General features: G+C 43.9%; 7 protein-coding genes across 11 annotated transcripts; 4 read left to right on the forward strand and 3 right to left on the reverse strand.

The window, feature by feature from the left end:
* Positions 1 to 1824: 1824 nt before the first annotated feature.
* Positions 1825 to 5308, reverse strand: gstz1 (glutathione S-transferase zeta 1). Of its 5 annotated transcripts, XM_083633716.1 has the most exons (10): positions 5182 to 5308; positions 4788 to 4839; positions 4639 to 4706; positions 4447 to 4545; positions 4222 to 4347; positions 3920 to 3995; positions 3763 to 3815; positions 3615 to 3664; positions 3366 to 3441; positions 1825 to 1892 (listed from the first exon to the last, which is right to left on the reverse strand). In XM_083633716.1, the coding sequence occupies exons 1-10, from the start codon at positions 5209 to 5211 to the stop codon at positions 1884 to 1886; spliced, it is 639 nt and encodes a 212-aa protein (XP_083489842.1). In that variant the 5' UTR covers positions 5212 to 5308; the 3' UTR covers positions 1825 to 1883. The 5 variants fall into 5 exon arrangements, with proteins under 5 accessions (XP_083489842.1, XP_083489840.1, XP_083489838.1 ...); XM_083633714.1 differs by lacking the exon at positions 1825 to 1892 and having other exon boundaries at positions 3294 to 3441; positions 4447 to 4527; XM_083633712.1 differs by lacking the exon at positions 1825 to 1892 and having other exon boundaries at positions 3294 to 3441.
* A 379-nt stretch (positions 5309 to 5687) lies between these two features.
* On the forward strand, positions 5688 to 15751 carry aldh6a1 (aldehyde dehydrogenase 6 family, member A1). The gene is made up of 12 exons (XM_083633261.1): positions 5688 to 5814; positions 6339 to 6380; positions 6497 to 6571; positions 7372 to 7533; positions 7851 to 7929; positions 8612 to 8914; positions 12205 to 12326; positions 12765 to 12954; positions 13514 to 13695; positions 13835 to 14014; positions 14970 to 15068; positions 15173 to 15751. Exons 1-12 carry the CDS (start codon positions 5776 to 5778, stop codon positions 15275 to 15277), a joined length of 1578 nt encoding a protein of 525 aa, XP_083489387.1. The 5' UTR covers positions 5688 to 5775; the 3' UTR covers positions 15278 to 15751.
* Positions 15752 to 15949: 198 nt separating this feature from the next.
* LOC310773047 (basal body-orientation factor 1-like) lies at positions 15950 to 25276 on the reverse strand (the record flags this gene model as incomplete). Its single annotated transcript, XM_083632969.1, has 11 exons — positions 15950 to 16189; positions 16365 to 16436; positions 17202 to 17306; positions 17514 to 18007; positions 19199 to 19343; positions 21213 to 21283; positions 21958 to 22038; positions 22128 to 22271; positions 24305 to 24370; positions 24473 to 24725; positions 25233 to 25276. The coding sequence occupies 11 exons, from the start codon at positions 25274 to 25276 to the stop codon at positions 16075 to 16077; spliced, it is 1590 nt and encodes a 529-aa protein (XP_083489095.1). The 3' UTR covers positions 15950 to 16074.
* A 4113-nt stretch (positions 25277 to 29389) lies between these two features.
* entpd5a (ectonucleoside triphosphate diphosphohydrolase 5a) lies at positions 29390 to 36667 on the forward strand (the record flags this gene model as incomplete). Its single annotated transcript, XM_083632797.1, has 13 exons — positions 29390 to 29837; positions 30222 to 30301; positions 30676 to 30819; positions 31220 to 31295; positions 31891 to 31926; positions 32390 to 32478; positions 32578 to 32657; positions 32817 to 32878; positions 32967 to 33068; positions 33753 to 33896; positions 34000 to 34056; positions 34942 to 35057; positions 35291 to 36667. The coding sequence occupies 13 exons, from the start codon at positions 29390 to 29392 to the stop codon at positions 35372 to 35374; spliced, it is 1518 nt and encodes a 505-aa protein (XP_083488923.1). The 3' UTR covers positions 35375 to 36667.
* A 1894-nt stretch (positions 36668 to 38561) lies between these two features.
* coq6 (coenzyme Q6 monooxygenase) lies at positions 38562 to 55520 on the reverse strand. Its single transcript, XM_083633551.1, has 12 exons — positions 55175 to 55520; positions 54613 to 54747; positions 49969 to 50027; positions 46007 to 46133; positions 44373 to 44503; positions 44155 to 44262; positions 43179 to 43241; positions 42933 to 43040; positions 40487 to 40689; positions 40115 to 40230; positions 39243 to 39409; positions 38562 to 38681 (listed from the first exon to the last, which is right to left on the reverse strand). The coding sequence occupies exons 1-12, from the start codon at positions 55374 to 55376 to the stop codon at positions 38652 to 38654; spliced, it is 1449 nt and encodes a 482-aa protein (XP_083489677.1). The 5' UTR covers positions 55377 to 55520; the 3' UTR covers positions 38562 to 38651.
* Positions 55521 to 56365: 845 nt separating this feature from the next.
* fam161b (FAM161 centrosomal protein B) lies at positions 56366 to 62226 on the forward strand (the record flags this gene model as incomplete). Its single annotated transcript, XM_083632971.1, has 8 exons — positions 56366 to 56589; positions 56682 to 57199; positions 57345 to 57679; positions 58974 to 59095; positions 59175 to 59342; positions 60720 to 60819; positions 61717 to 61886; positions 62145 to 62226. The coding sequence occupies 8 exons, from the start codon at positions 56366 to 56368 to the stop codon at positions 62224 to 62226; spliced, it is 1719 nt and encodes a 572-aa protein (XP_083489097.1).
* Positions 62227 to 65098: 2872 nt separating this feature from the next.
* ngb (neuroglobin) lies at positions 65099 to 66663 on the forward strand (the record flags this gene model as incomplete). The annotated part of the gene is made up of 4 exons (XM_083632972.1): positions 65099 to 65196; positions 65690 to 65798; positions 65937 to 66056; positions 66532 to 66663. 4 exons carry the CDS (start codon positions 65099 to 65101, stop codon positions 66661 to 66663), a joined length of 459 nt encoding a protein of 152 aa, XP_083489098.1.
* Between the last annotated feature and the right edge of the window lie 3726 nt (positions 66664 to 70389).

A 70389-nucleotide genomic window follows, 5' to 3' on the forward strand; every position in this document is an offset into this window, starting at 1 on the left:
GCGTTGGACTAAAAATTTAATTTTCCTTTATTGAGCAAAGGATTCATGGAGTATGCAGCTGTGAAAAGTGAGAACATGTCGCCGTTGCCTCGGGGGTGAGTGCATGACTGTTCAGCCTCGAGAAATGTCATGGCTGTGGCCATCTGTTTTTAGTATTTTATGCATCTTTCTTTGACATGCAAATGATCAGTGTAGTTCCAAAATGATGCTGTCTTTCTGCATTGCTTGTTGGTTTTATTTTACTAGCCGAATACCCGTGCAGTTTAACGAGCTGCACAGCCATTGTTGGCTCACTTACTCACTCACTCACTGAGAGACACACTCTATCTCTCTCTCACACACACACACACACACACACACACACACACACGCGCTCACTCTCTCTCTCTCTCTCTCTCTCTCTCTCTCTCTCTCTCTCTCTCTCTCTCTCACTCACACACACCCACACACACACAGAATTTGCATTCTTATTATAGAGTACCGCAGGAACGAGTCCAGAAGTAGCACTTCCGGTTCGTTAGGTGACATGGGATTTTAGTACGGGGATTTGGGTTAAATGCATGAAATAAGGTCTGTGATTAACAAAAGTTGATCAAACAGTGAACTTGTGTTCAGCAAGATAATCTTCACAAACGAGGACCACTTTTATGACTTTTGAAATGTAAATGTGTTTTTTAAACGCGATTTTCAGAAAAAAGCTTCAAATACACAATTTGCTCACTCGCAGACACTTCACATTTTTATTATAGAATACCCGTCCGTGTGACTGGCCATTCATTCGCTCACCTGTGTGCTGCTCCACTCTGCAGCTCTCCAGGGTGCTGAAGCTGTGTTGAGGCATTTTGGCCACCAATTTTTGCCCATTTAGTCGGCCCTAATTTAAACATCCGGCTCAGTTAGGTCACCTTCAGGGGTGCTCTTTACACTTCCTGAAAGATTCAGCCCAACATGGCACGTAAAATGGCATAGCTGTGGGCCTGTGGCCAAACACAATTCTGCTCACTCACTCACAGACACTTTGCATTCTTATATTATAGGATTGCTCAACACTGGGGAAAAGGAGTGAGTGGTTGCATTCAGATTTAATTCCTTTTGAGAACAATGATTTGACAGTTGCCTGTGTCCGGACAGGTTCCACGCAGCGCTCCCAGTTTCAGCTAACAGGATGTTGATCAGTGGAGGCTGCAGTGCAATTGGAGCCCTGCAGGATGTACACATCTTCAATGTTGGTGAGTACTGTAGCTTTTCTCCTCTCATTTGTGCTACTTGCATGCGTGTACTGAGTGAATAAGAATTCATTATTCAAATGACTCATTTGTCAGTGCAGTCCAGTTTTGACCTTAAAACCCCTAAAGTCATGTTTTAAGATGTACATAAAATACTCTACTTTGACTAATAATTTGTGTCTGATATGGATTTTCCACAACAAAAAAATATTTTACTTTAACTGCTGAATACTGGACAGGGATTTGCTCCAAGTATTTGCGATGTCACAAATCATGCTTGTAGGAAATCGCCTTTTCAACGAGCAGAGCCAATTTCCACTTTCAGTAGACCTTCTAGCCACTAGTGTCAAATTCTGCACAGACATCACTCTGCACAGTGAACCTCAAACATTCAACTGAAGGAGCAAGAAGAAAAACATATTTTTTTTATTTTTTTATTGTTATTGTTTAATGTGTTTGGTACTCTCACAAAGACATGGAATTGGATTTATCTTCTGAGTCATCCTGTCTGTTGTGTCCTAAGTAATGTTTTGTACAGTGAAGGCTCCTGCCTCGGTTTCTCCCCAGACACCAGTATGTGGAGTTCAGTGGTATCTCCTCTGCTTTGCTCCAAGCCCCGTGCCGGACACAGCATCATACATCTGGGCTGTTCCATGCTTACGGACACTGAGAAGCAAAAGCGGGGTGAACGTGTCAGCACCCAGTGCACACTGCTGGTGTTTGGTGGATCAGACTGCTCTGGCAGCTTCTACAATGACATGTTCAAGTGCAAAGTGGAAATCCCGGGTGATAAGTGACAGACGACACCCAAAGGAGAATCTCTGATGGACTTTTCCTGCTGTGTACTGACCTGATGATGTCACAGACAAATGCTGACATCTCTTTCTTTGTAATTGTGGTTCTTCTGCTTGAGTTATCCTTCATTATATTTGTTTTTTTGTCACTGCCGAATTCTGCACACTAACCTGTATTGGCTCCAAAGGGCCCCAAGAAGACTGTCGTCTAGGCTTCAGCTAATCAGATCCGTGTAAGAAGAGTCGCGACATCTCCATTCACTCCAATGGACCAGTTTTTTACTCGAGTTCCAGGAAGTAAGGTCCTGGATTAAGCAGCACTGTCGAGTTGCAGCAAAATGGACGGTTTGTGTTGTCCTTTGAAAGTTTTTTTTTTCTTGAATAAAATTGTACATTATCAGCTTTATTTTAGCATGCAAAAGTAGCACGAGACCCCTTACTGGCTGTTCATTGGCTAATGAGTCTCCCATTTTGGTCCTCCACTGATACCACTCTCTCTCTAGAGGACACTACAGCTAATGATCCTTTTTAATAAACAAATAATAAACAAAGAGATTTTAACTCAACAATATACAGTATGTGTGGGGTTTATATATTCCTTAGCAAAGAAGGGCCAATTGAACTTGATCTTATTATAGTTGCTTTTTTTTCCCTTTATAATTTCTGATAACCATGCCTACTTCCTCCACAATGTTGCAAACTGTGGTTTGAGGGGTTTTGCACAGTGAAGGTCCTTACACACCGGGAGCGTTTTTCCCCCCGTGCGATTAATTCGCACGTCAATATTTTTCAGTCAATGCAACCGTGCATAACGGTGAAGTTTCGCTGAGTGTTATTGCTGTGTTTATTTTTTCGGACCAAGGTTGATTTTTCAGAAATTCGCTTCCGACGTGTACACATCTGTTGCTGTGATTGACAGGTGGGTCAAAATTCGCATTGCAATTCCGTGCTGTATATTTACATCGCTCTTGGTGTGCAACAGCCTTAGGTTCAGAAAATATTGACGTGCGAAATAATCGCACGAAGAAGAAAAAAACGCTCCCGGTGTGTAAGGAGCTTTATGTCTCTGATCGGTGTGCTTCATCCACTGTTTCTATCCTTAATTTTCTCCTCACAGATCATTGTATGAAAAGACATTAAGCTGTTTTGACATGTATGTGAAGGAAGTCCTGGATTGGGTAATTGGGTTTTAACCCAATTATTTAAAGTAAGGATATTTAAACAGGATTACTAACAAACCACTTTATTGAGGAATGTACAAAGTGACTGTCTCTAATGCTGAATGACCATCATCCTACGGCTGAATATCAGCAGGTGTGTCTGGTTGGCAAGACGGATGGCTCACTTTGAACGCCTCAATCTCCAGTAACGTTTCATTCAGCCTTTTGATGGTTGGGTATTGCCCGACATCCACTTTGAACCTGTTGGGGATTTGAAATTCATAGTCAGACTTTTTTCATAGGACTTTTTCCATAAGATCCATTAAAACAATTATTGTACTGTCCTTCACTGTGTTTATTAGCAAAAATAAGAACTCATATTAACCTATTTGGGCATTTGTGTTGGAGATGTTATTAAATTACTGATCACATACCTCTCTGCATTGTAGACTTGAGGGATCAGACAGATGTCAGCCATAGATATCTAGGAGGTAAACACTTGGTTATTAGGTATGAAGTCTTGATGATCCTCTATACATCACAGTGTCACCATGCCCGTAATGGGACATCCTCTTACTGTACCTCGTCGCCTATGCAGTATTTCCCCGCGGTTTCCTTCAGGATGGGTTCTAGAGCTGGCACAGGACAAAAGGTTAAAGTGATTAAAGTTGCAAATGATGTCTGAGGAACCTTTAGAATAATTCTGGATGTAAAGTTGTTGAGTCCGGTCTCCACAAACCTTGAAAGCCACGTTGAATGAAATGCTGCGCCCACTGCACCTTTTCTGCTCCTATCTTCTGGATCACATACAAATTCTGAAATGATAAAGGAACGAGAAGAATGCATTGACAGGAATAGCAGTGTTTCTTTTTAGGTGATTGTATCATTTTGACCATGTACTGTAATGTCTGAGCTCACCTTTTGGAAATAAACTATGTTAGTCTGGATTTAGTGAACCAAAGTGGAACTAAATTATATGGGTGAACTGCCTGCTTCAGTTTGACAGTTTGAATCATTTTGGATGTGCTTTGCTGTGCTCACCTGTAGAGGCTGTATCCCAGAGGCGATGAGGTCACATATCATCCGAACCTGGGCTCGTTTCTTTGGGTCTGCAGGAAGAAGCCGAGGTCCTGGCCTGGTCTCCTCGATGTACTGGATCACTGCCAGCTGTGTGAGCAAATAGCACGTTTTCACTTCACTTTTCCACACAACTACACACTTGGATGCTTTTGTTGAATGAAACAGGTGAGGCGTTTGGTAACTCACTGACTGAGACAGGGTGATGCCATCAATTTGGACTGCAGGCACTTGTTGCATTGGGTTTAATGCCTTGTACTGGTCTGTAAGCTTGAGTACACAGAGAAACTTCACAAGACTCTTCCTGTTATTAATTTCTTTGTCTTTTTTTTTATTATATCTGCATCTAGCCATTATTCATCTACTACAGTTGCTACTAACCTGCTGACCTCCATCTTTGATCAGATGGACTGGAACCTGGTCATATTCAATACCTTTAAGAGCAAAAGCTGGTGCACAAGATGACAATTATTATGTTGTCAAAAACAAAGTATCAAACAGATAAGCAGACAAGTCATGGCATGACTTACCAATGCGAACCCTCCAGGAGCAGGAGCTTCTGAAGTATCCGTGAAGAACAGGCTAAATACAAAACAAAACAAAAGAAAATGAGTGCACTTGAAAATCACATTGTTCTCTTAAATCTAGCTATGGTTTTTACTGGTTCACCTTGTTTGTGGCTGCCATAGTTGGACAATCATGCGTTCAGCTACAGCGAGTAAACTATTGCAAGTTTTCTAGAGAGCTGCCAAGTCTCATCATCCAGCGGCCAATAGGACGAGTTCCTAAAAATCCCTCCTACCTACTCTTTGGTCCATGACTCAGCACCCTCAGCACCACCAGGCCAGGGCTTCATATGGTTCACATTAGCGGGCTAGAGAGGCGAGAGCACATAAAAAAGTAAAAGTGATATAGTAACGTTACCTTGGCGATGCAAGCGAAGGACAAGTGCATTGTAGCGGTTGCGACAATGTATCACTTTAGTGGTTGCCACAACGTATCACTTTTATTTTGACTTTGAGGATACGCTTTAGATTGTTATTGTTGCAACATGTCGATCATATCCTGCACGTTTCACAGCAATGGCCCATTTTCTTTCCTTATTCCTGTTTTCTACGACGGGTGAATGATTATGCAGCCTACAACAAACGTAACGTTGGATCACACTTCAGATCGACTAGACTAGAGGTTGCATAACGCCCAGCCAGTTAATGCTGCAGGAATGGCTAACTGCTTTTATCCAATGGTTAGTCGGTTTTCATAACTAAGGCGGGATCCCCTGAAATCTCAACTAGCGAATGGACAGTGCACACCCACACCTATCCAATCAGACTGCAGCATTTATGGGAGTGCTCACATGGAGCGAATAGCAAGCCACCGTTTCCCTTTGGTCCCGCCCCCACCTATATGTCTCCTGCTGAAGGGGGATATTGGAGCTATCTGCTGGCAGCAGTCCTACCTGTGGGCTTGGGGTGTACAACATCGACAACATCAAGTACATACAATCACCTTTCCATCATGGCGACGACAGCAATGAGATCACTGTTGAAGACAAGGGTAAGAGTGATAAGCAATTAGCCTACAACTCGCCTCAGTTGCAGAGGAAGCTATGGTCGCAGCTTTTGACAGTTCACAATGTTTACAAACTGCCAGGCGTCATGTGCAGCAAGATGGGTGTCTGGACTGTGATACAGACTCACTCGCAGATGGGATTAACTCCCATTTGTTTCTTGTGGTTAGATTCATTTCTGTGCATGTTGTATCAGCAAACTGTAGGCTTCTAAATACTTTACCTTGTATAGTATTATATGAAACAAATAGCCTGTCACCTGTTATCTGTCCCTGTGTGCACCTACCAGCTGAACTAATTACATTCAGACTCCAAGCCTGCATGCTTGACTTTGTCCCCTTTCATCTGCTCTATCCGCTCCATAGTTGCACATTAATCTTTATCTTGTGCAATCTGGCTGAAACTGGAAACAGTTGGTTGCTGGCCAGGAGACCTACCATTAAGGTCGGCATTTTATGATTGTCAATTATTATTTGATGCATTCAAAGCACCTGCTGGACTTCCTTCACAGGTCCCACTCCAGGTTGGCCGCATGTGCTACTCCTCCTCAGTGGTGAGTGGGCGAAGGTTTCCTATATTGGCCTGCTATTACACCTGGCATCACGTGTTATAGATGGATAATTCACATGATGAAAAGACTAAGATGTGATGTAACATCTCTCCTCACAGCCCACCACCAAGCTGTTCATTGATGGGAAGTTTGTGGAATCCAAGACTTCAGAATGGCTGGATATTCACAATCCTGTAAGTATCTGACCTGGCCTAGGCTGCTGTACAGAGCACTTACTTTGTGAATATCTGTGTCGTTACACAGTTATAACGGAGAACTTTACTTTGGGGATATGTTTTAGTTACACAGTTATAACAGATAACTTGCTTTGGGAATATCTGTGTGTAGTTATTATAACAGCAATTACTTTGGGAATATCTGTGTGTAGTTATACAGTTATACAGAGCAGTTATTTTGGAAATATCTGTGTGTAGTTAAACAGTTATATGGCTCAGAGCAGCAGAGTAATTTATGTTTTTACTTTGGGAATATCTGTGTGTAGTTACAGTTATATTACTTTGGGAATATATGTGTGTAGTTACACAGTTATATTACTTTGGGAATATCTGAGTGTAGTTACACAGTTATATGGCTCAGAGCAGCAGAGTCATTTATGTTTTGCGTGAACTCAATGTAATGAGCTTATTAGTGCAAACTGGTTTCTCCACAGCAGCATAACTACATCTGGAAATACTGGTTTTGTTGTTTGAGCAGGTTCACACAACCCTCTGCTATGTAAAGTTATATGTTCCCCAAATAAAAAGCATTATTTAAAGTGCTAATGTCATGTAACCGTATAGATCAGAGGGCATCTGTGTCCTTCGAAAAACTGTCAGTTGAGGAAAAGTCTGTTTCCCCCCACCTCGCACCTCACAATCTAAACTGAACATCTGTGAGGGTTTACGTGTTACCTTATTTTTACTGAACGTAAAAAAAAATCTGTCTTTACGTTGTAAACATTCTCCTTATGATGTCATCTTTTCCTCCGCTGTAGGCAACCAACGAGGTGATTTCCCGCGTCCCCAAGGCCACCCAGGAGGAGATGCTCTCTGCTGTGGACTCCTGCTCCCGGGCCTTCAAGTCCTGGTCTGACACCTCCATCTTGACCCGCCAGCAGATCTTTCTGCGCTATCAGCAGCTTATCAAGGACAACATTGTACGTCAAGAGCAAGTGTGAAAGGTGGAAGGTGTAGTCCAGTGTATTAGTACTAATATAACTGTATGCAGTCACTTCATCATACCTTTTCTGTTGCTGCACATCATAAATTATTTGACACTTTTCTAGCATTACTTTGTCTTTCAAAAACTCAACTGTATACTTTAACTTTGTTTTCACTCTGTTTTCACTTACTGTTCATAGACTGACTGACCACATTGGTTCATAGTGTTGTTTTCTTTTGGTGTTGACTCTCCAGTTGAAAGTTGAAAATAGAGGACTGATATGAGGATTGCCTTGGCTTTTTTCCCCTCCAGAAAGAACTGGCCAAGTCGATCACCTTGGAACAGGGCAAGACCCTTGCAGATGCAGAGGGGGATGTTTTCAGAGGATTGCGTAAGTTTTGCACGTGAAGGCACACACACACACACACACACACACACACACACACACACACACCTTTTCAAAGGGCAACATGTAGTTAAACTTTTGACTGTTACCCTATATCTGCTTTTACTTTGTGGCCGCTGGAATAGTTAATCAGTACACTGCAACTAACTAAATACAGAAACCTGAAAAAAGGACAATTTACTCCATGAACCTTTAAATGAATGACACTAACTTCCCCCATTGGTCTGTTTAGTTTTGCAGAATTGATGTACATGGTATAATACATGTAACTGTTAGCAGTCTACACCCACTCCTTTCTTAAACACATGATCTGGGATTGTTTTGCACTTCGAAACATATCCTTAATGATTATTTAGATTTGTGTTAGTGTTGCAATGCTTCAGTATTTTTCTTGAAATGAGATTATATCTTAATGTAGGTGGATTAATTTATTAGTGTCAACATGAAAATAATGCCACTTAATGCAAGATATTTAATGAAAAAAGTTGTGTGCATTGGAGAAAGTGAAAGTATCTCACCCTATGGATGATTTGTTTTGTTCATGTTTTAATTTAAACAAAAATAAGACTGGACGTTTGCCTTGGATAATGTATTTACTTTCTGTGGTGTGGCTGCCCTTTATGTTTTCATTTGTTTTTTTGAATGGTGCTTCTCTTCCTCCCTCTAGAGGTGGTGGAGCACACCTGCAGCATCACCTCTCTGATGCTCGGTGAGACCCTGCCCTCCATCACCAAAGACATGGACACCTACACCTACCGCCTGCCCATTGGGGTCTGCGCCGGGATCGCCCCTTTCAACTTCCCCGCCATGATCCCTCTGTGGATGTTCCCCATGGGCCTGGTGTGCGGCAACACCTACCTCCTGAAGCCCTCGGAGCGAGTGCCGGGCTGCACCATGCTGCTGGCCAAGATGCTGCAGGACGCCGGCGCTCCAGACGGAACGCTCAACATCATCCACGGACAACATGACGGTAATAAGCTCAGGCATTACCGGGTCATGTTGTGAGCTAGGTGTAAGCATAAGTGTTGATAGAGGACACAGGTGGCTAGACTTCTGTTTAGTGGAGGGGGGTGTTGCTGGGGCGCTAACACTTAGTGCTCTTGAGGTGTCGTGGGCCAAATTCAATGAAATATTTATGATTGGAGGTGTCCACTTGATAAACCTTGTGACATTCTGCCTTGGTCCGGAATTAAAACATAATGAAAAAAAATCAATAGGGACAATAACCTTTGAACGTCTTAGTCTTATACAGTCTCTAGTCTTGGTTTTTGCTTGTTGTTGAACTTTGTCCCAGCTGATCACCCGTACTCACTCTCTCTCTCAGGCCGTGAGCCAATCGGAGCAAAGCAAAACAATGGCTTAGTATCAAACAGGCTCTTGATTGGCTGCCTGTTACTACACAAAGCAGTAGTGTCTAAAACCTTGTGCAGACCCGACATATTTCTGTGAAAAAAATGTGTATTAATTATTTTGCCTAGTACAAATTATTATTCCCCCCCCCCCCCCCCCATATTTTATTTTCAATTTTTGTCAGAACAAACGAACAGGCTCAGACATAGGAAAAGAAAAGAAAAAGCATGCATACATCATTGACATTCAATATTATAACATGGTGCTACCGGCTGCATAAGGTGCTAATATGTGCTTGTAAGAGATGTTGTGCATGGGATCCCACGTAAGGGATCCATGAGAAACCAGCTAGGCGAGTCATCCGTTGCCCCTAACCTCATCGAGTTACGCGAGAAACGGGTCCCAGATGTTGTTGTTTTTTTTAAGTGAGTTGGTCCTCAGGAACCTGAGTCCATCCGTATCACAGAGATCAGGTCCGTCAACCACAATTGAAAGGAAGGTGAAGAGGGGGACTTCCATTACATCAGAATTAGTTTTTTGGCAACAGTTGTCCGGTGTCAGAGACTGTTGCACAGCTGTAGGGAAGTTCAGAGAGGACTCTGACCATCCGAAGATGGCGAGTTCTGCCTCCGGCTGAAGCGTTATTTTGTAGGCCAGTTCAAATTATTATTGGTAGGTAGTTTAGTAATAAAAAAAAAAAAGTTTTGACACTGAATACCCACCTTACTCTAACATCCAAGCTTGGAGTCTACATGTTCTCCCACAATGGCACACAGGATAATGACATCATATTCTGTGTAATGCAGTATCCAACAGCGTGATATCACTGATTATTAAATGGGCAAAACAACTTCATTTATTGAGGTGGATGGGGAGTTTATTACAAAGCCAGTTGAAGTTGCAAATTACTTTAACAATTTTTTTATTGATAAAGTAAATAAAATCAGAGGTCAGATGAATCCGGTGAATGGAAAACTTTCAGAATCAATTATAAAGAACAAAATTATGAAGGACAAGGTTTGTAGTTTTGAGTTCAAAATGGTGTGTGTAAAGGAGGTGGAAAGATTATTATGCAAAATAAAATGTGATAAGCCATGTGGTTTTGATAATCTAGATGGAAGATTGCTACAGATGGTGGCAGAGTTTGTAGCAGTACCTATCTGTCACATTTTTAATTTGTGTTTTAAGAACAGTGTTTACCCAAACTTATGGAAGATAGCAAAGATCACTCCACTGCCAAAAAACACTAGGGAGTCCTTTGCTGGACCGAACAGCAGACCTGTAAGTATATTGCCTGTTGTAAGCAAACTTTTCGAGAAAATTATGTATGACCAGATTCAAAGATATTTCAGAGAAAACAGCATTGACTCAGAACACCAGCATGCATACAAGGTTGGCTATTCCACAAGTACAGCACTCACAGCACTTACAGATGAATGGCTGAAACAAGTAGATAGAAAGTCAATCGTGGGTGCTGTGCTTCTGGATTTTAGCGCGGCATTTGACATAATTGATCATGAGCTACTCCTCAGGAAGCTATCAGCTTACAACTTCACTGAGTTTTCGAGTAAGTTAATGAATAGTTATTTGGATAATAGAAAACAATGTGTATTGTTCAATGGAACACTTTCGGAAATGAAGACCCTCCAATGTGGTGTACCACAAGGGAGTTGCTTGGGGCCTTTACTCTATTCTATTTTTGTTAATGATCTACCTTATGTATTAAACAAGGCAAGCATGGAAATTTATGCTGACGACACGACAATGTATGTATCTTCGGAGAGTGTGGAGTCGGTTAGTAGATCTTTGCAGGATGAGTTAATGCTGGTTTCCAAATGGGTTGGTGAAAACAAATTGAAGTTAAATGTTTCAAAAACAAAGAGTATCACGCTAGCCTCTAGGAATAACTTGAGAAATGAAAATAAATTATGTCTTGTGTTGAATGGAGATGCTATTGAGCAAGTCAGAGAGGCCAAATTGTTGGGTGTAGTAATTGATGAGCGGTTGAGTTGGTCAACTCATATTAATAATGTTGTGTCTAAAATGAGTAGTGGTATCTCAATGATTAGAAGGAGTGCACAACTGTTGAATAACAAAACGGTTAAAATAGTATTACAATCTTTAGTCCTATCACGCCTCGACTATTGCCCAACAGTTTGGTCAAGTGCATCAAAACAAGATCTGATGAAACTTCAGTACACCCAGAACAGGGCGGCGCGCCTTGCTCTCCGCTGCTCTGTTAGGAGCAGCGTGGAGTGGATGCATGCTGCACTGTCCTGGTTGAGAGTAGAACAGAGGCTGACATGCAGTATTGTAATTTTTTTATTCAACATTGTTAAAACTGGTAAACCACATTGTATAAGGAAAGAGCTAAAAACCATAGACACCAGACACAACTACTCAACCAGACACGCCTCAAGCACTAAATTCATTTTACCTCTACCTAGAACCAATGCACTAAAAAGAACTGTGATGTATAGGGCTGTTAAATATTGGAATTGTTTGCCTGGCAATATTACTATGATTAGTAACAAATATAATTTCAAGAAGAAGTTAAAAAAAGCAACTTTGAATAAGGACATTAATTTCAGTGTTTTCGTTAATTAGTTAGTTATTTTTGTTTGTGTTGTATTTTGTAGTTGGAGCATATTTTTGTTGTAAACTGAAGTTGTTTATCCAAGCTGTTGTTTGATAGATCAATTGTAACTGTTCCAATGTCTTTATGTTGTCTTTTTATATTATGTGTTGGACCCCAGGAAGAGTAGTCCTACACCTTGGTGTGGACTAATGGGGATCCTTAATAAACAATAAACAATAAACAATAAACAATAAACAATAAACAATTAGGAATTTGATGATTAAAGGAAATTGATATTAATGTGATTTTTGTGAATGGCTTTCTTTCCGCAGCTGTAAATTTCATCTGTGATCATCCAGCCATCAAGGCAATCAGCTTTGTGGGCTCAAATCAAGCCGGAGAGTATATTTATGAGAGGGGCTCCAAAAACGGCAAAAGGGTCCAGTCTAACATGGTGAGTGCGTCAAAATGCCCAGGCAAGGGAATGCATGTACAGGACTGGTGTCTGAGATAGTTTCCATAAATGACCAGAAGGTGGCAGCATTGGCCAACAATTTCCAGTTGGATTTCTCGCTCCTCCTCACTGCCAACTGTACAGATGAGATGAGCTGCAGAACAGAGATTGTAATTGGGCATCACTGCTGATTGTCTGACTGGTAATTATCAATGGTCCATCTTTTTAATTTGACTTGTCCCCATCAATTCCCTCCATCAAACTGTTAGAATGGAATGAATTGCAGCAGAAGTAGAGTATTTAAACTGAGCCGGAGGACATTCATCTAAATGCAATATGCAGTGACATTCCATGATATTATGTGCACTCATTTGTCACTGACCAATAGTAATCTAGAGATCAAACAGTAGGAGGCTAACCGCTTCTCATGTACTGCAGGGAGCCAAGAACCATGGTGTGGTGATGCCCGATGCCAACAAGGAGAACACTCTGAATCAGCTGGTGGGTGCGGCGTTCGGGGCTGCGGGGCAGCGCTGCATGGCTCTCTCCACAGCCATCCTGGTGGGCGAGGCGCGCGGCTGGCTGCCGGAGTTGGTGCAGCGTGCCAAGGCCCTGCGCGTGAACGCAGGTACCCCGCCCTCTCGCCCCGCCCGAGGCCCCCCTCACCCCTTCCTGAGCCCCCATTCACCCCAGAGGGCCTTTTTGGTTTTCGGCATCTCGGGGCCACCCAGGCCGCCCTAACCGCGCCTCTCGCCTTTTGCCCTGCTGTAACTTCACATGGGACTCAGCTGGGAGAGAGGGCTTGTTGAGTCAGCCATGCTGCAAATTTGTGGCCAGATCTGCGGCCCCAAGCTAAATAGTGGCTCGGAGCATCGAATCCTTTGAGAAAGGAAGTTGATGTGGAGTCCAAGAAAGAATGATTCTCCCCATTTGCAGTGATATGGACTCTAATTTGTGCAGCTACACAGGAAACCTCTAAGCATCCATTTCTGAGGGAGTGGCTCTGGGTGCCCCTCGCCTGGCTTTTGTGTGTTTGTGGCTGAAGGAGTATTTGAATGTCGGTACCTTTTCTTGTGTGTACATATGTCATGCGAGTGGAATTGTATGTAACTGTATAGCTGGTTGTTTGTCATGCGAGTGCAATTGTATGTAACCCTATAGCTGGTTGTTTTGGGGGGCCCTGCTAGGGGACCAGCCCGGTGCAGATGTGGGCCCTCTGATCTCTCCCCAGGCAAAAGAGAGAGTCAACAGCCTGATCCAGAGCGGAGTGGACGAGGGAGCTACGCTGCTGCTGGACGGCAGAACCGTTAAGGTCAAGGGTTATGAGAACGGCAACTTTGTTGGACCCACCATCATCGGCAATGTCACAGTATGTGGTTTTACTTCATTATGTGGACATGCAGTCAGATGTTAAACTGACCATGAAGCACCATGAAGAAGTCCTGAAAAACACAATTGCTGGTTAAAGTCTGACCTAAAGTGTCATCATCTCCTGTGCTTTCTCTCAGCCCCAGATGAAGTGCTACACTGAGGAGATCTTCGGGCCTGTGTTGGTTGTTCTCGAGGCAGACTCTCTGGATGATGCCATCAGCTTGGTCAACAGGAACCCCTATGGCAACGGCACAGCTATCTTCACCACAAATGGCGCCACCGCACGCAAATACACTCACGAGGTGGACGTGGGCCAGGTGAGTGGCTGTAACCTCCAAATGTGCTGTTCTTCTGTTTTGGGAGAAAGGAGACATTCACAACCCTCTGTCATGTCTATACAGCATCTCTCAACAAGGAGCGCATTACTTTTCTGTTTCAAAACGCACACACACATAAAATAACAATCATTTTCCATGGCAAGTATAGCCTTGTTTGCCCCTGACCTAAAATATACATGTTAGCAACCCCTTCTCTCCACTTCCCCACCCCATCAAGACTGCAAATAGACACAGCAAATATATGCCTTTTAAATCAAAACAGGGGGGACATAGAGAAATTTTTCCTGGTCGTATTAGAAGAGGGTGAATCTTAAATTAAGCTCAAAAGGGATTCCTATCCTTTTCAACGTGTTCAACGCCTTTACCCTGTTTGTTTGCTTGTGGAGCCTAGTTATGCCCTGTGTTTGCTGTTCACATGTCGGGGAATGCTGTGCAGGCCATGTGCTGTACTCCTCTCCAAACCTCCATGCAACAAACATCTCCCTTTCTTTCTTTTTTTCTACCCTGCACCTTCGCCAAAAGGCCTGACTTCAGTGTGTCCAAACTTATTCCCGCAGTTTCAAACATTCTAAATCATAGTGAGCATCCAAAACTGCAGATATACAGTTTGGGGATTGATTTATTGGTGTGTTGTATTGTTTAGTTTTTGAAAAGCTTTGGGTGAACCACATCTCTCATCAACCACATCTTCAACCACATCTTCCTCATCCACTGAGCTGGATCCAGGGGATTACAAAGCTTACACTTAATGGTTGGGAAAATGCTTGTGTTCAGAGTAGAGGTTTCTGGCACAACGTCACCTACTTCCAAGGTGCATCATGGAGAAAGGAAAGGTCTCAAGAGGTCAGAAACTCCAGCAACACTAAAGTTGTTGTTCTTTTGACTACAAGTGTTGCTGGAGTTTCTGACCTCTTAAAAACCTTGTGTTCTGCAGGTCGGAGTCAATGTTCCCATCCCTGTCCCGCTGCCTATGTTCTCCTTCACTGGATCAAGAGGATCCTTCAGAGGCGACACCAACTTCTATGGAAAACAAGTAAGTATCGATAAACAACTAGATATATCTCAGTCTCGTAAATTCAAGGAAATCACAAAAGTAGCAGGCAAAGTATAATTTGTGTTGTCTTTATTTCCCTCTAGGGAATCCAGTTTTACACACAGATCAAAACGATAACTTCACAATGGAAAGCTGAAGATGCCACCTTGAAAAGTCCTGCAGTTACCATGCCCACCATGGGACGCTAACTGGCTAGTATGAAGCCCACTCTCTACCCATCATGCATTGTGAATTGAAATGTGAACACTACTGCTCAGTGCGATAACCCAAAAGGCCTAGACAGCCCTCTTCCACACTCAAAACAGGCCTTATTGCTTAGAAATGAACAGTGTTTTTATTTCCAGTGGTAGATTTGAAGTCAGCCATCATCACAGACCTGTAGATTTGATACCTATCTATGCATATTTGATACTAGTTATGTATATAGTGTAAAGCTATCCCTGCTCTAATGTAAAGCCACCATGGCCATGTATGAAGATGTAACAATGCAAAGGACCTGGAGGACAGCAATGCAATGTGCTAACAAGGCTTGAAGCGCCTCATTTTCCAATACAGCAGCAGTATTGAAAGCTCACGTACGTAGTGTTTCTAATCCACAACATTTGATGAATGTATGTTGCCATGGACACATTGCATTCTGCTCAGTAAAGGTAGCATTTGAATAAAGACCTATTTGTTAAAACCAAACCTTTTAAATGGGGAGTGAGAGTGAGAGAATTCGTATGAGCCTTATGAGAGAGAGAAGATTAATGTGACCCCTTATACAGTATATGAGAGGGAGAATTCACATGATCCTGAAAGAACATTCATATGAGCCTTGTATATGCAATTTAGGTTTTTATAATGAGCACAAACAAACATCCTGCACTCTAATAGAGACATAATTGACATTTCTGTGGGAAGGTTGCATATGCAGCAGCAGACAGCCCAGGGTGTGTGTGTGATAGTGCAATGTGCAATGTAAGCATCCCAGGCCAGACAGAGGTCATGTGGTGTGTATATCTGGCAGTCTGTTTGGGTTGGAGGGCAGGTCGAACACAGGCGCCTGGGTAAGGAAGGTCACCAGGGACAACTCCTCTGTAATTCTGGAAGACAGTCGTCATTATGCAATGCTAGAATGCAACTGTCTGATAAATCACATGCACGCATCATGGTCTCGCAGCCAAATGAGTTTTCGGATAAACATGCAATGTGGGACCAATAAATCTGTGCACGCTTTGTAATTACAAGGAGACGATGTAGCTTGTATTCTCACGCATTCTTTTGGTGCCTTACCCAGCAGCATCACTGTCCGTATCCTTCTTCTTCTCAGAGGATGCAGACAAAGCCAAAGGGTGGCTGGCGTTCCTATCAGGGAAATAAAGTACATCATTTTGAAAGGCCGTGTTTTACAAAGTGGCGTGTGTATTCGGTGGGGCCTGTAGCCTGCCTTGGAAAGGGGTTACTTTGGGTCAGTGCAATGCACATGGGCCGAGATGCGGTAAATTGACCCTCTGGAGTCGCCAAATGCTGCATGTTATTCTGCTGGACTAGGTGCCAGACCACTGTGAACATGAATATACTGTACGTCTACTCTGCCCAGCCATCCCCCCATACATCCAGAACCCCTGCACACTCCGTTCTGAAAATCAAGTTTCCAGCTGCTCCCTGACCACAAGCGTTTCAAAGGACAAAATGAACTTTTAGTCCACGTGAAGTGGGTCCAATAGGCTGAAGGCAAATGGACGTGACCAGATGTTTGTTTCCAAGCACACGACTCTGCGGCCGGGCCTATTTTTACTATTGTGCCCAGACTCTTTCTTCATTCTTTTTAAGCTGTTGGACGGAAAAGAAAATTGGTTGAGCCTAACTGATGTTTTATGGTATCCTCTTCTGCTGAGAAAATGGCTGTTTAAAACATTAAGAGGGAGGAGTCACAAGAAGTTCAGCTTGAACTACTGCTTGGTGTCACTACAGTTCTTAATTGTGCCAGAAGTTTCAATTGATTTTCAAAGATTCCAAGTGGATGGTGTTATCTACTGAAGCCATTAGGCAACGAAGAAGACAAAACAAAACAAAGAGGAAGCAACATAAGCAACCAGCATGATCCAGATGTTTGAGGTTTCACAGTACCTTGCCTTCTGTCCATTCATCTTTGCAAAGAGAAGCCTAAGCACTTTCTCCTTCTGCTCCCAGGTGAGATCGGAGATGTCCACCTTGTCGCCCTGGACATGAGGCCTAAAAAACACAAAGGTAGAGGAAAGCAGAATGAATGTGAACCACAACCATGACACATATTCATTTACAAAGCATAGGCTGTGTCAAGATGTAAACTGTGTAGTAGGGGTCTGAATGAACACAATGAGTTGCAGGTGACTTGGTGCAATTAAAAAATATAAAAGACGCAGACTGCCGTAAATAGCAAGTGATGGGAATAGAACCTACCACCTCTCAGCCTCCTCCATGTCTGAATAGACACAGTTGGTGCTGTGGGGGCTTTTGTGGAAGGTGCGGATGAGGGGGAACTTGAGCTTTCCCGCCCTGGCCTCACTCATCCTCCTGCGGTACGCCTGGAGCGCCTCCTCCCTGTACTGCAGCCGGCTGGCCTGGATCTCCTGCTTCACCTGAAACAGCGCCTCATGGAAGAATCGCTCCAGCTCTGTGCGCTGCTCTACAATGCTGCCCGCCAGACGCTTGATGCGACCCATCTCCTTCTCCCGCATCCCCAGCACCTTCTGCAGCTTCTCCAACTCCACCTGGCTGGCCTGGGTTCTGACCACAGCACGCTGGTGTGTGTCTTTATTTTCCTGCTCCAATTCCCCAACCATCAGCTCCAGGGCTCGCTCCAGGGTGGCCACCTTGGCTTTCAGTTCAGATATCTCCTGCCTTTGGGTCTTCATCTGAGTGGCATTCTGCCTCGTCATCTCCTCCCTGGTCCCCTGGGAGAGGAAGAGGAAGAGTAAAGGGCCAGTCTTAACATGGATGGTAACAGGCTTACTTTGGCGAGCTCTTTCATTTCCACGTGCCACAGCTCTGCGCAGACTTGCCAAATAAATGGTCATAAGCAGTGTAAATTTGGGAAATTGAAAAATCAGCTTTGTTAGTCCCTGCATATGCCAATGCTTAATGCCCATGTGAAGTTTCAGGATTGATTGGCTAACCCGTTGAGATGAATGGATGCAGACAGACATTGCTCCACTCCCTCTGCCGTTCTCGGGAGGGTGTAGACTAGCACATGCTTCCTCCGATACATGTGCAGTCACCAGCTGCTTCTTTTCACCTGATAGCAAGGAGTTTCACCGGCAGGACGTAGAGCATGTGAGGATCACGCTATTCCCCCCAGAACAGGCACCCCGACCGACCAGCTAGTGCAGCGGCTAGGACACACCCTTAATCCGGCTTCCCACCCGCAGACACGGCCAATTGTTCCTGTATGGATGCCCGAACAAGCCAGAGGTAACACGGGTGCTCGAACCTACGACCCTCGTGTTGGTAGGCAGGGAATCTACCGCTGCACTACCTGGATGCCCGAGTTTTCCTCATTTTATAGTAGGAGGATGCCAATAGAGCAAATCGGATGGATAAGGATTTGTGATACATCAGCAACTGCATGTTTCATTTTATCCGATCACATCACAGTGATCGGATAAAATGACACTACTTCTTAGAAAGTAGTTCTTAGAAAGTAGAAGTAGTATGTTGCTGAATAGCCACTTTCTACTTTCCAGTAGGTGGATTTACTCCTTTGCCTTGATTTATTGTCATTATTAGGGGCAGGATTAAGGAACCCAATATGTGTTTGTCTTGATGAATCAGTGCCGGAAAAGTGTCGGGGGGTGAAGCCACTGAACCACTGGAAACTCACCACAACCACCAACTACTGAGAGGCTGGCCAGTAGTCAGGAGGTGAGGGGAAAGTAGGACCACAAGCAAAATACACAGGGTCAGCACAAGTAAACAACACGAGGGAAAAACCACCTGAAATACATTCTCCACAGATCTGACAGGTGTTTCATGACTGAAATGATTGAAAGTGGCTTTTTGGAGATGAATGGACCCTGTCCAAGGACTGTCAGTACCTACTGCCTAGTAGTAACATTCCTATTTGCTGTCCCCTGGTTCAAACATACCTTGTTCTGTACCAGGGAGGCATTTTCTTCAGCCAATGATGTCGTCAGTTTCTGCAGATCCCCAGCCTCCTTTATGTGATAATGCAGCGCTTGGTTGAGTCGTACGTTGTCCTTGAACACAGAGCGTGAGGCATCGTCCAGCTGCCTGAGAGTTTTTCATACAAACAGATGAACCACGGAGGAAGTGAGACATTCATGTCATGGTTCAAGTTCTCTCTAATTATTAACTGGGATTTCCACCACCACTATGAATCTTGACTCCAGGCCACACCTGTCAGACAATATTTTTGTTTTAACCAGCATGGTGTACCAGATGTGTGGGGTTTGCCAAGTAGGACAATACATGTCACTGATGTCAGCACCAGTGGCTCCTGCATTACATTATTACTGGCTTTCCTGTGGAAGCTAAGCAGGTCTGGCCTAGGATATATATCCCTTCCATGGGAGACTGGTGTTGGAGGACCAGTAGGAGTGCTCCAGCTGAAGCTTGCTCTGCTGCCCTTGTCTCTGTCATCATGGGATTGGCTGTTTGGAGTGTAGCTCCTGTTCATCCCAGGCCCTCAGTCAAAAGGCCTCAGGTTTGTCTGGGTTTACCATGACTGTTGAGCTGAACAAAGCAGAGAGACCTGCCCCCCAAAATCAGACATGCGAAACTCGGCAGCGAACTTGCTTGAGTGCATCACTGATGACATCACAATTCCTTGAGTGACATCACTGATGACATCATCACTGATGACATCACAATTGCTCAAGTGATATGGGAAGTAGGGGAGGGATGCTGATGATGTCACAATAGGTTGAGTTGATGTCTCGCCGTAGACGCTGGGGTAGCAGGCTGGGGACATGATCAGGGTGGGGTAAATCCTCCCGTTCTCCCCATTCAGCATAGTTAGCATTTAGCTGCTAGCCCAGCCCAGGCAGACAGCACCCACTCGCGTGCCAGCCATAGTAGTCGGTAGTAGTCTGTCTGTGTGGGCATTCCCACACAGACCGACTGTATCTATGGCTCTGTGAGTGTGAAGGCCTAAAAAAGTATCGCTGTAGTGGCCCCTGTGGGCAGATTTCTTTCTTTTCTTTTTTTTGCACCACATTCATTCCAGACCCCTGAAAAGTGTTTTGGCCATTGTTGGAGGCGATCGGAGCAACGGCTGGGGAGATCAATGTGCTCAGATGGATGGACAGACAGACAGACATTTTGTGATTATATAGTAAAGAAGATAATAAGTATGGGGGACTTTATAGATTGTGGCTTGCTTTCAGCAAGCACAATAATAATAATACAATGAGTATCATGATTGTACTACTGTAAGTACAGTATTTGGATGTCAATTTAACATACTTTTATGGCATTGACAACTTGCCTTACACTTTTTGAACTGACTAATACAGTTAACCCCACCATCTGGTATTCTAAGTAGAATAGGCTCAATCCAAATGCCAAGAATTATTTAATACACTTTATTGGTATTTTCAACTGCTTTTTGAGAGACAGGTGGTAAATTGGCTCTGGAGGTGAATGGATTTGGGATCTGCGCATGTAGAGCATAACCCACATACTTGGTTTTCCTGGTTCTTATAGTCATCAAAATGAATGAAACTGGCTCAAAGCAAGTTGAGTATGTTCAAACTTAAATCAATTACTGGCACTGAAGGCTAAAAGCAGCAGGGCCACACCAGTATCAACATAGATGTTTTACAGGCTGTAAAAAAAATAACTAAACATGGCGGAGGTAAAATATACTTCTTATGGTTTCAAAACTAATAAACAGAGGTGTTCCACACATGCTACCCTCCTCCCTGAAAGGCATTCTGAGACAGGCGAGGATGTGAGCGTTGGCTTAGGTGATGTACATATCTTGAATATGACAAACCAGTGTGGTCAAGATAATAACCTTAGTTAGTTTATATATATATACATGTACGTATATACATTTTCCCTTTTCTTTCCCATTCCCTGAAGGTACAGTTTGAAGGATAAAATTAGATTGTGACAGGACAGCAGAGACACACTCACACAATGGCTTCATTATGGGCCCTCTCAGCCAGTAAGGCTATCCTCTGCTCCGCTTCCTTCTCCAGGCGAACCTGCAAGGTAATGCACACAACTCACTGCTCCATCTGGGCCTCTCAGCTTGGCCAGGCTAAATACACAAATGTCACTTAAGATTCTGATAATATCAGCATTTCCCCCCACAAACGTCTTCCCTCATCTAGCCGTCAATAGGAACCACATTATAAATTAACTACCACAGATGCGGGTTTTAGTACTTTGCCAGGTGTTATAGGTCTGTCTGTCTGTCCACGATAGCGCGTCACACAACCGTGCAGGATGCAGTCCCGAAACTTTACAGGTGTGTAGTTCAGATCAAAATGAGTTTGAAAATGCATGGGGACCGGAAGTAGGGCCCCCCCATTCTACACCCCTGGCCCCCATTTGTTTTAAGTCACGGGCATCGCGGCTGGTGTGATCCGATCGCAAGATGGTGACATTTGACCAAAGTTTTCACTTCATCACTAGAGACCATCTTACGATGGGCTCACACCAGCCGTGACGCCTGCGACTTAAAATGAATGTGGGCCAGGGGCATAAAGTGGGGACCAATGGGGGAAGGGGGGCTAATTCCGGTCCCCTTGCTGGGACCATACCAGACAAAACCCTGGCAAAGTAGCCTGCTCAAACCACTTGTGTGGTAGTTCCCACTACAATAGGGGTTTCTAGGACCAAATTGAACAGGAAAATTGTGTGATTTGGATGATACCTTTTCAGTGAAGAATTTGCGCTCCATTCTATTCAGGTTTTCCCTGTGCTCCTTGTCAGCATTGTACATGCTTTCTTTAATCTACAAAACACATCATGGTAATGGTTAGTGGTAACATTCTGTGATAAAGCCTGACCACTCTGTAAAGAGGGTTTTCTCTTTTTCCTCACACTGCTGAGCTCCTGCTCCATCTGGGCTTTCTTCTTATGAAACTCCTTGATTGCCTTCATTTCTCCCTGGATCATATTGAAATCACTGGATCTCTTTTTGAACAGTTCCTCCAACGCATTGATTTGAAGAGTGTAATCTTCAACCTGTTACAACCAATCACATGATTAGATACTGCACAGGCAATAATCAACTTTTTTTTTAAATCATTGGCAAACACATTATCTGTATGCCTAAACTGTAAAAATGCATCAACTTGTCTATGTGAAAGAGCAGTTCCAAACAGTTTCCAGGAAGAGAGCACAGCTCATAACAGCTGGGAAGAGAATCTTGTCTCAAGGTTCACATGGGCCATGGTCTGTGCAGTCCAACCCAACTTACGCACAGATCCCTCAGGCTGAATACCTCAAGTCAGAGCCAACTGCTACTGTGGACACGCCATACAGAGCAAAAATGTTACAAAGTGACCAAAGTCATGAGAGACTAGCAAAACATGCACCCACAACCATGTACATGATGACTAAATGAGAGGTTATCTAGCATCTGATTACAACTTTAGGCCTAATTGTTATTCTTCAGATAACGCTGCTCGACAACACAAACATACCAATCTGCAGTATGTAATGTATGGAAGTGGGTTTGCAGTATGTACAATTTCCAGGACTGCAATCTATCAAACGGTCATCGTCTTTCCAAAGATTATCCACCAAAGTGCCAATGTGCTTTGTCACATTTAATGATCTTTTTCCTAATGAGGTTAACTGCCGTTGGAAAACTCTTTATGATATTATTTGGCTGAATGATTTTCTCAACACTAAAATGTTTAATCATGTCTAACTCCTTAGACAAAAGCCAGTGCATTCATGTTCTCTGAGTGGCCTTGATGAAGTAGTTTCCATTAGCTAAGTCCATTTTCAAGATGAACCATTTTATCACCTCACAATGAGAAAAGGCCATTGAGGAGAATGTCTTGAAGTCACATCTTTAGTCGACCACAACAATATTTCCTTTCCAACACTGACATATGTGACAGTTCCATGCATGTCTAAAATAGGGATGTTTCAAGTTGGTCCAGACCAAGCCTCTTTTTTGTTCCTCAGAAGCTTATTGGATCTGATTTTACCAGCATGAAGTAAGAGTTGGAAGATGGAAAACAGCTGTTAGCAAAAGCTTTTTTTTTTCTTTGCACATTAGCCTTGCAAAGTTCCTTGGATATTGGAATGGCAGCTTGATAGTTTGATCACAACTAATAATGGCCAGTAAAGATCCAAAATGAGCTCCTATGTCTAATGTGTTGCATAACTTGACTGATGTTTTAAAGCAGGGTCTCAACTGGTGGGTCGGCACCCAAATGTGGGTCGCGGGGCCGTTTTGAGAGGCTTGCGGATGCCCATTGGGAAAAAAATCCAAATATTCCCAAATGCTGTTGTCTCGACTTGTTTTAGTGAAATAATTCCGATTCTTGAAACTTGATGCGCATCACCACTTTAACTTTAAAAAACATATCGGTCTGGAATTCAAGATAAGTCTGCTTTTTTATTTCATTGGGTTTTTAGCCCTAGTTGCAATTTTGTTGCACTTTTTTTGTCATGTTTTTTAACAGTGCATGAAGGCATTGTGTATTACTATACTATTTTTAGTGAAATAAATTTGAGTGGTATAAAAAAAATCTGAAATTTGGGTCACGACCATGTCACGACTTAATGACTAAGGAAAAATGTGGGTAGACCAGTTGAGAACCACTGTTTTGGAGCAAAGATCTGTGACATGGACTGAATAACACATCAAGACCAGCAGTGTGACTGTCTTTTCCAGACCAAGCGCATTTAAATTATCTTTGCTTTTGTTTTTTCTGTGGCCACTGACAAGGATTCAAATATTTTTGGACCATAGTGTAACTCGAAATGTAAGGGTTTGTTTCTCTGTTTTATGACTGCTTTGTTTGGTTGCTTTTTTTCTTGCATAATAAATGGCAGCATAATTACATAGAAGACAACTGTTTAGACACAGCACAGCACAGCACATTTTTCAGATACTAAAGTTTTAATACACACTTTTGACACTTGAAGCAAGCAACGCGTTTAAAATGCTATCCTTGTGCATTTTACATGTTTTGTTTCAATGGTTTGTCTCTGCTGATTGTAACTTTATAGGCTATGGTATATATGTCTCAACTTACCAGCTTGTCCTGCTCTTCACGTGCAAGTGCTTTTTGACATTTGAGTTCATCCTCCAGCCTCATTATCTGTCAAATGGATCACACGATATGCGTTATGACTGTGTAGGTATACTCCATGTTCATCTACATTGTAATATGTTTGTTATCATGGCCACATCTCATCCCAACCTTCTCCTCTTTCTCAACATCCTTTCTCTTCAACAGACCAATTATATCAATGGTGTCCTTTTCGGTGTGATACTGCTGGTTGGTGAGTTCTTCATTGGCTCGTGCGAGTGTGCGGCCAGCTTCACGGTACTGCACGCGTGACTGCTCAGTGACCTCTAACCTTGCCTCCCAGAGAGCTGCGTTGGCCTTTGCCTTCTCGATGTCAGTCTCTCTGTCGGCTTTTGACTCTTGTTTGTCCTCCTTCTTTCCTTTTCTGTGATAAATAAAGTAAGTAACGTTAAACTCCACCGAAAATGATTTATGATTTATTTTTTCACATAAGCTCACACATAGGCTATGTGAAAACGGTGAACTGTAGTCATTCAACTCAGTTATTGAGAGTTGATGTGAGTTAAAGTTGTGGGCCAGTGATGTCATTTACGTATGCATGAATGACATCACTGGCCCACAACTTAACTCAAATCAACTCTCAATAACTCTCAAACTAAATGAATGCCTGCAAAACGGTTTACAGTTTTCGGATATGTGTGAGATCATGTGCAAAATAAATCAGCATTGTTTTTCGGTGGAGTGTCCCTTTACGTAAGCACAGTAAGTAAATAGGCTAGGTAAGTATGTAAGCTAAGGAAGTAAGTAGGCTAAGGAAGTAAGTAGGCTAAGTAAGGAAGTAAGTACGCTAAGGAATTGCAGAAATTATAAAGTGGAATAATGTGAACATTTTACAAATAGTGTTAGCGAATGTTAGATGTTGCTCACTTACCCGCCTTTCCCCTTCTTTCCTTTTACTGCCTTCTTCTTCGGCATCACTGCGGACACTGGCTAAAAAAAGAAAAGAATACAAGCTTGTGTTGACCACTTTAACAAGAAGAAGATGTGATACTTTGCACGTTAATTAGCTACCCGATAGCAGTTAAAGTTCAGCTAACGATACCCTCTGGAACCTGCAGGGAAGTTTTGTTTACAATGTTGTTGCCATAGAGATGCTGTCACCAAGGGAACAGCCAAAGTTCTTTGGGTTGCCAGTGCGCCAGGACTACTGGTCAACTGGCAACCCGATTATGTACATTTGATGTTTGCTGCAACATTTTCCAGGTTTGTTTGCAGGGTAGTGTATGATAGCAATATGGGACTTCAAGGTTATGTTTGGAATCAGAAAAAGCATAGGCTATGTGTATTGTATTGTGTATTTCAGAATGTGACGGAATGTCTGTGTAAGCTCAAAATAGAGTTGTGAATATATGTTAGACAATGTGGTAGATTGTTACAACATTTCAATGTCTGTTTCACTGAATGTTTAGAGTCTGAACTGACACAGGATGACTGCATATTTGTCACTTGGCTTGTAATTATGGTCACCACATGCTGGGTTCTATCAAACAGGATCTGTTTGCACATGATCTCCTCCCACATGATAACAACATGACATAGATTTTGCCTTTTGACAACAATATTGTTCATGTTTCCCTGAAAATAACAATTAGTTGCTCACTGCCATCCAAACATAACATTTAAGCGAAAGCCACTAAGATCAATTGAATTGCAGTTGCCTTTACATCTTCGGAGAGCCTCATCCAAAAGAAACAATGTAAAGTTAGTGCAAGTCATAATTTCAGCTCAGAAGAACCACTGAATGCCTTCCATCATCTTGTTCAGCTCATATGCGGAAGCCAGAGATTGTCTAGCGAACATCTTTCAACAAACAAAAAAGTAGATATCGCAAAATGTCAGGGTGTAGCTACTGTAAACTGAAACATATAGGGTAGCTCTCTGCTCTGGCATCATGCACAAAGTTTGAAGACTAAATTTAAAGGTAATTGCTATGACAGTGAAGAGAGAAAACTGAAATAACCCTGAGCTTTTCAAAGCTGTCATTATCATTGGAATTGTAATGACAAGGTTTAGGTCTCTTCAATAGCCTTTTTGGGGTAGGACACCCACAAACATGGCATTCCTGAGGGCAACATTGCAGCATATTAATAATAGATTGCATGGTTTAGATTACAAAGCTGGGGTCCCTTCTCATGCTTTACGGTTTCGGCTTGCTTGAAACAAAATAGCGAACCTTGTATTCAAACGACCTCTTATGCTGTGTCATGCTATATAGTGCCACCTTACGAGGCTCGTGGCAGTGCACATTTGCATGGCTTTGAATGTGACAGTTTACTTGGAGGATACACCTGTCAAGCAATTGCTCCCATCCATCCATCGCATCATATTATAATTACACCATTGAAGTGCTAGGTCTGTGTGTTGAAGACTAAAGCATGCTTTAAATACTACAACATCAAAGTGCCAAAAGGTGGTTTGATAGATGGGTAGATATGGGGAAATTCAATGCGGTGAGACAATAAAGAGATATAAAGCACAGAACCAGACAAGATAAGACAAGACACAATAAAACAGACAAAAACATTCCCATCATGCAGAATAGTTATCATTGACCACCCTCAAAGTCCCCCCTATAGTGAAAAAGTTGTTGGTTTAGAGGTGAGCTCCATTCATTTCCTTCAAGTCCTTATGCTTGATAATCACATAACTGAGCATTAAACAAATAAATACAGCAGTATAGGTACAAATGAATAATCACAAATGTTTGGCCCTGTCGCTTCTTGTGATTGGGCCACAGAGGTGGGTGCGGTCTGCTGTAATTCAGCTGGCATAATTCAGTTAACAGCTGGTAAAACATGCATGATCTACATGATCCATAACTTTTACTTTACTTACTTTAACCTTTAACCACAATTATGTGCGTGAACATCATCTTGACAGAGTAAGAATTAGGCCTATATCCATCAAATATTTTAGAATGAATAAAATTAGGACACTCTGCAGACATGTCTTTGAATATTTATATATGTTCATGTTGTAATGAACATGTTTTTACAGTCATGCTGATTGACCACATGATCACATTGTTGGCAACCAGGATACTGGCACATGTCAGTCAGAGGTCTTGTGCATGCATGCTTTGATAGGGGCGAAAGACCATTCTGGTGAGCCACAGGATTGAAAAAAGTAGCCACGGCATTTAGAAAAAAGGAAGGAGGAAAGAAAGTCCAATATTTTTAGTCCAAATTACAGTGTTGGAACACAGCGGAGTGTCCTGGGAGTGCAATGGCATGATGGGCGAACACTGGTGCCAAGCCCCACCCTCCCATTTTCCACATTGTCCTCTCTGTGGACTTCCTCCCTGCACTGCCTTGTGCCAATCTGCAGGACCTCTGCCCCTGCTCACCCTCCTGACTGGGCATGGCTGACAGCTCACTTTCTGCCTCACTCACCTACTCTGTGAGGTGAAACAGCTTCACTGATTGTATGGGCATATGTTCAGATTGGTCTTAGTTTACCGGGGATGCCAATGCCTCTTGTTTCAGCCCTCCATCCCTCTGTTGATAGGCCATAGCCTACACAGCAGGTGATGGATATCACAAGCTCAATACAAATCCCAGTTCAAGTAAGGTCCTCTGTGCTGCACTGCTGTGGGATATCCTTTTAATGCCTCTGCCTCCCTCCCTGAAACCAGGAGCTCTGAACATTACATGGGGATGAATTAGCTGATACACTACAGCATGGTCCATATGCCCTGCCAGCCAGCCACCTAAATCGGAGAAACAGCCACTCATGCTTTTCATGCATTCTCTCGTGAAACGTGCCCAAATATTTTTCCCTTGGAAAGCCTGTGGTTAACACAGGGATGAGTGGGAGTGAGATGATTGCTGACATTCTTTTAAGTTTGATGCCAGTTGGAGTGCAAGTCACATTTGCACATCTTTTTGAAAGTAAGGTTTGTGAAAGGGCAGCAGTGGGGTTTCTAATGTGGTGATTCTTGTACACGTCATGATGTAGCATGAAGAGGGTTGTTGTGGGGCAATTCTGCACATGTATGTATGCATTGCATCATTCAGCTGCTGAGCTGGTCTGTCAGTCAGGTAGCAGTGCAAAATATGTGCAGCAACTCTTTGCCGCACAATGACCCACATTTTCTGTTTATAAGCCATCATTCTTCTTTTGGGGTTTCTCTTGATTGTAATGCCCTTTAATGTCTTTCCCACAAAGTGCCATAGCATTTTAAATATTGCTTTCCGTAGTTAAAAAAAAATCCCAAAATAATTAAACATTTGAAAACCAACATTTCACTATAGCGATGACATTCATAACTGCTATTTGCACCATTTCCACGATGCCATTCATACGAGATTTAATTTAAAAACACTAATTGGCTGTTTCTGTGCATCTAAAAAAAGCAAGCACTTCCAATTAAATAAGTCGAAATAGAAAGTTTATTACATCACTGCTGCTAATTTAGGTAAGAGGTCAAATCGGAGCACTTGTGAAAGTAGGAAAACGTGTAGCTGAAGGAATTTTTGAAGCAAGTTGCTCTGCAAGTCTTAATTAAAATACACTCATAAAATGTATTTTAAGACCATTGCTCCAAGTTTCTGTGTGAGCCATTCATTTTGATGTCTTGATAAATCCCCCTTTCTTCTTTTAGGGGGATTCTTGGCTCCAAATTACCCACTAAAGATGAAGAGGGGAAAAACATATAGCCCAAAATAATCTAAAAAAGAAAAAGGGAAAAAATGTCAGCAGCAGGTAGTGAGCCTCCTCTCCTCCTGCCTCCAGCTCCCACTGGAGGGGACTGTGTGGCAGGAGCTGGGATGGACCGCCACATGATTGGTTGATGGCTGCTGTCGGGGTGGCCCGGTGCCAAGCTCTTATGTCTTTATATACTGTAAACAGATGACCGGACAGTCTTGAGTGAGCATCGCGATCCACTCTGCCTGTCCTCCACACCCCAGTAGGGCCTCTCTGAGCAAGAGCTTTACGCCAGCATCCACCGGCTTTTCCTCCGCTTTTTCTTTTTTCCTTGGGAAAAGCCACCGCAGCTGTCCCTCTCCTCTCCGGGCTGTGAAAACAATGGCTACTCCGAGTTTGCTCTTGACTGTGTCCGTGTGGCTTCTGGCCGGGAGCCTCTTTCCAGTGGAGGCGACCTACTATCGGCACCACCGCTACATCCCCCACTACCGCTACCGCGAATACACCGCCAATTCAAACCACCTGCCCGAGGTCTCCAACCCCAACCCGTTGCCTGAAGCCGCCCAGCCCGTCCAGACCTACCCTGAGATCCCCGAGGTGTTCCACCCAGCACCTGACGCTCTCCACCCCGTCCTACCCGAGGCTTTCAACCCGGTGCCCGAAGTCCTGCATCCCGCACCTGAGCCTTACCACCCACCTGAGGTCTTTCACCCGGTGCCCGAAGCCTCGACACCTGTCAACATGAGCCGGGTTTTCTATGGGGTCATGTTCGATGCTGGCAGCACTGGCACCAGGATCCACATCTATAAGTTCATCCAGAAAGACCCAGGTGAGTGTTCCCCTCTCTCTCTCTCTCTCTCTCTCTCTCAGCACATCACATGCTCCCGGCTTCCAGTGAGTCTGCTTGTTAGGTCACTGTGCGGTGTAAGGCAAACATGCACCGGCAGGGTGGTTAGAGAGCATGGGCAAATAGTCTAAAAGTAGCTAAGCTGCAATTTTAATTTGTCTGTCTGACTCATTCTTTGAGGGGGCGCTACACAACTCACTGCTAAAAATTGCATCTGGAATTATAAATATTTTGAGTTGTAAAAGGAATGCTGTGCAATTACATTTTACTGATGTTGCAAGTCTGTAAAAAAAAGTAATACACTTTTTTCCCTCTCGTGCTGTTAGCTGTTTGGTTTATTCTGTGACACCCACTTCTCTCTTCTAGTGGAGTTGCCGGTCCTGGACAATGAAATGTACCATGCAGTGAAGCCCGGTTTGTCTGCTTACCGAGACAACCCAGAAGAGGTATGCCAATTCTGCCATTACTCATAATTAATGATCAGTTATTAGGGAGTTGTCCACTGTCTGAAAACCACTAAACCACTAGGATTTTCTCTGGGTTGGGTTCATATGATGTAGGGACTATGTAATTACAATGTCTCCTGCTGATCTGTCACTACTGCCCAGTGCTGTCTTGACTTATGCTCTTACCTTCAATTTTACTGCCAGATGATTAGAGGAGCACATGTTTTTAAAGACTTTCATCATTGAATGAAGCGTTTTGGTTAGGGGAAATGTAATTCATTGATTCATTCATTAATTCTTTCCTTCTTTCTTGGTGATTGCTCTGTCAGTAGAAGTACTATGTTGGTTGTAACTGATTGCCGTCTCCTCTTCAGGGCGGCAACACCGTCCGACAGCTGCTGAAGATTGCCAAGAAGACTGTGCCAGAGGAGGACTGGAAGCGGACCCCAGTGGTCCTGAAAGCCACAGCTGGTCTGCGTCTGCTGCCTGAAGCCAATGCCAATGCTCTTTTAGATGAGGTGAGGCACGTTTTCTCTCTACCCTCAGACAGTTTGGCACGAGCACTGCCCGTCCCGCCAAGGAGCGGGATGAGAAACCACTAAGTGCTTACAAGTTTCCTTGAAAAAAGGAAAAAACAGGGCAAGTCTGCCCATTTGGTGGCTATCATCTGACAAAAAACAGCTGTTCTGGGGTTGTGTGGAGAAGCCATATTTGTCATTTAAATTATTAACTCTAGGCTACTGTTCCAACCATGCTTGTGGCTGAGCGATCTGCCACACACAGAACACAGACACAGTTTGTCTGCGAGAGTCTAGATAGCCTGGATACTAACATCAGCAGTAGGTTATGACAGCAGCATTGTTTTAACGCATGGTCAGTGAAAAATGATAATGAAATGTGAATGCATCTTCTCCACAGGTCCGAGAGGTATTTCAGGAGTCCCCTTTCTTTGTGCCAAACAACAGCGTTTCCATCATGAATGGGACGAATGAAGGTAGGTCATCGTCTGTAATGTTAAAACAGGAGTTTTGTTGTTGTTTATTGTTAGAAAGTGGGTAATTGTGGTTATGGGTTACAGTAGGTTGACTGAGGTATTGTCTGACCAGGTGCTTGGAACTGCCTCATTCACTAAGGATGCATCTACAGTACCAGTACCGCTCTCATAAAAGTCTTTTTACAAGAGGTCTACCTCGTTGGGACAATAAAATATGCTCGTCTGAGTTGCTGTCCCACGCCCAATAATTTAACGTGATCCTCCACATCACTCATTAAGACACCCTCACTAAGTTATGTTTCATCATACAGTATGTGCCCATTATCCCCAATTTATGAGTGCAATAACTTGACATCTGAGACAATTGTAATTACCTGGGCTGGTCTGCAATCCTACATGTTAGACCAACACTGCTCCTATAATATCAGCCTAATGAACCAAAGCTAGAGCAACGCATTAGTCAGCTGCAGCTATGGCTTGTTCTTTGTGCTTGGACATGTTTGAATGGCAGAATTGAACTGTGTTAGCTCAGTTGTAGCAGTCACTTCTCAGGGTTTCGCTAATGCAGATATTTTCTTCCATGTGCTTCGGTTAGGAATCCTCGCCTGGGTCACAGTGAACTTCCTCACAGGTAAGACATTGCTTGTGTTTTGCTACGGTGGTGTTAGTGGTCAGGAGGCTCATATCTGAGGCTCCAATGTAAACAGACGCCCGGCAGTGAGAGACTCTTGTCTCCTGCCTGAAGTTGTAAACTTGAATCACTGGCCCCCGATCTGCTTGGAATAACAAGCAGTATATCTGCTCACATTTGACACTGCTAATGTAACATCACATTTATTTAAAAACCCACCTTGAGTTTTACACACAAAAAATGTCCTTTCCCTCTTGATGGGCGCAGACACGGTCTGCATTGTGGTAATAGCTGTAAGCATGCATCGTTCTGACACGGGTGGTGGTCAAATGAATGAATTCTAAATGAAGTAAGCAATTAAACACAAGGTCATACACTATACTCTGTTTACAGCAGTGATGATGAATTGCATCCTCAAGTTTTCTATATTATATCATGTTAATGTTCTGCCTGTTTGCCTTAGGTCACCTGTATTCCAACACAAAGAGGACAGTGGGAATCCTGGATTTGGGTGGAGGATCTACACAGATCACCTTCCTTCCCAAGTCAAGGGTGAATGAAACATGTAATTTGGGCAATACATATATTTGGAAAAATGCTGATAAGCGTTACCAACAGCACACCACTAAACCTTTGTTTTTGGCCCAACAGAAAACGGTTTTCTCTGCTCCACCCAGTTACATTGCGAGATTCAACATGTTCAACCACACATATCAACTCTACACACACAGGTAAATCATAGATAAGAGGATGTCTCCTGGTAATAGGAGTTGTTTTGGCCATGGGAAATCACACCTATTATTATTTTGTGGAGTAGTGTTGAATGTGCTGATATAGACATAAAAACCCTTCATGCATTGCCTTCATTAATATATTTCATCCTCACATAGCTACCTTGGAAACGGACTGTATGCGGCCCGACTGGCGACTCTTGGAGCACTCGGAGCTGATGGTAGAGTATCTATTGCCTCTGAGGTCATTCATGGATAGATCTGTACAATGGAAGATGGCACCCTGATTTCTTGTTTTTACTCTCTTAGGTCTAGATTGGAAACTCTTCACTAGTTCCTGCCTACCCAAGAAGTTCAGAGAGGATGTGTCCTTTGGAGGAAGCACCTACAGAGTTAGTGGAATTCCGGACGGTAAGATTAAAGTACTTTGAGGTTTTGATTGCCTTCCCAGCTCCTTGGATCCTGTAATCCATGCATTCCTTTCCCAGGGAACACAATAGAATACATTACAATAAAATACAGACTCCGATGAGAACATTTTCCACTGGAGTTTCTGGGACCTTGGTGCCAAATGCATGTTTTGTCAACCTTGTATTTAAATGCAAGGGAAACTGTCAGTTAACTTCACATAGCCTACAAGGCAGTCACTCCCATACCACAGTCAAGTAGCCAAAAGATACTGGGCTAGTCCCCGATCTGTTATTTCTCTGTGTAACAAGCGGCTTGATCTTGACCGCTCACAATTATGTGGTAAAAATAGACAGCCCAACAGGGCTGTGTTAAGTGCCGCTCTTGTCAGCACATGGTTTTGCTGGTTCAACCGAGCCAACCAGTCCCATGGGCTGTGTGAAAGTGGTCCTCCCTGGGCTTCCCTTGGATAACGGTCTGGTGAGCCCCCGGCTTCAACCCCTGTCTGACATCTGACCTCACCTCAGAGGCTCAGACTGAAAGCCGTGTGAAACAGCTTTGAGGCTCCAGGCTGTCCCCACTGCACTGTGTCCTCCATGCGCCCCCAGCTCACCCTTCTTCCTCCTGTTTTTCAATATGAGTCAAATGATTATTTGACAAAACAACATTTTCCCTCTCTGTGTTCAGGCTATGCAGGCTATAAGCTGTGCTACTATGAGGTGATGAAGGTCATCAAAGGAATTGTCCACCAGCCATTTGAAGTGAAGGGCAGCAGCATCTTCTATGCTTTCTCCTACTACTTTGACAGAGCTGTGGAGTCAGGTCTCATTGGTGAGTGGGCACAGAGAACAGTTATCATTTTCTCTCAAGTAAATTGTCATGTAGTCTATTGCAGAAAATTTGTATTTAAGTTGCGTGTGTTTTTCCCTCACAGATGGCAGACAAGGTGGTGTAGTCGAAGTCAGGGATTTTAAGAAGAGAGCCAAGGAAGGTGAGAGTCAAATTTTGTCTTCTCTGGATAAGCTGTGGTTCTAGTAGAAACCAAAAATCCTACATGGCTTCACATGTCAGTCTTCTAACCACTAAATCTACCTACAAAACATTTGCACAAGCACCTTGTTTGTGCACAAATAGCTTGGCACAGCCTATCCTGCCACAAAACACAATACATTATTTAGTAAAAGTCTCATGGATGGAGACAGATCATAACACAAATGTATTTTATTATAGGCTTTCCAATATATTATATATATATATTTTTTTTATATATATAATTTAATATATATTATATATATATATATATAAATATATATATATTATATTACATATATTATATAATATAAAATATATATTTTAAATATACATTATATATTTTAATGACATCACTATAAAATACCCTTGCATGCTCATCAGGTGGTGTGTGGCACTGGTAATGTCCATGTAGAGCCAGATTTTGCATCAGGAATGCGTTGGTGTGTTATATAAGTCTGTTTGTGTTGAGAAACACTGTCACATGGCTAGGCTGGCAGCTGAGCTGAAGAGGTCTGTCTCGCCCAGGCAGGAGGGCACCTGACAGCCACACACCACCTGGGGGCTGACACATACTCAAACACACTGCCACCCACCATCAGCCCTGTGCTGACCCTCAGCCGTCCTCCTCGCACCTCCCTGTTTATTCAGCCAAACAACAGAAAGGTCATCTTTTAATCATGTAGCACGGGGGTTAGAAAAGGTGTTTTTACTATTAGGTGGAACATGATTCCATCATGTGATGCACCAAGGTGTCTCAGTCAAATGCCTTTTTGTTTGTCTGTCAGTGGTACGTGAAACCTGTGTTAATGTTTTGTCTGAAGCTTGTGGCTTGTTGTGTTTGCAGTGTGCAACAAGATGACCAAGTACCGTGCTATCAGCCCCTTCCTCTGCATGGATATGACTTATATCACCTGTCTGCTAAAGGAGGGGTTTGGCTTCAAGGACACCACTGTGCTGCAGGTGAGCCAGTCAGGGCCACGTTACTGGAGCCAGGCTAGGCAGAGAGATACAATGCCTGAAATAAGAAAGGCTATTTAAGGAAATCCAATTGGCCCAAATAATGTACTCTATAATCTCAGAAAACATTTGTCATGAAACTTAAACACACTTTTTTTTTTTATATCTATAGTACAATAGATGTTTTTTCTTTGGTTATGTTTTAATGGAGATACTCTTCACTCTCTGCTCAACAGCTAGCCAAGAAGGTGAACAACGTAGAGACAAGCTGGGCACTGGGGGCCACCTTTGACCACTTCCGTAACTTCAACATCCACTAAGGACAGCGCGCTGCCACTGCAGCAGGCACTGAGAGGGCCAGCCTGTCACTGTGGGGCTTCCCCTTCCTCCATCCATCCACCCTCCCTCACAGATGCACCCCGTCCCACCATGCTCCTTCAACAGTACCCCTCTCCCGTCCTCAACCTCAGCACCCTGCCAAAGCTCCAAGAACTGTTGAAAAAGAAATCACTATATTTTTATAAGGCCAGCTATTTCTACTGTATGTTAAGCCCATAATTGGTGAGCTGACTTTATTTTTGTAAAGGAAAGCGTTTACATTTTTGCTTCTTTATGGACGTCCGATCTGAAATGTCTTACTCAGCTACTTGTAATTGTGTAGAGGGTAGCTAAGAATCAATGCAGCCAGTTGTGATTTTTAGGGAATTTTGGTGCTTTACTGTGGGCCTGGTGTGCACTGTACAACACAGTGGACTTCGTTAGTTGCTTTTCTAAATGCTTACAAAGCAATCTTCTCTTCATCTAAGTAGTCAGTTGTTCTACAGGACCTCCGAAAAATAATTTGCCCTTAGAAGATGCTATAGACGAGTGCGCGACATCGTTGGAAATACAGTAGTTGACATCAAAAAGCTTATTTTCCTCTGACTTTGCACATAACACTTTACTAGCAGATATTGTAGCTAAGACACGATCTGTTGCTTTGATGTCGTCTACAGAGTTGTAAATATTCATCGAGGAGTGTTGGATTCGCCATGACTCAGGGGGGCTAAGAAGGCACTGTGGAGAGACAAGTCTCACAGAGTGTGTGGCCTAGCTGTTACATGTATGAAGTGAATGCCTGTATTTGAAAGTGGAACACACCTATCAAGCATGGCTAAATTGCAGTGCCCCCAAGTCTGAACTATATTTAAGACTTGCGATGGGAAAGACCTGTCATCAGGGTATCACAGAACATCATTTACAGACATAAACCACAAATATTCAATACAGAAATGATGACAGCTTGATTTGTTGGTGCGTAGCTGGGTCCAAAATGCAAACACTAAATGCCTTTTTTTTTTGTCTTTTTTGTGTGAACTGTACAAATATTTAAATAACTGAAAGATTATGTAATTATAGAGTATTTTAATAATCTTTGTCCATATAACTTTTGAACGTTCTGTGTAACTGCTCTCCATGCCTTTGCCATATTTTCAGTATTCAACATGTTCAATAACTACTGCTGTATATAAACCATAATGTAAACTTTTATTAGTGAAGTACTTTGACAAACTGCTTTTGCATTGCAAACAAACTCAATGCTGCACAATTGCTCAGAAATGCCTCCATGTTCATCAGTTGCATCACCTGATGACTGACATAATGTAAATTGTTTTCTGAAAACCATGTCAGTGAAATATGTTGTATACTATACATGTTTTAATAAAAACATGAAAAATGTGCTTTGTGTACATGTATACTTTTTTTTTACAAAGTCCAACTGTAATCAAATAGGGTGCACATCCGAACTCTGGGGTAAAAAATCACATCCATGTGTCACTGCTGGTCGGCCCCTTCTCCCCATGCCCCACTCTCCATAATGCTACTCCGGATTGGTATATCCTCTCATGCGACATTACGAATGGACATTGTGCTATAAAGGGACACGTCACGTATAGAAGCGGATGCGCCGCTTACAAATAAACTTTAATCTTGTTTGTGCAGAAAATAATTTTATCTATGCATACATCTGATTTCTGACATTGTGACTGCATCAATTCTGCATGCATCGTCCATTTATATGAATTACAAACGCTTCACATAATTTAGAATGAATGAACAAGCTGTAGTTCCTAACATAATACATTTCATGGTTTGTCAAGGTTTTCCCTATTGCAATACAGAGTAATGTGTACAAAATACTACAGTATATTAACATACTGTATGTATTGTCATAATAGACCCAAATTCTGTCTTTCAGATTATACTCTGGGCAGTTGTAGAAACTTTTTCTCACCGTGGATATATTTTGCACCAAAGCAAGTTTTTAAGACTAGGCATCTCGCGCGCTCGATTCCTAGGCTTGCCCGCTATGTGGGCTCGCCTGCCCTGCAGCTCGGCCTTGCTGTCCTGCAGCTCATCGAGCTGGCCCTGCAGCTCGGCCTTGCCCGCAGCTCGGCTTCTGCGTGGCCTTGCCTGCCCTATTGCCGCGTGCACGTCTTCCTCTCTCTCTCCCTCAGTCTCTCCCCCCATCACTTTCCTCCTCTCCCTCAGTCTCTCTCATGAGCCTCCTTAGCCCTTGTTCACACAGGATGCCGAACGTAAGCAGAACTGAAGCTTGAAGCAGGCACAAGCTGAACGTACGCCTTACCGTTCACATGAGACGCCTTCTCTTTTCCTCTCAGTGCCTAGTCTCGCACCTTGAAGCCGCCCACAACTCCCATTGACTTCATGCCTGGCTTCACGCGTCACGTTTGGAAAATCAGCATCAATCCTGAGTGATCGCTTCAGCGTGGCGTGAGCGTGGCTTCGGCAAGGCGTCAGCGTGGCACGTGCGCGGGTGGTGTGAACGGCTTCGCCTGTTAACAAGGACGCCGAAATGAAACTTGTGGGTTCAGCGTAGGTAGAGCTTCCAGTTGAGCGTTGCTTCGGCGTACTCTGTGAACGGGGGCTTGTCTCTCTCATGAGCCTCAGACTGATGACATCATCACTGATGATGATGCGGCCTTGCCCGCAGCTCGGCTGCTGTGTGGCCTTGCCTGCCCTATTGGCGCGCGTCTCCCTCTTTCTCTCCCCCAGTCCCTCCCTCTCCTCTCTCCCTCAATCGCTCTCGTGTGTGTGTGCCACTGATGACATCATCAGTGATGTCACAATGCCTATGACATCAGTGACATCATCACTGAACCAGAGCGCAACCCCACAGCACTTCCTTTTTCTCAGCATTCGGCAAACTGCAGAAATATTCACTCGACATCGTTACTTTTGTTTTCGCCGCTCAGCTGTATAGATGGTTTTCACGGAATGGTCAGTCCTGCACTTGAATGTTTTTTTTTCTTTTATGTCCATAGCAAACACTGCAACAGGAAGTGAGCGGGGGTTCAATTTAGAATGTTTTTGTTGTCAAGCTAAAACCGTCGGTATGCTGATATAGATGATAGATAATCACATCTGATGTGAAGGCTCTGGTCTAGGTTACTCAAGAAACATAACAAGAAACACAAAAGAGTAAAATAAATCTTTATTAAATTTACACGTTTACATTCCATCCACAAAACCACTATAGCATACAGTCATTGGAGATCCACCAGCAGTGCCTGCATGCACTGATGCACACATGCATCACTTGCTCGCAAATGCCATGATCTGCTCCTGTCGAGGCAAAAAGTGAAAGGGGTCAGAGAGTCAAAACTCTCATCTGTTTAATCATGCCAACTGACAGCATGTTACTGCAAACATCTAATCAAGACCTGTAAACTCACAACATTTAATATGGAAAAAATGCCAAGCTAAACTTTGTGCCTCCATAGTGAAATGCCTTTACAACCAGTTACAGTCGCTTTGGTCTGAATCACTTAGTAGGGAATAAAGCCATTTCACATGAGTGGTCTGTAATAAAAGGGGTGTGAAAACACAAGCCAACACCGCTGTCCGCTGCCCGAGGGCCGGCCCTGCACCCCACCCACACACTTCTGGTAACACTACATTTGGGGCTAAACATAGATGCCATAGTAGTAGGTTCAGAACCATGGAAATTATAGACACCGCTGAAGTAAAGCTCCATGTAATCAGAAGAGAGGGTGGAAGCGGGGTGGGGCTTACGTTTGTGACAGGTGGCTCATATGTTCTGAGTGACACATGGAATGGCCTGTGTGTTGGCTATGGTCCAGGGAAGCCAGGCTCACTGTGGTGTGTTAAAAGGAGAGAGCCTACCTTTAGTGGTGGGAGCATGTTGGTGGCCTGGAGACCGAAGGTGCGTAGGAGAACCATGGGGGCAGCGTTCGTAGAATAGAGGCGTTTCATGAGGTCTATGGCAGCCATCATGGGCAGGTTGTGCCGCTGGCGTTCGGTCTCGTATTCTAACAGGTGCTGCATCGCCCCTGCACACGCAAAACACAACAGTGAGGGTTCAAAAGTCTAGAGAGCATGGTTTCCCAGTGCGTTAAGCCTGTGTATGTCTTTCATGTGTTCTCTGTATTACAGTAAGTCAATACACTTGTGCTATTTTGACTTCAAAACTGACCAGGCTGCTGTAGCGGGGGGGGGGGGGGGGGGGGGTAAATACAATATCACATGATTTACATTTTTATGAAAAGCAACATACAGTTCTTGGCAGAATGGCCAGAAAAACATCAAATAAATTATTTTTATAATCAAGATCAACAGCATGCGTTTGAGCTGGGGCTATGGAAAAGAGCTTAGGTAAACAGCTAAACTGTCTGTTTAGAGTTCACACTGACCCAGGTCCTTCCCACTAAAGGCTGAGGAGGACCTGTGTCTGTTTAGACTTCACACTGACCCAGGTCCTTCCCACTAAAGGCTGAGGACCTGTGTCTGTTTAGAGTTCACACTGACCCAGGTCCTTCCCACTAAAGGCTGAGGACCTGTGTCTGTTTAGAGTTCACACTGACCCAGGTCCTTCCCACTAAAGGCTGAGGACCTGTGTCTGTTTAGAGTTCACACTGACCCAGGTCCTTCCCACTAAAGGCTGAGGAGGACCTGTGTCTGTTTAGAGTTCACACTGACCCAGGTCCTTCCCATTAAAGGCTGAGGAGGACCTGTGTCTGTTTAGAGTTCACACTGACCCAGGTCCTTCCCATTAAAGGCTGCATGGCTGAGGACATGTGTGAGGAAAGCCACATCCCCAAAGCCCAGGTTGGCTCCCTGACCCGCCAGGGGGTGCACACGGTGGGCAGCGTCCCTGCAAAGACACACACACGCACACACACGCACACACACACACACACACACACACACACACACACACACACACGTCCCTCACCATGCAAATACATCAACATACAGTGCAGGATTTTGTTTATAGTGTGGGCTCAAAGTATGAGTGAGAGTTGCGTCTGAGACAGCAGGGCACTCCTCTGAGTCAGCAGGGCACTCTCTGAGTCAGCAGGGCACTCCTCTGAGTCAGCAGGGCACTCCTCTGCGTGTTACTGCCTTACCCGATGAGAGCCACACGGTGCCTAATGTACTGGGATGCGTGTCCCATGCCCAGCGGGAACATGACCCGGCTCTTCGGGCCGATCCCAGCCACACTGGGGGGGAGCTGGCGGGCTGAGCCGGCGGACGGCATGAGGGCCGACAGGGCACTGCGGAACAGAGAGCCGGCCGTCTCTATCAGCTCTGACTGGTTCTCATTACTCCACTGTCACAGGAACACACAGACAGGCAGACAGACAGACAGACAGAGAGAGAGAGAGATAGACAGACAGACGGACAGAGCGGGGGGCAGATAGACAGACGGACAGAGCAGACAGAGACAGACAGACAGACAGAGACAGACAGACAGACAGAGACAGACAGACAGACAGAGACAGACAGACAGACAGAGCGGGGGGGGGGGGGGGGGGGCAGATCCACACAGAACGAGAAGGGGCCAGAAGAGAGAGAAAACAAAGACATTATTCTTTTGAGTGGACAAATGGACAAAGAAATTAGCTGACAAAGGAGCAAAACTGAACTAGAGGCCAGCGAAAGTGCTTTCTTTGCCCTCCCTAACTAACCAACTGGTTTGGCAGGCCCTCTGGAGCTGGCCTAATTAAAAGATGATGCCGGCCAGGCCATGCAGTTGAATTAGCTCTGTTTGAAAAACATTCCATGCAGTAACGGTCGACACTGGGAGACCACAGGTTTAATTAGCAAACCAGGCCTGAAACCAAACGTGACTCAGCCGTGGTGACCCCGTCCACTCGGCAGGCCTAGTAAAAATAGCCAGCTTGGGAAAAGGGAGTTTCTCCAACATAGAAAAGTGGAGAGATATATTGTGTCCACTGTGAAGTATCAGCATTGTAGCATGTGGGCAAAATGGTGACACGTCTATTTGTTGAAAAATATCTCAACATAAATGCCATACAGTATATACAAGGGAATAAGGGATCAGTGTTGGTAAACAAACGGCAGCTTATAATGGGACCCTATGGAGCCAGCCTTGAGTGTCTCGCGCTAGCAGGCTGTGCTTTTTACTCAATTCACTTCATTTTAAAAAGTGTGACAGTTCACACAACTTTAACATGACATACATATATTATACATCAGACCCTTGAGCTACTTCTGCTCTCACTCAGAATGTCAAAAATATAAGCAATGTGATGTATAGTTTTTGAGATATTAACGTTTGTTTGGCACAACTCATACTAGTTAACTGCTGCGGTTCTGGGTGTGGCGATGTCACGCTGATTGGTCCTATATGAATATACACACGTGAAAACATCGTCCATTTTCTTTTCTTTGGTTTGCTCCTCTTCTAATGACTGAGAAGTATCTCACTACTATAATAAAGCAGAGGGGTTCTGCGCACAATTGCTCAAATGGGCATAGAGACAGTTTGTGTCTCGTCATAGATGCTGGGGTAGCTGGCTGGGGGTGTGGTCAGGGTGGGGTAAATCCCCCGTTCTATCAATTTAGCTGCTAGCCCAGCCCAGGCAGACACGATCGGGGATTTAACCCCCGCAGTAAACGGACATCTGAACAGACGTCTATGTACCTGCTCTAGAATCCACAATCCTGTAAGGTAGAGCCGCAGCAGCGTCCTTTAGTGAGCCAGCCGTATAACATTTTGTGGGCGTTCCCACACAGACCGACTGTCTCTATGGCGGTGGCTGGTCGACTGGTCTCTGTAGTCTGTAGATACCGATGCTTTATCACTGAACCTCTGTTTATTTACTAAAAAACAAAAACAAACTAAACTGTTACTAAAAAAACATGCAGAAGATCGTCACCTGACCAACGACGACTACGACATAAGTTGGTCCCCGGGCGCTGTACCGAAAAGCTGCCCACTGCTCCTGGCTGCCCCCCAGAGGAAGGCATGCCATGTCTGGGTCAAAATGAGCAGACTGTATTTCACCACCCAACTTCGACACGAGTGTGTGTGTGGGCCTGTATGCATGTGTTGTAACGGGGGTCATGTGACAAATATCCGTCCAGTTCTTATTATTATTATTATTAGATAACTGGTACTGTAAAGAAAGACCGGTGTCAGGTGAGCATGAAGCACACAGCACTAGAAGTACGCGCTAGAAGTGAGCGTGTGATATTTCTAGTATTTCTCAAAATGCTTTATATCCATTATGGGGGGAAATCCAATTACTTGAAATTAATCATTTACTATATATCTAAAATACAGAAGGCACCCAGACAGTTCAAGTATTCATTTGATCAACTAAACACATACTTATCAATAATAAGTTACTATGCTACTATTCTTGCATTTTTAATTTTTTTATATTATTTTATTTATTTTATTCATAGCACTAGTGCCACCTTTTCTGTTTTAGCTCTCATTTTATAATTAAATTATCCCGTTGTGGATTCTGACTGTGGTCGTTACAGTACCAGTTATCTAATGAACAGAGGTTCAGAGCAGGTGAAGTCAGTAGGGAGACTTACGAAGGCAGAGTTGATGGCGTCCACAAAGCTCTCCTCATCCAGCTCCAGCAGCTCCTCAGCGTGGCGGTGGCTGGTCGACCACACCAGAGAGCTCTCTGTGTCGGACAGCTGCAGGGCACAGCACACAGGTACCCATGCTTTATCACATCCTCAGGGCAGGGCACAGGAAACAGGCACTTTATCATATGATGGATGGACATTTTAGAACAACAACTACATAACTAGAAAATGATGTGGATAATTTACCGGTAACATCGCTATGGGTCCTGTTGGGAGGAACCTCTGCCACGCGACATTGTTCTCTGTGGGCTGACAGACACATAAAAATATATTAAATTATATATTATACTGAAATACTGTGGCAACTTATATAGATTTTAATTACATATCCTGCACATAAAAACAAGATATTATGATGGGTCTTGCTGGGTGGAACCTCTGTCTGCTGTGCAGCATTGTTCTTTGCAGGCTGACAGATGCGAAATGAAAATAACCATCACCGTAAAATACTGAGCCAGGCTTACTATAGAACCTAGATCTTACTTAAATGTTTGTGTGTGCAATAAAAAGATAAGTTGCATAATAAAAAAGGGGTAGATGCAATGCACACATGATAGTAAATAACGATCAATGAAGCCATGTGTATATTTGTGTGTAGGGACGGGTATCATCATTTAAAACATTGTGATACTAGTACCAATACCAGTACCCTTAAAGTGGTAGCGGTACCAAGAGTACTTCATTCGATAACTTTTTCGGCACGCTGAACTGCCAACCCTGTCACACACAACTTCACCCCCACAGAGGGTTGTAGCTGCTGTGGTAGTGGGCCAATCACACGTCTCATTAAATCGAAGAATGCTTGCGGTGATTGGCTGCGAGCAAAACCATACAAATTGTCTCCCCCCCCCCCTAGATCTGTGTACATAAAGGATGGAATGCAGGTATCATTTGACTGGAGAAGTTTCGATACTACTTGATACTGGGTTATTTTGGTTGATATCTTAAAAGGTATTGACTACCCCTGCCCTGTGTGTGTGTGTGTGTGTGTGTGCGTGCGTGCGCATGTTGTTTATACCTCTGATAGGTGCAGCACAGTGTGTGCGTGCATGCGTGCGTGCGTGCGTGCTTGTGCATGTTGTTTATACCTCTGATAGGTGCAGCACAGTGTGTGCGTGCGTGCGTGCATGCGTGCGTGCGTGCGTGCGTATGTTGTTTATACCTCTGATAGGTGCAGCACAGCCACCACAGCAGACTGGTCATAATTCCACTTGACTGTAGGTATCCCCGATTCCCGTCTCACCATCGAGTTTGGGCCATCGGCGCCAATCTGAAAAAGAATATCCACACAGATGAGATCAAGCAAAACATTCAAGACCAAAAGTGCAATCTAGATGCAGTCTCTTCTCAATATCATCTGTATACAGTATGTCCACCTACCAGTAGCCTGGCTTGCAGGATCTCGCCGCTGGCCAAGGTGACCTGGACCCAGGGGATGGAGTCAGCTGCCTGGTGCGACATGGGCCAGGTATACTTCACCACCTTGGACCTGTACTTAACCTGCACATTATCTGACAGAACCAGGACAAGCTTTGGGTTAGAGCTTCATCAACTTGGACCTGTACTTAACCTGCACGTTATCTGACAGAACCAGGACAAGCTTTGGGTTAGGGCTTCATCACCTTTAACAGATTGGTTCTGACAGATAACTTGCATGTTATCTGTCAGAACCAGGGCAGACAGATGTGACCACAAAGGCTGCAGACAAGGAAACGGCTGTTTCTCTAAATAGAATGGCCCCCTCTCACCCTGGTATGAGTCTTTTGTCTAACAAAGGGATCAGGAGAGGTCATGTCTATCATCACAATTGGACACACTAAATCAGTGCTTTGCTACTTTTTTCCTACAAAAAGAGTTAGTTGTATGGTTTGGCTGCAAGCGGGGCAGTGGAAGATCTATAAAGCACCTCATAAAACACCACTGGTTTCCCTCCTGGCCGAGGCTCGCTGCTGAAGCTCACATTTGACACTCGTCTTAATGGTCTTGGCTTGCCACATTGCATTGACTAATAGTGTTTATCTACAAGCACACCATGCCACACTCTGCACATGCTGCCAGCCTGTTGGCTTTTGCACTAAAACACCCACTTTTCCTAAAATATCAGTAGTCGGTCATCCTAAACATGAAAGGATCCTGAATTACGCTTGCTCTTGCCGACTTGGAGCGCGGCCCATCCGCAGATCCACTACTGGTTCCCGAACACGAGTGTCAAATATTGGGCTCGCAATGATTGGAGAGCAGAGTAACATTGAAAGCAGCTGGTGCGGAGCGGAGCACGCTTTAGACTGTATATAATATGGAGCGCGCTTTTCATGTAGTGCATCTAGAGGATAACACTAGTAGTTATTGATTGGAGAGCAGAGTAACATTGAAAGCAGCTGGTGCGGAGCAATGCTTTTCATGTAGTGCATCTAGAGAATAACACGCGGCTAAAATGAGAAGAGAGACGGACGAGGACAAGGCACATGAGGCAAAACGTGCAGCCACCACACATCTGTTGTTTGGTGCAAAATGTTGAAAAGTCTGTTTATAAATATGCCAGTTTAACTGTCAAGCACATCGCAGAGCAGGGTTTTATTTGCGAACCTCACAAAAGTTGGTCTAATGTCAACAGCAGTACGGCGCTCTACACTGTCAGCGCTTTCGTGTCTTAAGAGGTGGCGAAGGCAGGAGCACATGGCAGTTTTAAATAGGTCACAGGACCACTCCACGTGTCTTCAGCCGGGTGCCGGCCGGGTCCCTCTGTGCTGTGCTGAGTGCTGCGGTGCCTGATTGAAATAGCAGGAAAAACATGGATGGCTCCAAGAGCTGAATTAGCTTTTAAAAACAGGCACTCGGAAAAGTACAAATAAACAAATCCTGGGGACAGGATGGAGCGAATGTGATGGCATTAGCTGCCAGACCCACTGTCCATTAACCACATGGCACAGGAATCAAGGTCTTGTAGAGCTCTGCTAATGCGCAGCGCGGGCCTTTCAATTTAAATCAGAAATGACGTTGCGTTTGCTGCTTACCAGAGAGACTGTCCAGCTGTTTCGTGAGTGCGGCCACAATGATGTCGTTCTCCACAATGTATGCCATCTCGTCCTGCAGGTTCTCCTTATCGAAGGTAATCAGGGCATCTGAGCAGGCATCCCAAACCTAAATGAGAGGCCCATTATGCGTGCGGTCCACAAGTCTCTCCTCACATGTATCCCCTCTCCCTATATATAGCCTGCCAGAGCTTCATTGAACTGAACACATCAAAGTTGTTAGCTGTTGGCAGAGCTTGGCACGGCCTGCTATACGTTAAAGCCCAGGCTGCGGGGGTCACCAGCACCCTTCTGGCTGGACGCTTGACTTCAGCTTAATGGAGCTTTCATGAGGCAGAGGATGGACTTGGAAACACAAATAACAAATGACATGTTTGTGAACATTACAGAGTCAGTCAATATTTACCCACAACCCAAAGCGGCAGAATGAGATATAGTCTCTTGGGCTACTGTCATTTCAGCCCTCAGGGCACGTTTCAGTTAAACACGAGGGGGTGAAAGTGTTTGTACAAGATGAATCCCCTCATGGGTTGTTGTAACTATGGCGACAAACCCCATCATTCTGCAGTAATATGCTGCTACGCTACTTTTTTCCAACTCGCCATAAAGTGGGGGAATATACCCTTCAGAAAACCACTAATGGCAGTGGGTTTGCAACTTGTGATAAGCGGTTGGGAGGAAAGATTTACTGAGACCAACCCCAAAATTGCTTTGGTTTTTTGTTAATGCAGGGCGAAAAGATACAATTCCTGAAAAGACTGAGTTGCTATTTTCTCTGCGAGGTTTCAACACAATGCTCTCTGCAACGTAATATGTGAGGAAAGAATCCTACAAATGCATGATGCCTAATGACAATGACAACATCTCATCTAAATGGAATGGAAATGGACTGCATTTATAAAGCACTTTCATCCAAAGTGCTTTACAATGCCTACATCCACCAATTTACACACACACACACACACACACACACACACACACACACACACACACACACACACACACACACACACACACACACACACACACACACACACACACACAAAATCATACACCAATGGCAGCAAGCTACCATGCAGAGTGTTGACGCAGCCATTGGGAGCAATTTGGGGTTCAGTATCTTGCCCAAGGACACTTCGACATGCGGAGGAGCCAGGGATCGAACCACCGAGCTCTTTTATCCAAAGCGATTAGTGGACGACCCACTCTACCTCCTCAGCCACAGCTGCCCCGTTCTCCCTTATGGGGGCAATTAAGTTGGAAGTACCTTTTAATGCATGTAAGGGACCTCATTTACAGCTGACCTCAATGCTTTCCAATCAGATGTATATGGCTGGGAAGCAGCGGTAGCAGAGTGAAGGTATTCTGGGAGAGGTAGATGTATATCACCATAATGACCATACAGTGTTTCAAGATGACATTGCAGGCCCAGAGAGAAACCGCACGGTCAAGTGTTTGGTACACGCCGACCACATCTTACATCTGGGCCCGCAGCCGGAAAACCAGTTCACTTTGCTGCAGACAACCGCTCTCCTAATCTTTCATCTTCTGCCCATCTTTCACATGAATCTTCATAATTAGAAGACAGGGGGGGAAGGAGTACCAATTTGAAAACGTCTAAGAGATTCATTCTTCATAACAAACATGACTTTAATAAATAAACACTGTGCTGTTTTGGCCAGAGAGACAGCCAGTAGGCTACCCTCAATGAGCCAGGGTCTTTTTATAAATGTACCTTGTTGTGTTCCTTGGCACGTGCCATCGCGTGCCATGAATTTTGCATGGCTTCTACAGTAAACATGCAGAGAGTGCAAAAGGGAACAAACAAAAAGAATGCCAGATTTCAATGTCAACAAGCATACCGGGGTGATATGGCGTCGTGTTGCATGTTCATCGCGCTAAATGACTGAGTGGAAGCTGAATGTCCAAATTGTACAGTACTACTTTTTTTAGGGGATATAAATACTTACATGACGGTAAACCTGAAAGTATAGATGAGATATGAGGAAAACTAAACTTGCCTAACAAGCAGAGTGATTTAGGGCAAAGTTTTATATTGCAGTTAGATGCTGCGGTGCACACCATGTCCTCAGCTCAACCTCTTCACCTCTTTTTACATCTTTCAACTGCTGCCTCTCTCTATTGTATATAATCAGGGCTTGAAATTAACACCCACCAACCCGCCAAATGTGGGTAAAAATGTACTATGGTAGGTAACATTGTAAAGTTACTAGCCAATTTGGCTGGTGATGAACCGAGCCCTACCCTAAGTATCGCTGCATCTGTTTGAAGCAGGCTGCAGAAACAATCAGCCTGGTCCTAATTCTACATGTCTGTGCGAGACCGTATGCTGTGTGTGAGACCGTAGGCTGTGTGTTGCGAATTTGGCAACTTTTCAGACCCCCGTGGAAGCGCTGTGTAACGGCTTGGTTATGCTCACGCGAGACAGAGCACACAGAGTGCACAGCATAGACCTCCACCAATTAAGGCCAATTGCCTTGTTTGTGAGGCTTGAGTCGGATACGGATCTGCTCCACAATTGAATGGGTTGTTCCCTGGTCCATGCTACACCCTCGCACGAAGCTTCGTGAAGATCAGACCAGTCGTTTTTCCTGTAATCCTCCTGATAGAGAAACAGACGGCATCGACCTCCGTAGTGCAGCGCCAGCCTGGCAGTGAGTTGGAGCAATGGTGCAAGATGGATACAGTTACTGTTGAAGGAGCTCAGTCTATTACTGTAAGCCAGAGGTTCTCAAATGTTTTTCAGCCAAGGACCCCTTACAAGATCGAAAATATACCGGGGACCCCCTCATTCTGATTTGTGATTTTGGGCTAAGCTTAATTGTTTCCACGGTAACGTGCTTGACTTTTAATTTGATAGGTTTGTTATTAGAATGTAATCCATGAACCATTTTAGATTGAAAGCATAAACTATTTTCATTGAACTATGAAGATTTTGCAAAAAAATATATATATATATATTTTTTTTATTACATTACATTTACATTACGTCATTTGGCAGACACTTTTGTTTTGTCCAAAGCGACTTACAATATCACAATTTGTCAACAGTACAGAAAACCACTATGCAACACAATCAATGACAGCCAAGATATTTTGATAGACTAGCACCATGTAGGAAGTAGTTTGAGAAGGAATAATTAACATGTAGCATTTTTTTTTTTTTACTTGAAAACTTTTCGTGGACCCCCTGGCAAAGTGCCACGGACCCCTGGGGGTCCGCGGACCCCCATTTGAGAACCACTGCTGTAAGCTACTGAGATGTCTAACCACCGGGTGACCTGGTACACAGGACATACGACCACACCATATCTGGCTCCTACAGTTACCTTCTTCACTGAGGTGAAAATGAACAAAAAGAAAATGAATAGTGTTATTTACTGTAGGCTACGTAGCTGCTAGATTATAGTCTCTTGGCATGTCTTTGTTATTTTTAGCTCCTTTTATTTCCACACAATTTGAAATCAACACAATTGAGGAATATCAGTGAAATACTGTAATTTATAGATTATGCTGTTTGTTTGTTTTGACTAATTCTTGCAATGCTTAAATTAACCCAGTGGCACTATAATCTGGTTTATTTCAAGAAAAAACATTTTGGCTAGTGGAAATTCTGGACTGGTAACTTTAAAATAGGCGCCATATTGGCTGGTGATCAAAAAAGTTAATTTCAAGTCCTACTGTATATACAATCCATTGAAATGCAGCAGAGCAGAATATATTGTAAAAACAATTTCTATTAACAATAAATATATGGGGGGGTAACAAAAACAAACAAATGCTTTTGGTAGATCTTATGCTAAATGTGTTATCTTGTTTTATAACGTCCCCTCTCCCTCTTGATAAAGCTGTACTAATGTAATTAGCCCTGTGTTGCACAAATTTAAAAAAGCAACTTCATGTGTGAAGGACGGTGAAGATACCTGCATCTTCTGATAGGGCTTGCACCTCATGTTTGTGATGTAATCCCAGGCTCCAATACCTGTGTGTGCAAAAAGCATTTTAAAGAATTCACTCAGCAAAGATGCAAGACACTCTGTGTTACACATAAACCTATCATGATCCTAAAGTGAAAACACTAACTTCTGCTCAGGTACATTTTTATATAAGTGTTTAGTGTTGGTCTTCGTCAGCTAAGACTTTTTAAAAGGAATAAACAGCATTTGTTGAAAGTTGTTTTAAGAAGGAATAAGTAGCATTTGTCATTTGTAGATGTTTTTTCTTTAGTTCAAGAAGGGTCCAAGCAGGGTGAGAATTACATGGCGGCCATGGCCTCCGTTGCCCCTCCCTCTGGCCGTGATGCCCTGAGATCCCTAAGGCCACCTTGGCAGTGCCCTGCTACCAGCCTGCTACTGTCAGTTGCATTAAAAGCTTCAGTGGTCTCAGTTTAATGTAGCCTGTCAAGGATGTGTAATTGTTTCATTTTAACACACATTTCAGAAAAATCGCCCTTCGCAATGTCAATAGAGCAATGAATTGCCTTTGTGCCCTGGCATGTGGCCTTGTGCCCTGAACAAAAACTGTGTTGTGAAGGCCAGGTGACCTTGCCCTTAAAATGACGAAATTCCCACCCTTGGTCAAAGTGTAACCTGAATACGGTATGTGTTTTTATTTGACTTGTTTATTTGATGTATGCCTATGTTTCATTATTTGTTGTGATGTGAATGTCATTTGTTGTCTAAGCTATTAATACTTACATTAATTATTAATTACTAGAAATCTTGCATGCTGCGCACGCTCGATTTCTAGGGTGGAGACTCTGGAGATGATGTGCAGCTATGGAAATGTTTATATGAGTACAGGATTACAGCAGCTCCTTATAGACGCTGCTGTCTGTTATTCCCTCATCACCTTCAATAAGTACTTTGATGGTGCTGGCTGGCTTTCCCCTGGTGAAGGCTGTGTAGAGCTGCCATAAGCAAACACTAGCTAAGGTAGGTAGGTGCCAACTCGGTCATTCTCTTGCCCTTGACCTTTGTTGATGGTAAATGAGAAAGCCAAACTGATTTGGAACTGCCGTCTGACAAAGGTGAAGAGACATGGTCCTCACCATGACAGAAATGATGGCAGGAAGATCCTTTCACCTTGTTTGTCCCTACAGAAATCTCACATTCAACCACCTTGTCCATTTTCTGCACCACCACCATCCGGGTGCCCTTCTGGAGAGTACGCTCAGGACCTGCTTGTAGGTCCCTAAGCAGCTCAGGGGCACGGTGGTGCAGTGATAGCACTGCTGTGGGTGTCCCCCCCACTATGTCTTCAGTGCTTATGGCCCAGGTGGGTTATCTCATCAAATGGGCCTTTCTGTGTGGAGTTTGCATGTTCTCCCGATGCTCCCCTGGGGTTCCCATACAACATGGGTATTGACCCCCACTAAAAACATGCAGATCGTCATCTGACCAGTGACAACAGTGAAGATGGTCCCTGAGCACTGTACACAAGAAAGCTGCCCACTGCTCCTGGCCTGCCTACCAGTGCAAGATTAAGAAAGGTAAGATTATGCTGATAGGGTGAGGTCACTCAAGCAATTGTGATGTCATCAGTGAGTGTTATTATTTATATTGATAAATATATTCTATTAATACTTTAATGTTGCTGTGTGCAAGACAAATTCTCTCTGTGGCAATAAAGAATAGAACATACTGTAGACATCAAATGGATTCCTGGTACATAATTTGCTCTGGTGTTCCTTGCCAACACTAATAAACTGTGATGAGTGATCGTAAGCAAGCCGCATTATTTCAGAAGGGTGAAAATTATAACTTGTATGCTATACATACGGCCAAGTGTGGCAGCACTGTGTAGGAGACGGCTTGTTGTTCAGGCATGTAGGGCAAGTCCTTCACACACCTTTTCTTCTCGGGACAAGTGCCAGTGGGGAGGTCAATGAGGTCAATGCACACACTTTCAAATAAACTCCAGCTGACTGCAATGCTAGTGAAAGATTTATTGATGGTATTTAGTGGTAAAACCTTCATTCCTTTATGTCAATAAACTTTTCACTAGCACTGCAAGAGAATTGACTGTTGTTTCATAAGAAGACAAACGTTGACATCTGATAGCTACTCTCTATAGTTACTAATTCTTAGTTCTTATAAAGCCAAGCATAACAAAAGTGAACTTAGGGCAAACTGCAGCCTGGACTGATATTATATTCAGCCATTTCTTTTTTTCTTTTTTTCATTTCTTCTTCTTTTTTTTTACGGTATCCGATATGCTGATGTTTTCCAACTTTCTGACCGATTGCGCATTTTCCCGCACCTAATTTCAGAGAACATCAAGTCTCTCCTGTAGTGGAATGACCACACATTCTCATGCCTACTCTTATTGTGATGGCCCACTGGCAGCTGCAGACGTAAATATAATGCTTTTCAAATGCAACAGGATCATGGTGTCGAGCATTTAGTCAGCATTTAGTCAAGCATTGAGCATTTGGGCATAATTAAAGCATCATTTTATCGGCAGAAATGTTAATTTCGGGCCGATGCCGATATTTCATTGTAAAGCCTTTATCGGATGATACCAATGACGTGCCAAGCCGACTGCCGATATCATCGTGCCTCCCTATTTCTTCATGGGTTCTTGAGTGGTATGAAAACCAGACATGTTAAATTACAGCAAAGATTTATATATATATAAAAAAATATATATAGTTCAGGAATCCGAAGGAATCCCCGGCCGCCAACAGCTTTGATCTCGCAGGATGATGAAGGTTGGCTCTCTGTCCAATAAAGTGAGCTACTTGTGAGTCCAGGTGACTTTTTGTTTCCACGCCTTGGTTTACTTGTAATTTGGCAGTGTGAACCTAATCAAACCAAATATGCAGAAAATTATACTTTTATTTTTTAACTATGGTTTGGGTCAAAGAAAAAGAACTGCAAGTGTGATTGCACCCATAGTGTAAGAATAGTGTCATGGAAATGCCAAGGTGACATGGATCAGAACAGGGACAATGGAAGCCAGGTAAGATCCTGTTAAGTCTGGTGACGGGACTGTCTGATCCCTGGCCTACTTTGTGGGAACCATTTATATAGTCAAGCACCGCTAATAGGTTTAATCACAGGCAGGACACTGATCACCACCACAGAAAGAACTTGTTTGTCATAAACTAAGATTACCACTGCTTTAGTAGTGCCAGTGCCCCATTACTTTAATAAACTGTATAAGAAATTAACCTGTACTTTGACTTTACTGAAATGTTTCACCGAATGCTGCTACAGTATACTCTACCCTTTTGATCAACTTGTAGATCAGGGGTGCCCAATAGGAAGATCATGATCTACCGGTAGTTCTTGGGCCATCAATAAGTAGCTCGCCAAAGAAATCCTAAATGTTTTTTTGTTTTTTTAATGCATAAACTAAATCACTCTCATGTACAGTATAGCTAACTCAGTATCTAAAGTATTTAAGATTATTAAACATTATTAAATAATGTTAACACATTCACTGCCAGCCGTTTTTTCAATACTGTAGGTAGGTTCTGCCAAGTTTTTTTTTTGAGGATTCTGGCTCATCTTTCAAGAGCCGAGGATTCTTTTCTGCTAAGATTTTGTGAACACAAATTATCTCAAAAGAACTAATAGAATGTGTGCTTTCTCTGTCTAAAAGAGTTAGTTTGTAGAGTTAGTAGTTATGTAGGCATTAGCAGTAGAATACAGCATGGTTTCAGCGTCTGAAAATTTATTCTGAGATAAATGGCTTTTTGTGAAATTCGATAGAACAGTCACTTTAACCATTTATTTTTGGCGTAAGACGTCAGACATCTAAACAATAGTTTTGAACAGTAATTTCCTCCATAGCAGCAGGAAACCCCCCTCTCCTTCAAACTCCTCCCTCCGTGGGTGTGTCTCTGGTGGCTTTGCAGCGTTTGTCACAAGCGAGGCTCTGCCTGTCTGTGCTGCCTGGCTGCTGGCGGCTGCTCTTTGGGCGAGTCTGCATGAGTCGTTTCGGTTGTGAGCTCAGCTGCAATGAAGCTGCGTGCGATTGTGGGCTTTCTGCGGGTGTTTCAAAGTGTGTTGCACGCATGATCTATTATGCAAATTTGCAATCCCCCACCGCCAGCTCCCAGCGCGATAATGCGCGAAAGCGAAAGCGTTTTCGCCAATCCATTTTACAGTATGAGAGAATGGTTTCCTTGCGCGTTCCCCTGCAGTTTTGGCTCGGCTTTTTCTAGTCTGGAGAGCACTGTCGCCACTTAGTGGGTCGGTGGAATGGGTTGTACACGTTCGGTGGCTCCAATATTTTTATAGGAGACGTGGGGGGCGTTGATCCACGTCCCACCGTCAATTTTTTTTTTTTTTTTTTAAGACGAGATATCTCGTCATTGGCAGTCAACCGTTGGATTTTTTAAGACGAGATATCTCGTCAATGGCAGTGAACGTGTTAAATATATAATATTGTTAAAATGTGCTAAAGGTACTTGGGGGACAAGGTGAAAATAAGTAGCTCACACAACTATTTCTTTTTTGTAAATAGCTCTCATCCTAAAAAAGTTTTGGGCATCCCTTTTGTAGATGTATTTGATAGTGCTGCGTCTGTGTCTCAGGGTGTGTGGGTGTATACTGTACCACTGAGCAGCGTGGCAGAGCCTGGACTGATGGAGCTGACTCTGGTGCTGTAGGTCTCTGGGAGTTTGTCCATCACTTTCTTGTTGCCCGCTTCAAGCAGCAGAATCTTCTTCCCATCCAAGTTGGGATCCATGCCTGAAAGAAAATTACTTTCTGCATTCAATCTATATAGGCTCCCTTCCATGTTATGCTATGGAAATTCTAAACAGGATTATTTGAGTAGCCTATAGGCTACACATGATTTAAATCTTGTGGTGTGCCTGTGTGTGTGTGCAATAATTAGGCATTTCTGGTGTCATGAGATTTGAGGCTAGACTTCATGTTACTGTTAATTACAGCTTTCTTTCTGTGGCATCACCAAGTGTATTATCAACAATAAATTACTTTCCAAATTGTTCAATCAAGGAGAATAAGTAGTAGAGGCTCCTATCTGTCTCAGTCTTTCTGTTTGTAGAATGCAGATCAGGGTGAATAAGAACAGCCGTGGATAACAGCCTGATTTTGACAGGTTTATGTGTCATACACGCGCAGACAGACAGTATAGTGGGAGGGAACCACTCACCCAAGGAACATGCCATGGCGGATCCAACCATCCCTCCTCCGGATATAATAACATCATACAGCTCATTCTTGCCGGGGTCCTGCTCGTGTTCTGTGCACACAAGTCTTCGACTGATGATTTTGGCAGCGGACAGGTGTTTTACGGCGATGTAACACCGACCACTCCCATTTAAGGCCAGCGTCGCTTTTCTTAGAGTGTGCATTCTATCTCCACTAAGCAAAATGCGATAGACCCAGCAAAAGAAAAGTCCAACTTTGAAGTTGGAATCCTTTCAGTTGACTAGCAGACGTTTCCCCTTGAATGTGTCCTAATGACAGCTGAGTCCCTTCTGTAATCCAGCCATGTTGTTACATGCGTACGAGTGAGGAAGTACTTCCTGGTTGCCGTCCAATCAGAGAATACGGCTGTAGCAACTGGCAATGCTCGGTCTGTCCACACACGGTGCTAATGCTACCAAAACAGGGGTAGAAACAGTCAATAGTAGAAACTTGGAGCAAGCCCACTGACCGTATAGTTGAAACCTCGTACTAATAATTTTGGTTGAATCAGAATGAGAACATTACAAAGTAGGATCTACTTTATCCTTTCGCCAAAGATAGAACTACGAGTCTCGGAAACCACAATGCGGAGGAATACTTCCTGTTTCGTCTAAGGTTGGCAGGTTGTTTTTTCTAGTTAAATTTGGTCAATGTTATTTTGTGTAGCGTGGGTTAACATTACAATGGTACAAAGTCCAAAGACGCTTTTTTCCTTAATTATGGAAACTATACTTACACGCCTTCTGTCCCGAAATCGACATTATACTTGCACGTTGAAGAAGAAGCGACGGTCTGGTTACCATGGCAACCCCTTAACACAGGCTACACTCATCTATGATGATGTATGTTAACTTTTTATAGTTGGAAGCCTTTGAAATTAACACCACGACATACAAAATAGGGAAATAAAGCTACATTTAGTTTATTTTTGTTTTGCAGGTATGAACAAGCGTCCATGTCGTTGAGGTAGCCTATGCATTTTGGCTTTCATTAAATTATTGTTATTCCCCCCCCCCCCCCCCCCCCCCCCCCCCCAAACACACACACACACACACACACACACACACACACACACACACACACACACACACAGACACCCCTTTATTCAGAGGGGTATGTTTTGCTGCTATTATCCAAGCACAGAAGGAGAGCGATGTCAGACCCGCAGACCTTGCTGGAGGACAGGCTGCTCAGATCAGAACAGCGCTTCCAGCAGCAGCTCCAGGCCCTGGGAGCAGCCCTGAGGCAGCAGCTACTGGAGGCAGAGAGCAGACAGAGAGAGGAGCTGGACAGGCGGATCCGCCTCAACTCCCTCCTCTCACCAGACAACGACAGAGATGAGCCCGATGATGACAAACAACTACACGGCCACACCAGGTAGTACACTGCAACTTTCCTTAATTAGGCCTATAATTATCTGTTTATGTGAAATCAATTTTACTCCAAAATTGTCCCCCCCTACCCCAAAGATATGTAGACCTGCAGAGATGTAGATCTGCGTCTGCCCTGACCTCAGGCAAGGAGACCTCACACCAGCTCACACAGTCAGAGAGGCCCGGCTCTTCTTTTCCAGCCTGCGTATCGCCAAAAAGCAGGCAGCACCCTGTCAAGACGTCCAGGGTGACGGACAAAGGGACACAACAGCTTCGACAGCAAGCACTATCAAAAACACAGCTGGCTCCTGTAAGCAGAGAGGAGGAGGCAGAAGCTGAGAGTCAGAAGAAGTTCTGTGCCGTTCCTGTGCCCAGCCAGGTTCTTTTGCCCCGCTATCATGAGATGATGCATCTGAGAGAGGAGGAGAGGAAGCAAGGCCAAGAGCTGAGGAAGAGCTTCCTGCTCTCCCTGCAAAAACCCTTCAGCTTCCAGGAGAGGGAACGGGAGAAAAGGGAGAAGCTGGTAGCAATGTTAAGTCAAGCTGCACAGGATCAAAAAACAAAGGTGGCCACTGTTAGGAAACCGCTTCACAAAATAGGAAAGGCCTCATCAGGTGAGTTGATTGTGTGCTTTGTCTTTGATTGGATGATTTTCACTAGTGGAACAACTAGCCTATATATCATGTCATAATGAATGTAATACCACTGATACACACATGACTTCAACTGATACTTTTCCTCTTTGAAAATGTTGCGTAGAAGAGGAGCTTGGCAGAAGAGTCCAGACTGAGACAAAAGCACAGGAGAGCTTGAGAAACTGCACGGTGCCACATGAGAGTCCTGCTCAGTCCGGCAGCCGGAAACCTCGTGCTGCTGAGCGTACCAAGAAGGAAATGTTGGGTTTTCTGGATGAGAAGCCAAGCTTCCAGCCAAAGATCAACCAGGTCCCTGATTTCAACAGGCTGCACAAGGCCCTCCAGACGGAGGCATCGAGGAAGACAGAGAGGAGAGATGCCATGAAGTGCCAGCCGTTCCACCTGTGGACATCGACTCTGCCCACCAGGCAAAGCAGGACGAGCCCTGAAGACTCACAGGTAGACCACATTCTTTACCTCAGACATCTTGACATTTTGTTCATTCTGTCAGCAGCATTATAATGCTTAATTTTTTATGTTGCTTTTACTTTTTCAATGTCAGTTTGATTTCTGCTATTGATTTCTTTAATTTTAGTTTAGTTTCTCTTGTTTCAAAATGTTTAGCTTGAACTTATTTTGCACTCATTCAATTAATGTATCTTAAATTGTAGGTTAATCCTGGTGGGTAGATGTGTCAGAAGCAGCATTATGTACCCAGTGTTAAAGTAAAGAAAAGCAGGGGACTGCATTACTTGATGACTTCCTCTGTAAACAGAATATTCCATCTATGAATGTAAAATAGAAAGCCTGTCTTGAAGAGCCAATTTTTCTGGAGGACCCACGTGACTCAGGTTCCTTATAAGCCTCTCAGTCTGAGCACCTCTTGAAAAGATCCTTCCCACTGTCATTGCAGCAGTCCAATCTGGCTTAATAAGAACTGGACTGGTCAAGTTCTGTTTCTATGTTGACGAAAGATTTATTGGCATAAGTTGACCTCTCATCTCTTGCATCAGTCCAGACCAATCTGGGAAAACATAATGGCATTGAACTTATGAAGGCTGTCTGTACAGATTGAATATTCCCCTCTGAATAGTCAAATGTATTGTACATCATAATCATTTATTCAGATTCCAACAAGTCTGCATCTTCAGTAAGTCTAGCTCATTTCCTAGATAGCATGATATCACAGTGATCCTCAGTTAAAGCTTTTTTTAGAAGATCAATGATGTAGTTTGCAGGACGATCCCTAAATACAGTAGTTTAAATTCTGCTTGGGTGGAGGATTTAAGTGCGACCATTACAGAGAAACAGTGGGCAGATGCCTTAGAGGATGTTCGTATACCATCAATCTGCATGGGCAGATGCAGTTTAACCCGCTCATCTTCACTACTCTTAAGTGAAACTTGGTAACATGTATTTAAATGTGGGCTATTTGTGATCAAGATAGAGAAACTCAAAACCACAACTGTTGGCAACCATTCTTACGCTATGTGGAGAGAGAAAAAAGGCTCTGAACTGCCACTCCACTGACTGAAAGTAAAAATAATGCTTGATTATCTTTTAATTTCAGTCACTTTTAATGGCATAATGGCAGTGTATACAGTACCTTCAGTTTAGTTTGTTCTTTCAGAAATCTTTGTTTCTGTCTCAGTTAATGAAAATGTCTCTATCTAATTGCAGTCTGAGTTTTAGTTTCAGTAAGCTATAATAACCTTAGCTGGTAGCAGTTAGAAGTGTTTTTTCTCATTGCCAGGTACCAAGGGTCAGTAACCATCTAAAGAGAAGCAGTTCATTTGGGGGCATAACATCACTGTCCACTGACACACTTCCCACATACATCACAGATGCTGCAAGGAAGCGCTGCATGGCCATCAGGTGAATTTGAAGTTTGAAGCATTTGAAGTTACTGTACATCTCCAGCAGGTTTTTTTTACTTCACTTTTTTTTTTTACAGGAAGTCAGTGGAGCTGAGGGAAAGTAAGAAGCAAGAGAGCGCAGATTGGATGATGAAGCACCAAAGCAGGTCCCAAGCCATGAAGAAGGCAGTCGCCATCCGCGCAAAGGTGCTGGACCCACACAGCAGCTTGAAAGAAGTGTGTCAGGAAAAAGTGCAGCACTATCGGTGAGTCCTGCCTGGGCGTGTGAGGTCACCCCTGTCTCTCACTCTGCCTCTGCCTGGGGGAGTGAAGTCACTGTCTCTCACTCTGCCTCTGCCTGGGGGAGTGAGGTCACCCCGGTCTCTCACTCTGCCTCTGCCTGGGGGAGTGAAGTCACTGTCTCTCACTCTGCCTCTGCCTGGGCGAGTGAGGTCACCCCGGTCTCTCACTCTGCCTCTGCCTGGGCGAGTGAGGTCACCCCTGTCTCTCACTCTGCCTCTGTCTGGGCGAGTGAAGTCACCCCTGTCTCTCACTCTGCCTCTGTCTGGGCGAGTGAAGTCATCCCGGTCTCTCACTCTGCCTCTGCCTGGGCGAGTGAGGTCACCCCTGTCTCTCACTCTGCCTCTGTCTGGGTGAGTGAAGTCATCCCGGTCTCTCACTCTGCCTCTGCCTGGGCGAGTGAGGTCACCCCTGTCTCTCACTCTGCCTCTGTCTGGGCGAGTGAAGTCACCCTGGTCTCTCACTCTGCCTCTGCCTGGGCGAGTGAAGTCACCCTGGTCTCTCACTCTGCCTCTGCCTGGGCGAGTGAGGTCACCCCGATCTCTCACTCTGCCTCTGCCTGGGCGTGTGAGGTCACCCCGGTCTCTCACTCTGCCTCTGCCTGGGCGAGTGAGGTCACCCCGGTCTCCCACTCTGCCTCTGCCTGGGCGAGTGAGGTCACCCCGGTCTCTCACTCTGCCTCTGCCTGGGCGAGTGAGGTCACCCCGGTCTCTCACTCTGCCTCTGCCTGGGCGAGTGAGGTCATCCCGGTCTCTCACTCTGCCTCTGCCTGGGCGAGTGAGGTCACCCCGGTCTCCCACTCTGCCTCTGCCTGGGCGAGTGAGGTCACCCCGGTCTCTCACTCTGCCTCTGCCTGAGCGAGTGAGGTCACCCCGGTCTCCCACTCTCCCTCTGCCTGGGGGAGTGAGGTCACCCCGGTCTCTCACTCTGCCTCTGCCTGAGCGAGTGAGGTCACCCCGGTCTCTCACTCTGCCTCTGCCTGGGCGAGTGAGGTCATCCCGGTCTCCCACTCTGCCTCTGCCTGGGCGAGTGAGGTCACCCCGGTCTCCCACTCTGCCTCTGCCTGGGCGAGTGAGGTCACCCCGGTCTCCCACTCTGCCTCTGCCTGGGTGAGTGAGGTCACCCCGGTCTCCCACTCTGCCTCTGCCTGGGCGAGTGAGGTCACCCCGGTCTCTCACTCTGCCTCTGCCTGGGTGAGTGAGGTCACCCCGGTCTCCCACTCTGCCTCTGCCTGGGTGAGTGAGGTCACCCTGGTCTCCCACTCTGCGACATTTGCAAGTCACGTCACAACAAGCGCACACTGTGCCGCAGTGGCCTAAAGTAGAATCTTCTCTGACATGCAGGGAAGCTGACCAGCAGAGGATGAGAGAGTACATGAGGGAGCTACGGGACATGAAAGCACGAGTCACTGTGCGCCCATATCTGTTTGAACAGGTGACACAGGTAAATGACACGTTCATTTAAAACGTTACTTCACATCACATCGTAAATTATGTGGCCTTCTGTTGTCGTTTCTTGTGTTGTTAGGCAGTTGGTGAAGGTTAGATCAGATTAGAGTAGGTTAGGATAGGGCAGGTTAGGCTGTAGAATCTTTGGTTGCTACAGTGTATGTAGTTCAGGTTAGAGTACTGTAGTTTCTCTCTCTCCTCTTCTGCCCTTCTTCTCTCTCCACTCTTTTTTCCCTTCTCCCTCTGCTCTCTCTCTCTTCCCCTCCCTCTCTTCTCTTCTATGCTTGTTTTTACCGTGGCGCTGGACCAGGACACTCACTCACTCACTCACTCACTCACTCAATCTCTCAGTCATGGACATTTAGTGGTTAAAGGGCCGTAGCTAGGGATAGGAAGGTGGAGAGTCAGGATTCGAGGGGGGAAAACAAATTAAATTATAAGTAAATAAAGGGGCTATTACCTGGTTGTAGAGGTTTCAAGGGCCTTTTAAGACTATACCTATCGACCTGATTATTAATCCTGAATGACAATTTCTCATTAGATGCTACAATTCCAAGCATAGAGAACCATACATGTGCCGGAGGTAAATCAACAGATTTCCACTCTCTGACAATGATCTTCCGACCCAACATAATTGCTGTGTGAATCCAGTCTGCCAGAGGTGTAGGGAGGTTACTTAGGGTTGATGGATCCCCCAAAACATAAAGGCTAGGCGTGTAAGGGAAATCTTGGCTTTTAAGTCGTTCAATTCTGTCGAGCTTAGCTGTACTTAGCTATACACATTCTCTGTAAAGTCCTCTGACTCTGAGACATGCTTGTGAATTAGGGCTATACAAATCAACTTGACTTGACTTGGCTTCTGATTATATTACTTTGACATTTTGACTTCCAGGAAAAAGCCAAAGCTCATGCAGAACAGACATACAGAAACAAGCTGAAGAAAGCAGGGTTAAGTGTGCATTTTGTTGAAGCAAACGGACAAGTGACATCAGAAACATCCATATCTGAGACTGATACAGATGATGGGGATGACCGCAGCACTCAAAATGACATTCATATCAGGTAGGCGGGTGAGAATTTTTAGCATGTTTTGTCCGTGCAGTCGTGCACTGTATAATACCACTGTGCCTGGTGAAATTATGAATAGCACCAGTTCTTGGAAAGCCAAGGACTTCATGTGGTTTGGTCATAATGTTACATTACATAATTCCCTGAGTTTGCCCTGCAGTTTTTGGTGAAGAAAAGACAAATACTGTAGCCAAGCAAAAGTTCGATGTAATTACACTATAGCCATTTTCTAACCCAACATGTCTGATTTAGGGAAGAAAATGTAGACGATGGGGAGAAAATTGAAGATCTGGAAGAAAAGAGCGTGAAATCCAAGGGGGAAGAAATGCCATGATCAAAAAGGTTCAGGCGGCACAGAGTTTTTTGTGGCCTCTCTGGTAAACAACACTGTACTCAAAAATGATTCATGTCAAGGCTCACTATCCGCGCCAAACATTTGATAGTTTAAGATGTGCAGCTATAAATTATGAAATTGCAAAACATCTGGACTTTACAATCATAAATGTTAGGCTCTACAAATGCAAGAAAATGAATACAAGTTTATAGAAGTGTACATATTTATAAGTCATTAAGATTTTATATGTTTTGACTTTTACAGTGGTGGGGGTTTACCCCTCAAGTTTTACAAAATGTACAGTAAATATTTTGCTGCATATTTCAACCTTATTAAACTGAAAATCAAACACTACTTTGGTTTTTAGGAAAATGCATTTTGCTTGGGAACATGGATATTGTAATTTAGAGGATGATAAAACACTTGGTTACCAGAAAAACAGTTAAAAAACAAATCGAGTATACTAATTTAGTCCGCTGTCTGAACACAAAAATGTATTTTACTCATCTTAACTCAAGAAGCCAGCCTCTGTTGGACACGTGAAAAATAAAGTGATCATAATCATACACTTCAGATTTATGAGGTAATGAAACGAAGCTACTAAAACTGTCACACTGCATAGTTGTATTTCTTTTAGTTCTGTTTGAATAATCAATTCTTTTGGACAGGTCCCATGAGGACAGCAAACATCTGACATGGACATTTCTCGGATGGCTTGGTTAAAGTCCCCAGCTATTTCCAGAGCCATGCTGGTGCCACCTAAATAAATAGCCCTCGCTGTTCATCTGCCATCACAAAGAACATTTGAGTGGTCTGCTCCAGGCCCGTATACCCACATCAAATAAGCTGTTCCACTGGCCTCCACTGGGAGCTTCTGCTGAGGCAGACAACTGCCCGGAATTCAAAGGATTTTTTTTCCCCTTACGGACCAGCTAGAAATGTCTGAATAAGAATGAAAATCATATTGAGCTGCCTGCTGAAATGTACTTCTCACTGACAGTGCCAGTAATAGCATGTCTGCACTATAGTGGGTTGACCATAATGCTACAGGTGTCACCATGGAGACCAGTACATACATTCTATAGTATAGGGTTGCTTGTTGCTTGTCATAGGCCATGGTGTCATAAATTGAACTCGAGTCAATGTTTGCATGAGTTCAGATCAAGATAGCAATTAAAATCAACAAGTGATTCCTCATTGGGCTACATCACTTAATTTAAGATTTTAAATCTTGGATTCTAGTAAAATGGTCTAAGACAGTTAAGTATGTAGTATTAGTGAGCATTATCCTATATACAAAAGTTTGTCCTGCCGGATCAATGTACAACAATGTACAATGTAAAAGTTCAGATATGCATAAAAGGTTTCATTACAAAACTCTGTGTACCGTATTCATTTTGGAAAACAAACTAACAAATAAAAAAAAATGGGAAATGTATCCGTTAATATTTAAAAAAACAGGCAGATTTATCTTAGATTTACTTTCAATTCAACAATCCTTTTATAAGCCTGTCACCGTACTTATGTAATAGATGTAATAGATAATCGCAGGGTCCCTTCCTTGAGATCTCAAACATCACATGACAAAGCTTCAAGGGCTCCATCCAGTAGGGTTGTCATGGGAACCGTGTATCCCTCCCCAGGCTGCCTACCCAGCGGGTCCCTGAGGAGGATGCTGTGCACCTCTCGCTCCCCGGTGCACGGCTGAACACGGAGCCCATCTCACCCCATCTGCCAGATAAATGTCCCAGCAAAAGAACCCACAAAATGTGTGAGCTGGCAAGCGAGCTGTCATCTTCTTAAACAAGCTGCTTACATATGGAGGCTGAGAATGGGAACAACACATCTCATTTAGATTAATGAGAGGCTGTGCACTTGCTTGGCCACCAAATATTATGATCAGGGTGTTTGAGGAGTGGCCTTCCTTAGAACATGAACAATATAATTTCACCAACGTGGTGCATCCTCCAGGTCTCTTATTCTAGCCATTGTACAATATTAAAATCCCCACACATTTAATTTCATTATGAAAATGCATGGGTTGCATATCTTGGCGGATGAAGACACGCAGAAGATATAGGCCTCAGTTGCGTCTGCTGTTTCACCTCTGCCTGAAAACACATTTGTAAACATTGTACTGTATTTGCTTGTCATTTGGATCTGCAATACTTGATTTCCTGTTTATCTGTATTCAATGTAGCATGAAAGGCGAAGCATTCGGTTGTGCATGTTCACTATGTGCATGTGGTGTCTTCTCCTGTCTTTGCCCCTGCCTCACCTGTAGGAGGAGCTGTGGCTCGCTGCAGCCTCACTGGAGCAAAAGACAGAGGTCCCTCTTTTTCTCCTTCAGTGGCATGAATAATATCCCCAGTGCTGGAGAGAGAGCATATCAAGAGACAAACGGGGAGGGGGAGAGCGAGAGAGGGACAGAGAGAGAGAGAGAGAGAGATAGCAGTCAGTGTGACAGATAAGAGCGTGGCACAACTTGTCTGTCTCTCCAGCTGCACCGTGGGCAGGGGGGCAGAGAGAGCAAGTGCACCAGGGTGACAGGCTAGGCTGCTCCCTGCACACTGGAACGCACAGACACACACACACACACACAGACCCCTCAGCCTGGCTGGACCAGAAGTTCAGAGAGAAGACTGACCTAACTAAGGTACAGTATGCCCATGTCCCCCTCCTAATCTGTAACAGTGTTGAGCCAATCAGTTGTGTTACGCTCCCTTGATGCTGCACTTTGTTTGACAGGCGGCAGAAGTTTCCTCTGTGGATGGCTTTCCTCCAGCTGAGCCTTCTTCTTGTCCAGTAGATGAGTTGTTGTTTTCCCTCCAGAACAACGTGTGTGGTGCTGGTGCACACAGCCTGAGGGAGGATGGAGAAGCTGACAGGGAAGGACAAGGAGCTGATACGAGGCAGCTGGGAGAGCCTGGGCAAGAACAAAGTTCCTCACGGCGTGATCATGTTTTCCAGGTAATGCTCTGCACACTCAGCACGCTTCAGATGGAATAAGACTGTAAAGTGACTTGCAAGCAGACACCATGTATTTCAACTTATGTTATTCTGTGCAGTTATCCTCTCATTAGCATCAATTCAAATCACACTTTTCATCTCTGTTTTGCTCTGAGCACCAAAGCTGTGAAAAAAACAAAGTAATGGGTAGTTACTGTTTTGTTGGTGTTGTAAGTTGAAAGCTGCAGTGTTTGAATATGTAGCACAGGTGTAGAGAGAGATTCAAGACAGATTCACTGCACACTTTCTGCAGGGACCGCAGGCTTGACTTGTTGCTTGGCGACAGACTGCAATAATCTCCAATTTACTTTGAGACAGCTGCCGCTAAAACAGACACTTAAGAAGAGATTTGTTGTGTTACAATTTATAGATTGACTTTGTGCTTGTGTGAATGTTTGGCAACCCATGTCATCTGTATACACCTATAGAATAGTGTGGTATGTGTCTGTGGTAGACTGTTTGAGCTGGACCCTGCGCTCCTCAATCTTTTCCAATACAATACAAACTGTGGCTCCACACAAGACTGCCTCTCCAGCCCCAAGTTCCTGGAACATGTCACTAAGGTGAGCTCACTTAACCACAACAACCTCTACAAAGTATACAGACAATGAAAACCTCAAGTCCCTTCTTTTCAGTGATGAGCTTGCATTATGCGTGCCTGTGTCTGTGTATTTGTGTGCATCTTGTACGTGTGATCCCAGGTCATGCTTGTGATCGACGCAGCGGTCAGCCACCTCGATGACCTTCACTCCCTGGAGGACTTTCTGCTGAACCTGGGGAAGAAGCATCAGGCAGTGGGCGTCACCACCCAGTCCTTCGCTGTAAGACGCTTCATCCGATTCCACAGCTCAGGTTCAATTCAGTACTTCCGGCTTGGTCAGACATTCCTACAGACACAATTGGCCGTGTCTGCGGGTGGTAAGCCGGTGGGGTATGAGTCCTGGTCGCTGCACTATAGTGCCTCCTTTGGTTGGGGGAGGGAACTGGTGAGAATAGTGTGATCCTCCCACACGCTATGTCCTTCCGGTGAAACTCCTTCCTATCAGGTGAAAAGAAGCAGCTGGTGCACATGTATCGGAGGAAGCATGTGCCAATGTGTTCTTCCCAGATCAGCAGAGGGGGTGGAGCAACGAACGGGACAGCAGGGGGAATGGGCCAAGTACCCCTCCAAAAATGAAAAGAAAAAAGCAAATTCTCAAATCAGTGATCTGTGAAGAATCTCTTTGCCTTTGTCATGACCATTTGTGCACTTGCTCTGTACGTGTTTGTTTGCTTGTTTGTGTTGGACTACTTTAGCTGGTGGGTGAGTCCCTCCTCTACATGCTGCAGTGCAGTCTGGGCCAGGCCTACACGGTGCCCCTGCGTCAAGCCTGGCTCAACATGTACAGCATCGTGGTGGCGGCCATGAGCCGAGGGTATGAGCCATGAGCCGAGGGTATGAGCCATGAGCCGAGGGTACGCGAAGAACGGCGAGCACAAGGCTGACTGAGACACTCGGCGGGATCTGCTGAGCAGTTTGCTGTCACATCACTAAACACTGGTTGCCATGGAATAAGGTTGTGTAACTTGCAGCGTTGTGGCTTTGACTGCTGTACATTTGCTCTGTGAGTGGGGTCACATATTGTAGCGAATGTGCGGTGTGGTCACACTTTACAATATCTAATGATAGTTGGATTGACCAGTGATCACAGAGTTGATTTGATTGGCTGTGGATGTTATAGCTACCAGGTAACGCTGCTATAATGCTGTGAGGATCTATGTCAGCCTGCATGAGGTCCTCATATTGAGAAGAAGCATAGAGGATAACTATTGAGGTTGCTCTGTATATAATGGCTTTGATATAGCTACTCAGATGATAACACATGCCTGTAGTGGTCTTTGTGATGGACCTTGAAAGAACTGCACAATTATGAAACACTGGCTATTATATTTACACATCACACTACTGAAACTGTGATGACTACTGTGGCCAGCATGGGCAGCTCTTGATCAAACCTGGACACAGTGACACTTAGACACAGTGTTAGAGAGAATTTGGGACAAAACTGTGTGATTTCACAGAGAGAGAAAAATCGTATCACCTCAATCGTAACAACCACAAACCATTTTTGATGGATACATGTAAATCACACATCAGAACTCATTACACATCTTTCTTTTGTGTGTGAATTATAACTTTTAACCTATTGAAAGTGCTATTCAATAGATACTGACAAGAACTGTTATACTGTCTAATAGATTTCTTCTCCGATTTATGACTGTTAGAAGGTCCATGTGCACCTTACTCAACATGGTGTCCTCAGTAGAGGTTGTGAAGATCTTATTCTCCTATTTCAATACGCCTGAGCTGACTGTTAAACTCTAACTACTAGACTGTTATGTTACCTTGACTTGAGAGTTTGTATGTAAAAAAAAAAAGGGGGGGGGGGCATCTTGAAGGGATGAGAGCATTTGTTTTTCTTAGCTCATTCAATTTCCAGTCATTGCTATTGTGTGAAGTAGTTTTGCTGTATTGTAGTAGTTTATCTCAATAATGCTTGTTAATCTTGCTAGTCTTACCTCAGCTTGGAGAGACGAACAAGGCCAGAACGGAACAAAGACAAAAATAATGTTGATTTTCCCAATCAATTTATTGATACAGGACAACATAATACATGTTGTCTGCTGAGATTGTCAAATATGCGTCTATTATTATTGCTGCTATAACACTGTTATTCACTGTCATAATGCCAAGTAATTTAGCAACAATACGCCAAGTATTTGATAATAACACCATAGAACTGTATATCTAAGCTGCTATGTGGTTATTATCGCTTTATTCTGAGTTTATATTTACAAAGTTTATTTTTGTATACTGAAATGTTTGTGTAGTTTCAAGAGCACTGATTGCCAAATGTGATATATATATATCCTCAAAATATTTTGCTTCTGTGGTTTTCTGGTAAATTAATTTTAACCTAATACAGGATGTGTGCTTTTAATATGTATTCAATCAATTTTGCTGCCTTCAAAGTAGCAAATTAGCACAATTGAATTTATTTTTGTTTAATCAGAATAGGCTGTATTATCAACTTCTAAATGTGCAATCTTTATAGAACATTATAAAGTGCATAGTCTGTTCAATCTGTACTTTCTAACCCACAAGTGGAATGTTTGTGATCTGTGTAGGTGGTGTGCAGGTATTTATAGTGATTCTTTTCTTAGTATCAGTACATGGCCTTGGGGCCTATGCAGGTTGTTATTCTTTATGTCTACCTTTTCAATTACCTGAGAGCCTTTTTGGCAGCTTGGCATGTTATCTCTAACATGTAGGTCTGTACATATTGGGTGTGTCGATGTCTACCTCATCATATTAGCTGCTATTGAACAGCGATGACTTCACCTAGTTATCCTACAACCAAAAACACCCATTTGACAGTTACTGCAAGGACGCACTCTTTCACCTAAACGACGTGTAAATCAGACCCCATCCCACACTTTATATAACATGTTGTGTGCTTACTTGAGACTCAATAAAGTGATATTCTGTTGGTACTTTACTGCTACAAGATGTCAGTGTTTTTCTCCCACCCACAGATGTGTTTGTCACAGACTGACAGTGTTGGGAGTAACTAGTTACTAAGTAACTAGTAACAACTACTTCTTGCAGTAACTAGTAATCTAACTAATTACTTTTCAAATTTAGTAACTCAGTTACAGTTACTGCAATAGTAACTGGGCTAGTTACTAGTTACTTTAGGACATAAAAATAACAGACAACTTCCTGAATCCTTCACTTCAGGATTATCCAGTTTCTGATCCTCAGACCTAGTCCGGGGAGAGAGCTGCAGCTGCAGCCAGAGCCCCAGAGGCTAATGACCTTGATAGGCTATAAGCCTCCCCAATAAGTGAGTGTTCATTGCCACACTGTGGCACAGCAACACTAACATCATGTGTGCATTAATAACAATCAAAGCAGACTTTTAAAAGTAACGCAAAAGTTACTTTCCCTAGTAACTAATTACTTTGAAGTAACTAGTAACTTTAAAGTAATTAAATTACTTTTTGAGAGAAGTAACTAGTAACTCTAACTAATTACCATTTTTCAGTAACTTGCCCAACACTGCAGACTGATGACTGATAGCTGTAATGCAGTGGTCAGTCAGTGTTCAAATCAATCATACTCTGCTCGACCTCTCTCACTCCGACGTACAGCCCATCCCCTAGCCTTATGTAAGAGCCGTGCGCTAACTGGCTCATTCCCCTTGGCTACAGAGACGAGGGCGACTTCAGGCACATCAGCCCACTTACTCATTCAACTGCACATGTCACAATGGTTGTTTTTCCTTTCCTACAGTGAAAGGCTGAGAGGTATCTGTAATGTGTCGGTTGCATGAATGCCAGTTTGCGTGTGTCCTAGGTGAACACATAGTAATGAGATGAGTGGAGATGGGGAGGGCTGTTATGATGTAAGCTACAGTATATTAATACATTGGGCTCATTGTTGCTCCCACAGAGAATTCACATATATTCAATTTGGTTGTATCATTGTAAAAGTCACATCCATGGGCTGTCTGTCTGTTCTGTTGTCAGATCAATGGTTGACATGGCCCTAATCTGTCTCTCTGCACTGTCAAAAGTATCCTCCCTCTCGCTGTCCCACGGAGAGACTGCTTTATTTATGTTGGCACATTGCTACGTCTTGCTTTAGCCTACAGAGCAGCACTGTGGCCAGACTCTGACCTGACCTCTCAGGTCACCAACCATAGGTTACATTGTGATAAGGTTCAGTATGCTACTGTGAATAAATGGCTATATGTGTCCATTCGGCTTGTCGCGACGGACTCCCTATGGCCCTATACCTCAACTTGGATAATGTGAGGACTAGCTCTCTGGAGTCTGTGAGGAAAGACAACACACATTATTTTTAGAAAGTCTGCAATGGGTTTTGGAATGAAGGGGGATTGAACGTTGCCATGGCAACTGTTAAGCGATGGCCCAGAGTGATGTGCATGTGTGTTTGTTTTTGGTGAAGGAAGAAAGCATTAAGGCACTTCTCCATCACTCTATCACACTAAATTATCCTGGGGAAAGGAGAGCGAAGTGGATGGCTGCTCAGCTTGCAGACCGAGGCTAATTAGGTTAGCTGTGATCGCTCTCCTGCAGCCTGGAGGC

The sequence above is a fragment of the Poromitra crassiceps genome (genome assembly GCF_964638095.1).
Source record: "Poromitra crassiceps genome assembly, chromosome: 3".
In the NCBI taxonomy this organism is placed as follows: Eukaryota; Metazoa; Chordata; class Actinopteri; order Beryciformes; family Melamphaidae; genus Poromitra; species Poromitra crassiceps.

Coding starts and splice junctions, on each gene's coding strand:
- gstz1 (XM_083633712.1), bottom strand. CDS start 5,211: ATGCACTTGTCCTTCGCTTGCATCGCCAAG. Junction 4,707..4,787: donor CTCCTGGAGGGTTCGCATTG/GTAAGTCATGCC, acceptor CTTGTGCACCAG/CTTTTGCTCTTAAAGGTATT. Junction 3,665..3,762: donor AATACTGCATAGGCGACGAG/GTACAGTAAGAG, acceptor TTTACCTCCTAG/ATATCTATGGCTGACATCTG.
- aldh6a1 (XM_083633261.1), top strand. CDS start 5,776: ATGGCGACGACAGCAATGAGATCACTGTTGAAGACAAGG. Junction 6,381..6,496: donor TGTGCTACTCCTCCTCAGTG/GTGAGTGGGCGA, acceptor CTCTCCTCACAG/CCCACCACCAAGCTGTTCAT. Junction 12,955..13,513: donor GGCCCTGCGCGTGAACGCAG/GTACCCCGCCCT, acceptor GGGCCCTGCTAG/GGGACCAGCCCGGTGCAGAT.
- coq6 (XM_083633551.1), bottom strand. CDS start 55,376: ATGCACACTCTAAGAAAAGCGACGCTGGCCTTAAATGGGAGTGGTCGG. Junction 43,242..44,154: donor CTGTGCTGCACCTATCAGAG/GTATAAACAACA, acceptor TGTGTCTGTCAG/CCCACAGAGAACAATGTCGC. Junction 38,682..39,242: donor ACATGCTCCCACCACTAAAG/GTAGGCTCTCTC, acceptor TTGCCTCGACAG/GAGCAGATCATGGCATTTGC.